The sequence below is a fragment of the Gigantopelta aegis genome, chromosome 4 (genome assembly GCF_016097555.1).
Source record: "Gigantopelta aegis isolate Gae_Host chromosome 4, Gae_host_genome, whole genome shotgun sequence".
Classification (NCBI taxonomy): Eukaryota; Metazoa; Mollusca; class Gastropoda; order Neomphalida; family Peltospiridae; genus Gigantopelta; species Gigantopelta aegis.
Genome location: NC_054702.1, coordinates 51,964,304 through 52,036,392, shown reverse-complemented (window position 1 = coordinate 52,036,392; position 72,089 = coordinate 51,964,304). Strand labels below are relative to the sequence as shown.

The following is a 72,089-nucleotide window of genomic DNA, read 5'->3' as shown; positions in this document are numbered from 1 at the left end:
GGGCTACGTCCTGCCTCCGTCAGAGACCGAACTACACCGGTATAAATTCTCTGAAATCGCTGCCTACCAAATGGTAGTCCAAGATTCCTGCTCTTATACAACCACAATCCTATGTTTGACATTAAATGTCCAAATGTCCGTCTGTTACTTTCTAACCGTCATAGTGCTTGGGCTAGCTCCTGAACAGCAGAATACTCGGGCTAGTCTGTGTGTGTGTTTCTTAAAATTGGTTTGAAATGTAAAGCCAGTGATTGCATATTCAGACAATTAAATTTTTTCTTTTATTATAATTTCAATGTCCGACTTAGTATCAAGTATTATGTCTTCAACATACCATCAAAGCGGGGAGTATTTAAATGTAAAGACTCACTGTCTCCATACATTATGCAGTTTGTTATATTAATTATTTATATACCTTTTGTGTACTTGTATATCACATACGATATGAATCCAAATTTGATTTGTGGTCGGATGTGGATCCAGGATTTTTTAATAGTCCTTGACAGATGCGCAGGATAAGTTTGCATTTTTGGTGTATACTGTAATATATATTGCCTGAATCTGCACCTGGTGGTTATTATTTTATTATATTTTTTGCTCTAAAGATATACGCCTATGAAGCGGGGGTTCTGGGAAATCAACTGCCCCACCCCAAATGCTGGAGCATTCGTTAAAAATGATGGAAAAATTAGCTGGCCAATCCCATCAAAGCTGGCTCACAAATTCATTCATCTTTCTCATCTATCACCCTCTGCCTGTCATACTTATTATCTTAATATAAAAAAACTTTCCAATTTCTTCCACGATTTCAATCTGTTTCGACCCTTTCTGTCAGTTTTCTCGGACTCTCATCTTCTAAGCTGTCCATACCATCGCCAACCTGTCTAAACTTCCTCCACAGTTGCAGTTTCTGTCTACTTCTCTGCACCCACCTGGCATCCTCTTCCTCTGCCGCTAATAAAGCTGGTCTGATCCACGACACTAACGACTGTCTGTAGTAGGGGTGTATAGTAGGTGTTTACAAATGCCTCTTAACAATGCCAGAAGTAACTACTGAACACTTCCCGATGTGGTTAGACTAAGCCCACAGCTAAAAGCTGATGAGGAATGGCAGGTGTGTGGCACAGATAGCCACAAGAGACAAGCACCTGTCGCAGTTGGAGAAACAAGAACTGGGATGTGGAGGTGGACAGCGAAAGAAGTTGAAAGATAGGAGAAATTGCCAGATGGGGAAGAAATGAGATGGAATTCAAAGGAAAGAAAGGAAATGGGGCAGTGGGATTAACAAAAAGAAAAGAGCTGGCCAGAAAACTTTTCACCATTTATATCAATCATTCTAATCATTATGTAAAAATGCGTAGGGATTAGTTTGGAACCCTATATAGTTGTTTGGTAGTAATGCGAATTAGCAAATTATGTGACTAAACATTATCGGTTAAAAAAATCAGCCCCTCTCCCTCCCAATTACCCACCCACACCAATGGTAACCCATACTTCTGTGCCCGCAAAATAGTCTGAAGAATACTAGCTATTGTAAAGTAATCGTTTAATGCATATAAGATAATACATGGATATTAGATGTCCAAGTCATGATCACTATATCTTAGAAGTATTTCTTTATCCATCCTCTCGATCTTCTACTCTCTGTAGGGGAGGGACGTAGCCCAGTAGTAAAGTGTTTATCTGATGTGCAGTCTTTCTAGGTCTCATTTGGCTATTTCTTGCTCCAGCCAGTGCACAACTGGTATAGCAAAGGCTATGGTATGTGCTATCCAGTCTCTGGGATGATGCATATAAAAGATCCCTTGCTATTAATGGAAAAATGTAGCGGGTTTCGACTTCTATGCTAAAATTACCAGTTGTTTGACATTCAGTAGCCGATGATTAATAAATCAATGTGCTCTAGTGGTGTTGTTAAAGATAACAAACTTCTACTCTCAGTTTAATAATTATTTAACAGAAAAACAAGTGTGCATTATTTTCAGATTTCCCCCCATCCCTCCCCTCTCCGTCTTAGTCTCTCTCGGATACAATTAAACGTGTTCTCTTTGGAGGAGGGGGGCATGATTTAGCTCAGTTGGTAGAGCACTCGCCTGAGCTGCTTGCGCAATAGGATCGAACCACCTCAGTGGACCCATTCCACGACGTGTCTCCCCCCCCCCCCCCATCTAACCAGTGCACCATAACTGCTATATCAAAAGCCATGGTGTGTGCTATCCTGTCTTTGTGAAAACACATATAAAAGATCCCTTGTTGCTAATGGAATTTTTTTTGCAGGATTCCTCCAAGACTAAGTAAAACAATTACTGTTTGACATCCAATAGCCAATGACGAATTAATCAATGTGCTCTAGTGGGCCCATTGGGCTATTTTTCATTCCAGCCAGTGCACCACGACTGGTACACCAAAGGCCGTCGTATGTGCTATGGCCTTTGTTGAACCAGTTATGGATCACTGGTTGGTGCAAGTGGTTTACACCTACCCATTGAGCCTTGCAGAGCACTCACTCAGGGTTTGGAGTCGGTATCTGGATTAAAAATCCCATGCCTCGACTGGGATCCGAACCCAGTACCTACCAGCCTGTAGACCGATGGCCTGCCACGACGCCACTGAGGCCGGTGTGATATGATAGAATTTGATGGTGCCAGTCAAATAATTTGCAAGCGTTCAGCCTCCTGAAGACCCCACTGTTCATCCCGTTCTGCAAAATGTGCCTGCTTCTACATGGATTTCAACATAATGTATGCAGTGGTCATGAACCTTCAGCTTACAGTATTATTCATCTGAACAAGAAAACCCATATCCATGATCAAAACCGTATCTTTGCATACTGCAGAGTAGAATGGGTATTTGATAAAATAGTGGTTGATTCTATACATCGCTACCAATTGCCTTATAGGGGCGGGATGTAGTCCAGTGGTAAAGCGTTCGCTTGATGCATGGTAGGTCTAGGATCGATCCCGGTCGGTTGACCCATTGGGCTATTTCTCGTTCCAGCCAGTGCTCCACAACTGGTGTAACAAAGGCTGTGGTATGTACTATCATGTTTGTGGGATGGTGTATATAAAAGATCCCTTTCTGCTAATCGAAGAGTGGCCCATGAAGTGGCGACAGCAGCTTTCCTCTCTCAATATCTGTGTGATCCTTAACCATATGTCCGATGCCATATAACCGTAAATAAAATGTGTTGAGTGCATCGTTAAATAAAACATTTCCTTCATTCATTCAGACTTTTCTTAACTATATAGTCATGAACCTTCAGCTTACAGTATTATATACTACTCAAAAGAATTTAAGAGTCAGACGATATTTTCGACATTATTTTCTGAATGTCAATTATATTAGCTAGACCATAATGTCACGCATGGTATTGTTCCATTTTGACGAAAGTGGGTCTAAGCAACCCATAAATGAATTAAAATCCACTGTCATTGACACTGTCGACTAGTTCTAATGGCGTTGGCCGACTGTGGCAACGGTACCAAGCAACGAATTCTGTTCGAAATCGTCCACGTTCGGGAAGACCCCGAAGCACTACAAATAGAGAGGACCGCTACATCACCAATATGGCTCTACGTCAACGCACAACCACTGCACGCCGATTACGTGACAATCTGCGGACTGCGACTGGAACTCGAGTGTCTGATCAAACCATTCGCAATCGTCTGAGAGCCAATAATCTACGCTGCCGTTGCCAGGCTGTTCGACCACCACTCCTACCACGTCACAGAACGGCCAGACGTCACTGGTGCACGCTTCATCTGCGGTGGCAACGTGTTCAGTGGGGTCGAGTGATGTTCACTGATGAGTCCAGGTTTAGTCTCCAGTTCAATGACGGCCGGGTTCGTGTCTACAGACGTCCTGGGGAGCGCTTTGCTGACATTAACGTTAGACAACGTCACCGGTTCAGTGGTGGCAGCGTCATGGTGTGGGGTGGCATCTCTATCCACCACAGGACCCCCCTCTATGTGGTGGATGGCAATCTGAATGGAATCCGCTATCTGAATGAGATTATCCGGCCGTTGGTTCTCCCAGGCCTTCAGCAGATTGGCGGCGGGGCAGTTCTGCAGGATGACAATGCCAGACCCCACCGCGCCAGGGTGGTAACAGACTTTCTCAGACAACAAGGTATCACCAGGATGGATTGGCCAGCATATTCGCCTGACTTGGCCCCAAAAGAGCACGCCTGGGACGAATTAGGCAGGAGAGTTTGGGATAACCATGCCCCTCCGGCCAACCTTCATGATCTGGGTCAACTTCTTATGGCAGAGTGGCAGGCCATTCCCCAAGAGTGTTCTTCAGACGTCTGATCAACAGCATGAGGCAACGATGTGTCGAGTGTATTCGCGCCAGGGGTGGATTCACACACTATTAAACGAATGTTCTAATGTGTAAAATTCATGTTTGACAACCTTCAACTTTGACAGCATGTCATGTGACTTTCTTGTATACAGTGACGTTTATTTGTGTTTTTTTGTAAATGTGGAACAATAAATAAAAAATTTGGTATAGTTTACATCATCAATCTAATACACTCTGAAACTTATTTGGTTATAAATTTTTGACCCTTAAATTCTTTTCAGTAGTATACATCTGAACAAGAAAACCGTTATCCATGATCAAAACCGTATCTCTGCATACTTCAGAGTAGAATGGGTATTTGACAAAATAGTGGTTGATTCTATACATCACTACCAATTGCCTTATAGGGTCGGGATGTAGCCCAGTGGTAAAGCGTTCGCTTGATGTGTAGTCAGTCTAGGATCGATCCCTGTCGGTGGACCCATCAAACTATTTCTTGTTCCAGCCAATGCTCCACAACTGGTGTAACAAAGGTCGTGGTATGTACTATGCTGTCTGTGGGATGGTAGCATATAAAAGATCCCTTGCTGCTAATCGAAAAGAGTAGCCCATGAAGTGGCGACAGCAGGTTTCCTCTCTCAGTATCTGTGTGGTCCTTAACCATATGTCTGACGACATATAACCATAAATAAAATGTGTTGAGTGTGTTGTTAAATAAAACATTTCCTTCCTTCCAAATGCTTTATCTATAGGACAGCCACTCTCGAGATCTTTTACTGGACCACACCTCTTTCCTGTGCAGCTCAGAGGACTGCCACTCCCAGACTAAATTACTAAATCAAATATAGCACAGGACAGAGCTCATTGGAATAAATATAGGTGTGATGACATGCACTAACAAATCACTGATGTTGGGTGTTCATGAAAAGATGTGCATATGCTGCCCCACCAGTGGCACCCATCATGAGTACTGACACCACAGCTGGATTTGATGCTGTATAGCCTTTGCAGAGTGGTCATTATCTTTGAAAATAGGAAGCTGCTTGAGAAAAGTAGACAGCTATATTTACTGAATGTAAGTGAGGATAATAACTGTAAGCATAAAGAATAGGTGGCATTAACAGTAACAAAAAGCACACAAACACTAAATAAGAATTAATATTACAGAGTGGTAAAGTGCTCGTTTGATGCACTGTCAGTTTAGGATCGATCCCCATTGGAGGACCCATTGGGCTATTTCTAGTTCCAGCCAGTGCACCACGATTGGTATACCAAAGGTCATAGTATGTGCTGTCCTGTCTGTAGGACATTGCATATAAAAGATCCCTTTCTGCATTAGAAAAAATGTAGCGGGTTTCCTCTCATAACTGTCAGAATTACCAAATGTTTGATATACAATAGCCGATGATTAATTTATCAATGTGCTCTAGTGGTGTCTTTAAACAAAACAAACTTTTAATATTAGAGAATTTATGGGAAGCAGTCTGTTTAGTACTTAAATTGTATTCTATTCGTAAACCATTGAGTCCATCGAGGCTGATCAATTCTGTAATCCACTGCACCTCAAACAGGCACTCAAACGACTGAACTACATGTCTTACCAACCAGTTTGTATAGGAGTACAAACTCATTCATTTGTAAATGCACTGATAAGACTTGTCAGCAACAAAAAAGTAAAGTACGAAACAACACAAGTATGAAACATTCATTCATTTATATGTATTGTTGTGCTGATATCCAATTTAAGGTTCACGTGTGCGGTCTTTGGCACGCACCTCAGTTATCTGGATTGTCTGTCCAGTTGATAGTGATTAGTTGATAGTTGTTAATGAGAGAGAAGTCTGTACACACACCCACCAAAGCCTTAAATTCTCCTTGGTGGGAGCCGGTACTGGGATACGAAACCAGTACCTACCAGCCTTAAGTCCAATGGCTAGACCACTACACCACTGTGATAGTATGAAACAACTGGCGTTATGTTTACATGTATGTACAGAACACTTAGTTAACCTATCTATCTGCTTTTCTATGAAGATAGATAGGTTAAACAAAAAAACATTTCTGTGTAGTTGTGAATAAACAGGCTATACTAATCTGCCTACATGACAATAATAAAATCAAAAAAACACACCAATGGAATGACTTACAGTCAGTAATTTCAAAGAAGCAAAACCAATGAACAATTAAATTGTAACAAGTATATTAACATTTTCAATAGTAAATGAGATTCACGTGGCTGGTCCAGAAAGGGAACCATCTGCATGATCCCCACCCCACCTCATATCTTTTTTATCTAATGCTGATAACATAAAGTCTCTTTTCAGTTACCAAATTCTGTGATTCTAGCCATTTTGCTGTGACTGTGAAAAAGCATGTTTTCCTCTATTGGTGATTACAGCTCATCAAGGTGGTTTATTAGCCAAGTATTGTTGTCGCTGGTTATAATGACTGGACAAAAGAAAGAAACCCTTAATTTCACCTCTAATACTCATCTACCAAACATCATGGCACATAACATATATTCTCCATTACAGGGCTTTAGATCTCACTAATATTTGGCACAATTTTTTTAATGCAGTAATGTTACCAGCTGCTGGAGAGTTGTGGATATTCAGAAATCCACTTCAAGTTAGTTTAATCTAATCAGAGCGTAACATTTAATGGTTTTGAGGTGAAACGTTTTGAGGTCAATTTGTTTGTACTTTCATGTAATTTGAGTGTGATTATTTTGGGCTTAACCTTGCTACAATCTAAAGCCCTGCATTATTTTGAAGCATTCACAAAAATGTATCATACAATGTAGATTATACTGCAATTTCACAATAAATAATAGCATAGTAAGGGGAGATAACCTGTACAATTTTGAGAGGTTTTTTGTTTTGTTAATTAACATCACAGTTTCAAATTCTTTTGTTACATGTAAAAGCCTATAGGAGATTCAATCAAGCAATGTACAATACTTTCATGCAAAATACAAGATTATGCATTCATATAAAATATCTATAATATCTTGAAATTCATTTATCACAAAACAGAACATTCAATACACTGACATTTCTATCTTCATATTTGTGGGGGAAAAAACAACCTTAATTTTGGCATCAAATTCTGGTTTAATTGTTTACATTACAATATTAAATGCACATGTTTGCATATAATACATATAAATGTCTTGTCAATACAAATGTTCTCATGATACCTCACCTTAAGAACATGTACATCATATTTTACTTTTATTCTCCTATTTTATTACTACTTTTATTGGCATTTCTACTTCAAACAAGATGACAGAAAATAGCAGTGGATATAAGCAACGTGGCTGAAATCATTCCACACATACCAGTGATAGAAATAAGCAAAACTGTTCACTAGTTCACCAGACGAGTACATATAGAAATCTACTTGTCTGCAAATATCTTTACTTGTTTTGTCTCAGTCAAGTGAAAGGACGATGTTTTTTACTGCTCCAAATGAAACTGCACTGAACATTTTTACTTGTCCATAGGACAACCATTGGGGTAAACTTTGTTTGTCCAAGCACATTTTAACTTGTCAGGACAAACAAGTGCTTATTTCAAACACTGCATCATATTAGGATTTGATTTCAGTCCATCAATAATTATGGAAATGATAAAATCAAACTTTCATATACACAATGCTGTATTTCCTCTTGCAGACAAACAGTTTGAAAGTTTAATGATCTTTAAATATTTATTTTTAATAATTTCCTTCTAACATTAAACAACCACCTTTCTCAGAGGTATGTGGGGTTTTTTAAAAACATGAAAAATGCATTTCGCAGTATTGCTAGTCCTAGAAACACCAGGATGACCTGGCCTGGTGCGTAATTTTTGTTTAGAGTCTGAGACTCGAGACTCTAAGAGAGAGTGAGACATGAACGTCATGGTAATGCCATACTAACTGTATGCATGTGACGTCTTTAGAGACCGAGTCTGGACTCTTAAAAAGTTTTACAAGCACGGGCCCAGAAACACTTCAGATGTATGGAAATGGATAAAGTAAATAAAATTTAATGTCTGATTCCAATCATCAAAAATGGCTCCGATAGTGAAAAATATGTCGTAGTGTTTTAAACACTAGAGCCTGTTACTTTATATTCCGTAATTTGCATATCAACAGACAACTGAATAAAGAGACTACTAACAGTGTAATTGCTGAAGACATTCAGACATGCACATAACTTACTTAATTAAAAAAGGTATGATCATCAGGATATGTTTGTGAATGTAAAAACACAAACTCTAAAGACAAATATTATAGGAATATCAACATCCAATGATCTCGTTTCCAGTACCATAAGATTTTATCTCTGACTTTTGACCTATAACCCACAGAACTGACGTTGGGTAAATTTAGTGTCATGCATACCATGAGGAATTGTTTTTGGAACTTCAAAAATTTAACTATTTTAATGTGTATTTTGTTCCTACCAGTAAGTTGATAATGATCTCAATCTAATTAAAATTAGCTCCACTATTACATGTGGATCTAACACCAGCCAGTTGGAGCTCATGTCCACCAATCAAAACCTTACTTGCAGAATAATGCCAGTGATTTAAAAATAATTTGAAAACATTCCGAATTATCCCGAGGGCCTTAAAACATGTTTTATAAAATAAATAATTTGTAATGTAAAACTGAAGACTGATTTAGGTTTTTATTTTATTTTTATAAATAAATAAATAGTTTTTAATGTGAAATTGAAGACTGATAACCTATCCTGTACGTATTGGTATGGTTCACTGTACTGTGGCCACTAAAATAGACTCACCCGATATTTTTAGAATTTGTATGCTCCCAAATAACGTTATAAAAGGCGAAGTGTGATTGGTCAATATTTAAATTATTATTTACTGACGAAATGTTACCTGGACATTGGAGACTACGCAGTGTTGTTAGCAATCCGATTAAAATTAGTTCTACTGGTCTAAATAAGGCATTCGTAATTCACATGAAACATATCGTATACCCTCAGGATAATTCGGAATATTTTCAAATTATTTTTAAATCACTGGCATGATTCTGCAAGTAAGGTTTTGATTGGTGGACATGAGCTCCAACTGGCTGGTGTTAGATCCACATGTAATAGTGGAGCTAATTTTAATTAGATTGATAATGATCTTATATAGGGATTTTGACATTAAATGACAGCGAAAAACACCGCAACACTGCTGGCTTGGGGAATGGTGCCGACTGGTCACAAGAAGGGTGATAAAACCCTGTACCAACAGAAAGAAACCCATAACTTATAAAACACAACATTATAATATAACACACTGATCAGAAACAAATGGCCAACATATAATGTACTGTATATATAATATACACATGGGTAAAAATACTGTCCCAAACCTGGGCAAAAGAAAAATGGTGAGTTGTATTGATAAAGCAATATAGCATGAATAACAATATAATAATAATAATGATAATAATAAACACAACCCCCCTCTCAAACACACACCCCCACACACACCTCAAATAAGATTATACTGCCACTTCAAACTAGAAATCTTAATTAGTAGGTAAAAAAAAAGCCAATAAAGTAGCCATTGGTAGTCATCAATATAGTGGTTAAGCCATCTGCCGTAAAGGGACAGTCCGGAGTTTGAAAGGAAGGAAATGTTTAATTTAACGACGCACTCAACACATTTAATTTTACGGTTATATGGCGTCAGACATATGGTTACGGTCCTGAGTTTATTGCGATTGTCAAGATGTTGCAGACTACCAGAGACGTTTCAAGGACAAATTTTAAAAATTACATACATTTTCCTGCATAAAATATCCATGTCTGTATAATCGTCCCAGCATTGTACTAGCTGAAACTTCATTTCGTTTCCCAATGTATATTTTTTTCATACATACGAAATTGTTGGGTGACCAAATCCAGCATTGGACTACATACAAATAATAGGACAACAAGAAACACTGAATATACAGACATCTATATTCTAAAGAAACAATATTGAGTATGTAATTTTTGTCATTAAAATATTTTATTTGTCACAACATCTTACAATGGCAGCAAATTCAGAACTGTCCCTTTAACAGGAATCATACACACTTTTGTTAAATCAAATTCCATGACTTTCCACAACTTTTTAAAGGCATTTTCGAAATCATTATTTTCCAGGATTTTCAAGTATTTTTCTGTGAGCATCAACATAATCGAATAACATTTACAAAATGCTGAACTCTGCTTCATTTATTTTAAATTGGATGAAATTAGTTGTCAACAAATTTTCATTTTCTGTAACTTTTCATGACCAAGCTAAAAATTCCACAACAATCCAGACCATTATTCTCCAGAACTTCCATGAGATACATCCTGCCATATTAAGTATAATAACCCAAACAGAACAGATTTACATGATAAATTATATACACTAGTCAACATCAACAGACATTTGCATAATAAATAAATAATTAATTAATAAAATTTCTCATATCAGTTAATCTAGATGTACCCAACAAAACATGAGCATTTTCTCTTCCTCATATATTAGCGACCTTAACCTTTGCAAATTACATGACTTTTCAGGATTTCCATGATCTGTACGAACCCTGCTTATAATGCTGGTAAGCACTGGGTTCATATCCCTGGACTGGCTTCCATCCAGATTGAGATTTACTGGATCAACGAGGAAGTGTAAGGCCACTACACTAACTAACATGATTAAACATTAATTATGAAAATAAATTTAAAAAAACTAATATCTTGATTTCCTTTCACTCAACCAATCAACATATCAGAAATGCCAAATGTTTGACATCCAATAGCCAATGATTAATTAATCAATGTGCTCAAGTGGTGTCCTTAAACAAAACAAACTTTAACTTTCAACCAATTAAAACACAGCTTGCACAATCACACAGGTACATAGCTAACAACCCAGAAAACATTTTTAACAACAGTTTGTGACCAAATCCACCTCAACAAGAAATAGCATTGGCTGATGTCAGATCTACTAATTGCAACATCCAACTGATTAGAAGTAAGATCTCATTGCCACATGATTACAAGAACCCAACACGACCTCTATAAGACAAACCAGACTTCTTGGAATCCATATATCATGACAGTTTTTCCACAAAACTTTATTACAGAAATAATAGGTAAGTAGGTAAGTAAGTAAATAATGAAATAAATAATTAAATAAATAAAGCTATACAGTCTTACTGCCTTTAATTAATAAATAAATAAATAGATCAATAAAAAATAATAAATAATGAAATAAATAATAATGAAATAAAGATATATCTTACTGAAATAAAAAATAAATAATTAAGTAAGTAAATAAATAAATAAGTAAATAAATAATAAAATAATGAAATAAAATAAATAATGACATAACAATGAAATAAATAAAGATATGTGGTCTTACTGCCCATAACAATTTCAAACTGTGGCCCAGATCTGGTGTGCAATCTCAAGGTCACGACCAACAACTCAAGTCACACCACAAGTCCTGCTATTAAACATGTAGATGAAGTCAAGAGAATTAGAACTGACCAGTTTTAATGCGCAATGCATCACCTGAGTCAGTTCTCAGGATGTTGACCATTCCAATGCAAAATGACGCCATGGAAGACATCTCTTGATAACATCTCATGATGACACTGCTATCTTGCATATCTTGGATCTCTTCTTTCAGACAATTTTTGGACAACTTGTCCATGATCTGTCCTTCCACTCTGTCCATTAATTAATTAAAAATGAAGGGTTCCCCCGACAGATGCAATGGTTTGGTGTTGCTTCTCAAGTTTGTGGTCGTTTGGTCTGAACAATTCTAAGACGGTCGGGATCCTTAAATCCCTCCGGATCTTCACATATGTGTACAACTATACCTGGTTGAGATTCTGATTGGGGATGCAACTCGTGAGCTTCACCTGATGAAAAGAATAAGACAAACATTAAGTTAAAACTGTTTCACTTTTAAGTCTTTTAAATGTGAATCTACTGGAACTACATAGTTAACAGAATGATTAAGACACACTTTAAGTTGTCCTTTGTTGAATAGATTTTATAATAAATAATGTCTAAACCGGACATTCACGGGACAACGTTTTTTGTCTGATGCTCAGAAGTGTCCAGTTTTCAGGGATTTGTATAGATACAAAAGCTTTTATTGTACTCTGTTGTTTGATTCCGCTGGTGTCCTATTCATATTCGGCCTTATATATGTATTAGAGAATAACTAACGAGCTACCAGGAATTACGGATTATCTGTCCCGAGTTAATTAATGTTGTAAACCCAAGCCTCTGGCAAGGGTTTTACAGCATTAATTCACGAGGGACAGATAATCCGTAATTCCTCGTAGTGAGTTGGTTATTCTCTTTATTACCCATTGTCAATCTTTAACGATTTTAAAAGTATATTTAGCTCTACTAGCCATAACAATATATTCATACGCGCCGTTACCGGTGCACACCCAACAGTATCCACCAAAGAATAGTTCCAGAAAAACCCAGTCAAAATAATAAAATAAAAACATTTTTAAACATTTGTACATATATTTTGATTTTTAATTCTGTAAATGTTCGTATCGTAAAAAAATATTTGAAGTTTGTAGTAATAGTTTGACCGATGAATGAAATCATGAATGAACAAAAAGTAGTCTCGGCAGTATGTAATTGCCAATCAAATCTTGTCTTTTTAAAGCCAGCCAATCAGTGACTATAGAAGCAATCTGCACACTGTGCAGAGATAGAAAAAATATTACCCCGTATATTTGAGCCCATATGGGTAATAACTGAAGATAATGTTCCAATAAAGAAACTTCGATTTAAGATATGTTAACATTTGCTTTTATACTTTTAATAACTAAGTTTATCATCAAGTGATAGTTCAATATGGCAACATTTAGCTGGATGTTCCATGTTAAAAATCAATACGGTAATGGTAATGAATTGCTACTGATATCCTTTTGATGCCGCAAACTACTTTTGCCTACTCTTTATTTTACTAAATAAATGGTTTTGGAACAAAATCAAAGGAAGAGAGTGGATTAAATTCATTTTGTTTTGTTGATCCTTGAAGCAAACTATAAACATGTTTGTGAAGAATATCAACACTGCTACTTGATCATTAATTGCTTACTTGTTATTTGTTAAATGTACCCAGTCATATGTAATGGTGATCACACCTCTAATGGCCAACCTGAGCATGTGCATATTGCACTAGCTATATTCACTGTCAGGTAATCCAGCTGAAGACGGATAAGTGACAATAAACGTAACAATTAGTAGTGCCATAATGACTGATAACAGTCTGGTCATCCAGTTTTCAGAGGTATAATTTGCACTAAACAAACAAGTTTGGGACTGAATTGTTTGTCCAGTGTTCAGTTTAGAGAGGTTTTCAGTTTAGAGAGGTAAACTTTAGTGTTAAAAGATGCGTAAATCACAGGACCATGAGAATTCCGGTTTGGAGAGAATTCCAGTTTAGAGGGGGTCCGGTCTTGAGGGGTTTCACTATACATTTAATAATTGGTCTCTAGCCAACTCTGCATCTGTGCAATCTGGATTTCTGTGAAAACCGGTATGATAACTTGGGTGAAATCTATCTAATCTGGCATGGATTTCATCAGTCCCACTGAATCCAGATTAGATGGAGACTACTGTACATCTAAAAAAACAAACAAAAACCCCCCAACTTAATTGGAAAATTAATTTTATTGTTTTTGGTGTTTTTGTTTAGATAAATGATTTTTTTTTTTTTTTTTTTAACAGAAAGAATGTGCCAGACTGCTGACAATCTTTCTGCCTCAGTTTTTGTTCAATTACTGTCATCTAAAATAATGGTTATATATTGTCATGTATTATAGGATATTTAAATTGATACATGTTATTGGTATAAAAAAATATATTCTAGTTGTTATTATCTTGCTGGTTAAATCATGGTTGTGCAGTCAAGTCTTGTTAATTTAATGAATTGATGCAATAATGGCATGGATGGATTTATGGATGAATAATTCAAATTCTGTTACATTCATTAAAATTTAATGTCATCCCATTGGTCAAGCCACATAACATAAAAATAACGTTGTCAGGGTACATCATATCTGATGACGTCACTTTATATATATACGTATTTGTCTTATTGAGCATTATTGTTTAGAACCAAACAAATTATTCAAAATAACTCATGAACTTTTTGTGCTATTATTTGTAGGTATGTTTTAAAATTAATTATAAGTATTGTCTGTTATTTCTTTTAGGTTCGTCCGGGTATGAACAACAAAAAGAAAAATTCATTTGGAAACTCACGTGTGAATGGCTTCACCTATTCATTCAGTCAGGGCTCACACTGGAACAAATTCTGGTTTAGCCAATTAGCAATTGGCTAATTTGGTAATGCAGTGTTCGAGATTAACGGTATCCCGATATCCCGGGGATACCAAAATTTAATTTTGGATACCAGACTTCAAGAACCCAGTATCCCACTGGGATGCCATATAATACAAAATTCTTAGGTGGGATACCAGATTTTGGAATGTTAGTATCCAAATGGGATACTGGCCAAGAAATTTAATCTCGAACACTGGTAATGTACAGGCTGTGAGCCTCGACAGTTTGTTGATGACATTTTTTTTATTCAATCCCAGATTAATTTAAAAGAAATAACAGACAATCCTTAAATGGATGGAAAGATGGATAGATGGATGAAATATAATAACTGATTAACATGGTTATTTTAACATTTGGTTAATAGAGAAAGACATATAGCCACCATATAGGCTACACCTGCTGATGAAACAGCAAGGGATCATGCCTTGCATTTTCCTATAGACAAGACAGTACGTACCACAACATGTAATGTACCTGTTGTGGAACACAGTACAGCAGTTGATATAGGAAAACAGAATAGACTGCTGCTTAGTTGGAATTTATGTGGCTGGATGGTTGGATGAATGGTTGGATAGCTGGATGGTTGGATGGATGGATGGATGGATGGATGGATGGATGGATGGATGGATGGATGGTTGGATGAATATATGGAATGGATGGATGGATGGATGAATATATGGAATGGATGGATGGATGAATGGATACATGGATGGATGGATAGATGGATGAATGGATATATGGATGGATGAATGGATGAATGGATAGATGAATTAATGGATACACGGATGAATGAATGGATGGATGGATGGATTGATGGATGGCTAAATAGATACATGGATGGATGGATGGATACATAGGTGGATGGATGGATGGATGAATGAATATATGAAATGGATGGATGGATGAATGGATACATGGATGGATAGATGGATGAATGGATGGATGAATGGATGGATGAATGAATGGATACATGGATGAATGAATGGATGGATGGATGGATGGATGGATGGATGGATGGATGGATGGATGGATGGATGGATGGATGGATGGATGGATGGATGGATGGATGGATGGATGGATGGATGGATGGATGGATGGATGGATGGATGAAAATATATGTGGTCAAGTTTCCACTATATTGATAAATTGATGGATGGATGGATCGACTGATGAAGGATGCATGTAAATATATGTGGGCAAGTTAAATTGATGGATGGTTGATTAGAAGGATGGATGGATGGATGGAAGGATGGATGGATGTATGGATGGATGGATGGATGGATGGATGGATGGATGGAAGGAAATACAAGTTCTTGTGAAAACATTGATGGATGGACACATGGATGGTTGAACAGGTGGATGATGTATGGATAAACAAAAATATATATGGGCAAGTCTTCATAGATAAATCAATGACTGATTGATGCAAGAATGAATGTAGATATATGTACACCAACCATATGTGCACTGTAGTGTGTCTTATTTTCAGCCTAATGAGTGCCAGGAAACTGAATATGTATAAAATGTGAACACTGGCCAAGTAATCAATAATGCCATTTCTGGTGTTTCCATTGATTGATGCACTCGACATCAGAGATGCAAAACCCTTTTTTTAAAAGATGGCAATACTCAATTAATGCCTTGGAAGTATGACCTCTGACTGAGCCATTAGCCGACTTGCTAACAATGTACTGACTAACAACTGATTAGCGGATCATACTATGCTGTCTGAAAATGACAACGTCAGCAAAGTGACGGTGGTTGATGAAACATGCCGGTGTACACAGGGTGTTGGATCGAACACACTTCTACAAAGATATTGTTACTCAATGGCACTTTATGATCATGCCAGTTTACACAGAAATCTGGATTACACACATGCCAGTTAAGACAGGGTTGTTGTTTTTTTGTTTTTTTAACAACACCACTAAAGCACATTGATTTATTAATCATCGGCTATTGGATGGTAACTTTTACATGTAGTCTTAGAGAGGAAACCCGCTACATTTTTCCATTAGTAGCAAGGGATCTTTTAGATGCATCATTCCACACAGGATAGCACATACCACAGCCTTTGATATACCAGTCGTGGTGCACTGGCTAGAACGGGAAATAGGCCAATGAGCCCACTAATGGGAATTGATCCTAGACTGTACATTTGGGAAACATTTTACCACTGGGCTACATTCTGCCCAAAATTAAGACAGAGTCCATGCATTGTTATTTTGATGCATCATGAACATTATCCGACAAAGCCAGACAGGTCTCCCTATCTCAGATTTCCTATTATAATATGCATTTTTCAAACAATCTGCAATAATTATGAATAACCACAACTGTAAACTGAAAATAATGAAAACGGGAACCTATATGTTTGCCTTCTAAAACAACAATTTCACATGTTGCAAGAATTAGAAGATAAGCTGCAAAGGATCTTTTTGTTTTCTTTTGGTATATGCATTTCCCCCACAAACTAGACAGTACATACCAAAGACTTTGACGTACCAGAATGGTGTACTGTTGTTCAATGCCTTTGCCTGTGATGTAAAAGGATGGAAGGAAATAGTTTATTTAACAACGCAGTCAACACATTTATGGTTATATGGCATCAGACATATGGTTAAGAACCACACAGATATTGAGGGAGGAAACCTGCTGTTGCCACTTTATGGACTACTCTTTTCAATTAGCAGCAAGGAATCTTTTATATGCACCATCCCATAGACAGGATAGCACATACCATGGCCTTTGATGTACCAATCGTGTATGATGTAAAAAGAGTGTTAACTTGTTGATGGATTCTTTACCAAGCAATGCTCTTACCTGGAGCTAGTTCAGCGATGGCAGTGATGAGATCAAAGTTAATACCCGGCTCCTTCTCTCGCATCTGTTCCCATCCAACGGGGGGCGATGCGGGGGGAGAGATGAGGAACTGCTTTTCAAGAGGAGGTGGGTGCAGGTGTGTTGAGCTATTGGCGGACTCCTTGGGTGTTGACTGAAGAAACAAAAATTTGGTATGAAAATAGTTTTTTTTAAAAGAAGAAAACCCCCAAGACAATAATCTCCCATGTTTATGTAGCATCCCGCTATCTTCATCAGGGAATTGTAATTCTCTGCTATTTACATTATGTCCATTTTTTACTAAGTATAATATAATAAATATGCATTTAACCTTTACCCTGATGAACGTGGTGGGATGCCACCAAAAGGTAGGGAAATAATTGTAACAAAGGTGATTTATGTCCAAACCTTTCCCGATTTGGGATGTCTGTACAATGTAAGAAAAACATAACTTTTAAAAATGAAGCAGGATTTTCTACTGTCCTGTTGAAAACAGTAGTAATAAAAAAAAACATGTTTAGTAATGAAAATACTTAATATAAAACTACAGAAACATAGAGATTATTATATGAGCTTGTGTGTCGTACTGATTTTACGAAATGAGTGTCAGGATTATTGTATTACCCGAGCGAGAGCCGTGGTAATACGATTCACACGCGAGTGTAATAATTTCTTTATTATCCACATTATCCGAAATATTATTTTTATGAATAACAAGCTAGGACCATGTCAAAATATTTGAAATGTCACTAAAAAGAGACGATAAAAAGACGTCATTTTACACTGTGTTTACACTGAGAAAGCCACATTAAGTTATGACGTCACTTCACAAAATTACGTCATTCGTGGTGCACATGAAATCATTGACACACATGGGTAATACTGATTATATTTCCCTTAATATCTTGAACTATGTGGATAATAATTTACAATATCACTGAATTATTAACTTTCACCAACTTTGTCCTTATTGTTTAATCACTAAGGGATGATTAAAACACGTAAACATAATAGGTTTAATACAACTTTAATTTTTACTTGAACAAAGAAAAGGAAGGAATGTTTTATTTAACGACACACTCAACACATTTTAATTACAGTTATATGGCTTCAGACATATGGTTAAGGACCACACAGATAATAAGAGAAGAAACCTGCTGTCCCACCATGCAATAGGTAACTCTTTCCAAATAGCAGCATGGGATTCTTTTATATGCAGCATCCCACAGACAGGATAGTACATACCATGTTGTAACAAAACACTAGTTATGTTTACTTGACAAAGTCAAAGTTTGTTTATTTTGTTTAACGACACCACTAGAGCACATTGATTTATTAATCATTGGTATTTGGATGACAAACAAAGTAATTCTGATATATAGTCTTAGAGAGGAAACATGCTGTATTTTTCCATCAGTAGCAGGGGATCTTTTGTATGCATCATCCCACAGACAGGATAGTACATACCAAGGCCGTTGATATATCAGTCATGATGCAATGGCTGAAACAAGAAATAGCCCAATGAGCCCACCGACGGGATCAATCCCACCCAGACAGCGTACATCACGCAAGTGCTTTACCACTGGCCTACATCCTCGCCCTTACTTTTCTCTGAAACATTCAATAAGAAAAACCTATATCTAACTACCCATGACAGCGCATAATTACCCTCTAAGCACTCATTAAAGACCATATTCAAGAACAAAACATTGATCGCTTGGTCAGTGCCGATGACTGTCACTGAATATTGCCATGGCAACAAAAGATTTCGAAAAACAAATGTGTCAGTGTACATATCAATACAATACAGATACATTAATAAAAATAAAAATAAATAAAAATTCACATGAGTGTACACAGGTCTATATATTATGGGAAAAAACGACATCTGGTACAATCTAGAATTTAACATTATAAACACACTGTTAGTAGAGTAAAACCTGTGTAAACCGGACAACGCCGGGAATTCATATTTATCTGATTTACAGAGGATCCGCTGATTAAGAGGGGTCACATTTTAGAATTTAAAACATTTGGGACCATCAAACTGTGCCGGTTTTGACAGGATTTCATTTTGTTCATGGTCTGGTTGAGACAGGTTTTACTGTATTTATGTGTGATCAATAGAGATAAATGCCACTGTACCACTAACTATATACCAGTGAGCTGAAAGCCTACTTTTCTTCGATTATTACAAGTTTTTGTTTAAATTTTTTAAAAAGACAACATTTAATATTAAAAGAAAATGACTTCCTGATTGACGTTGATTACGCACATCATTCTGCACGTAATTTTATTACCTGCTCAATAATAATCAATCAACAATAAACCTGTTTACCAAGATACCATGCATCTGACAATATTACATGGCAAATTACTTCCCGCAGATGTATGACATGAATCACCTTTAGATTTCTCAAAACATAATATAAAAAAGTTTGTTTTGTTTAATGACACCACTGGAGCACATTGATTTATTAATCATTGGCTACTGGATATAAAAACAATTTGTAATTTTGACACATAGTCGTAGAAGAAACCCGCTACATTTTTCCATTAGTAGCAAGGGATTTTTTATGAACACAATCCCACAGACAGGATAGTGCATACCACAACCTCTGATATACCAGTCGTGGTGCACTGGCTGGAAATAGAAATAGCCCAATGGGCCTACTGATGGGGATCGATCCTAGACTGACTGCACATCAAGCGAGCGCTCTACCACTGGGCTACGTCCTGCCCCAAAACATAATAAATGCATTTACATAAGACTATTAGTTAGCGTATTATTAGTATTAAATGCCAAATCAAAGTTAAAGGTATATAGTTTTGAGTAGGGATGCTTCCTGCATTTCTCCCACTTGTCAACGCAAATACAAAACGTGTATTAACATACACACTGAGGCCTGACCAATAATTAGTAAATTAACAATGAATGGCCAAGCTACCGTTACAACAAATAAATAGTTACATTCTTTATGATAAGGCCTAAAAAAATATATGTGTACTTCCGAGAACACGGGTAGAGTTGGTTGGCTTTTAATTTTTTTTTTACTCTCAGTGACATTTGTCAGTTTAGTTTTACAATCATGTATTTATAGCCAACCTACAATTCAACTTCTTTTCAATAAAATTCGAAAAAAGCCGACTACATTGTACTTGTATTTTTCAAATATTAACACACAAAATATTGACATGTTTTTGGACAAAGAATCCAACAGTGGTAACATTTTGTAGGGTAATTTGCTTGTTTTCACTCCCAGTATTATTTGCACACAATTTATTCAGTCATGACATGCAATGTAAATTACTGATGTAACAGCTTGGTAAGATTATTTGCTAACAAAAAATTAAACTTGGGTGACGTTTTCTTTACTATCTATTGTAATAAGTTAAAAATGTAAACACCCAAACTTCATTTGGACAGAGGTGTTCCTGACTGTAAAGTTACAATTGGTACATGTATAACTGTGCATGGTGTTAAAACTGCATGTATAACCATATGCCAGAGGTGGTACCCAGGATAGATATGCCTGAACCTTGAATATTAACTTTATAATTTATAAAGTAAAGTTAAAATCAATTTTTTTTTTTTTTAATACTAATACCAGGAGATGACAAATATGTATGTTTTCATTTTCAATAAAGGCTATTTCAATTTCAATTATTTTATAAATTGAAAATCCTGCATTAAAATATTTTTTTTTAGCTGAAAGAACAAACAGTTAAATCTTGTGAATAGTGACACAGTTTGTATGAATTTATTTAACTTTGACTGGTGTACATGGTGTACATGGTGTACATACTGCAAACATTAAAATGACGCCACATACATATATATAAGGTGTCCTTGTTTTCAGATAAAATTTGGAACGTTTAGCATTATAACTATTTTGTAAGATGCTTTGCAGCGCTTACATGAAACCAAAGTAGGAATGACACTTTTTACATGTTATTGAAAATACAAAGTAAACAGTAAAACACATTTAAACCATACAGCTCATAGTTCATAATTTTATTATTTAAAGTCAGGTCTCACATATGCATCCTGTGCCTTACCTGATTAGTCAACTGCTAATTTTTAAACAAAGTGTTTACAACATTTAGTCTTTGGTTAATAAAACATTCCTTCAATTAACCATATTTTAATAATTTTCGATGTAATACTCTATATATCTGAAAACTGGGTAAACTAAAAAAAATTCAAATGTGAGCCCTGAAAACCTAACCTTTAATCAGATACAGATTCACGGTGCCATTACCCTGAACCTGACCAAGGTGATCAGGTTTTCTTTTATGTACATGCACAATACCTCACCTGAGCAAAATAACACTTCATTGTTCTTCCCAACATATCTATCTCGTGTAGACGTATTCTAGCGTTAACTGCAAGTCCCGACGAGGAAAAATTTATTCGGGCTCTTCGAAAACTTTTCAGGTACTGGAACGTAGCGGTTTCATCGTATTCCAAAAAACGTGCTTCAAACTGTGCCTGCAATAAAAGACATGATCCATTTCTATTATTAGTATGATACTGTGTTTATAAGGCCAATTTAACAGGTCTCATATTTCCATACCTGTACGTACATGTTCATATAACTACAAAAGGTACATGATTTAGATTGAATTTTTTTTTTTTTTTAATACTGAATAAATCTACAGGATACATGAATGACCGTTTCATATGTAAACAAATGTCAGGGAATATTTTGTATTCAAAATTGTGATCAGCTATAATTGTTAATCAGTTTAAAAATTGATCAGCAGCTATACTCCTCACAAAAAGTTAAACAACCGATGAAACATGAAATATGAAACATGAAAATGAAGTACCAGCTGACAATGTTCATAAAATAATTTGATGTCTTATTAAACCTTCACCATCCAGTAACAAACCCTGCAATTGTCCACGGCAATCAGCAATGCTGTGGAGTTTTTTAATTCTCCACGGAACGTTTTTGCCTTGAATTATATTCAGGTATTTTTTTCAATGGAATATTTTTTGCCATGGAAATTTTCTTAACTGCAGGGGTTGAGTAAATCGATCTAAATATAACATTGGCCATGCTACGAGTTTTTATATTTATCTATTCTTGAATGCAAAACCCACAGGAATACATGTACAAAACACAGTGCTCCTGAATGCTATGCATAGTATTGTACACGGCAGTTGAATTTGCTTTGTAAAATGGAAGCCGACTTGGTTTAGATGTCTTCAGCAATGGTTAGGCATCTTTTAAGACCCACTGCTCAGGTAGATATATCACAAGCCATTGAAATGTTCCAATGATGAATGTCACAGACTGCAAACCTTGGTAACCAGTAGTGTAATTTCCAGGGCCGTTAAAAGGTTTCAACAGACTCACCTACATGTATGTATTTGGATCATCCAAGGGTAACAACCCTTCATGAACACTGATATCTGGTATAACTAGCAGATTTTCAACTGCATATAAACTCTCCAAAATGGTTTAGCAAGAGTACTGAATAATCAAATATACACGTAAATGGTTAGTACAAGAAACACTTTGTTCAGGATAGCATCACAATTTGCTATGCAACTTTCAGTTAAAGTTTCTTTTGTTTAACACCACTTGAGCACATTGATTAATTAATCATCGGCTATTGGATGTCAAACATTTGGTAATTCTGGCAAGTAGTCATCAGATGAAACCTGCTACATTTCTCCTGATGCAGCAAGGGATCTTTTATATATGTACACTCTCCCACAGACAGGAAAGTACATACCACGGCCTTTGTCCAGTTGTGGTGCACTGGTTGAAACGAGAAAACCAATCAGTTGAATGAATCCACCAAGGTAATTTGATCCTGTGACACAAGCACCTCAACCGAGCACTCAGTCGACTGAGTTAACTCCCGCCACTACAAGTTTCGGGGATTGCTATATAGATACCAATTCTGTAATGTTAACTACTAGTTGTTAATCACTTTTCAAACTGACAGCAAATGCTGCCAATCAAAATTCTGAAAATCAAAATGTTCCCTGTAGTAACCGACTTCATTCTGGTAGAAGGGCTTTAAATCTCATTAATTTGGACACAACAATTTTTTTGGGGTGTGTGTGTGTGTGTGTGTGTGTGTGTGTCTCCGTTCTGAACACAGCAGGTTCAAAAATGCATGTCAAGTGATTCTAATATATGCATAATTAACTAAAGGCATACTGTCACAAATTTAAGAAACTTATTTCTCGAAAAATTAATAATATACTAGTGGAAAAAAGTTACTGTGCATGGTAAAAAGTTGAATAAAATCATAATGGCAAGTTGTAAAATAATAACATTTTCAGGAGACATGCGCCCAACCATTATATTCAAAACTTTATCCTCGATATTGCAATCGCACGTGTTGTTCATGTGCCGCAGTGCACGACTCGTAACCTGATTTGCTGATCACTTGGTACAGGTGCACTTGTCCTTGTTCATTTTGCAATGGAAAATGGTAGAGGACAAAACAACTGGCCAGAAAAACAACTTTGATTAATTCTAAACGGCGTTGACGTCATGCCACGCCTACCTGAATTTGAATGTCACTGCGCGGTCAGTATGCTCGAAACTGGAATGGCACATAACGAGGTCGCAAGACGTTTTGGTGTGCATCGAAACACGATACAGAATTTGTGGCGACGTTACCAACAGCAGGGCAACACCAGAGACAGACCACGTTCAGGTCGCCCGTGTGTGACGTCACAAGCACAGGACAACCATATTCGGGTAACACATCTTTTGAATCGATTTCGGGCGGCAACTTTGACAGCCAGAACCATCCCTGGGTTGAGAGTAATCAGTGCCAGGACAGTTAGCAACCGTTTATTGGAGCACAATATCAGGCCGCGACGCCCAGCAATATGTCCTATTCTGCTACGACGTCACCAAAATGCGCGTCTAGCATGGAGTAGACAGCACTTACAATTCACCCGTCGCGACTGGTCAGGTGTGCTATTCACCGACGAGTCCAGATTCCATTTGGATGGTAGCGATGGTAAAAATTTAGTCTACAGACGTGTTAACGAATGCTACGCTGACGCTAGCGTTGTGCAGCGTGCAGGTTTCGGCGGTGGGAGAGTCATGGTGTGGGGAGGCATAACATCACACGGGAGGACCCAGCTGGTGATTGTGGCTGGAAATCTGACTGCCGTACGCTACAGGGATGAGATCATAAGACTGCATGTGCTCCCGTTCCTTCAAGGTCAACGTGGCGCCGTCATGTTGCAGCAAGACAACGCTCGCCCTCACGTCGCATGTGTAGTAACAGACTTCCTGGGACAGCAGAATGTTAACACACTGCCTTGGCCTGCTGTTTCGCCTGACCTGTCACCCATTGAGCACCTATGGGACGAAATGGAGAGACGCCTACGTCTCCTGACAAACCAGCCGTTGACCTTGAACCAACTGGGTCGTGACCTTGTTCAGGTCTGGAACAACATCCCACAAGGGTTTCTGAACCATCTAGTGTCATCAATGAGACGTTGTTGTCAGGCCTGTGTGCACGCACATGGCGGCCATACATGGTATTGACATTGTGAACTCACTTTCGACGCCACCCCTCTTCATGACCCCAGAGTTTGGTAACGACAATGCCAGACATTTTTTTTCTGGATTTGGTATTGATCGTAAATAGCAAATAAATAATGTGTCAAATAATTGTGTTGATTTACTTACAAATAAGAAAATCACACCACTTTTAGTAATGCCATGAACTTTTTTCCACTAGTATGCATAAAAATTACATTAATTTGTGGAAACCAAATCTACCTATCACGTCACCTTAACTGAACTAAGTTGGAGTGAAGTCCATGTCAACCCTCTTGGCAATATTAGTTTTTGAATTATGGACCACTGCTATAACTCAATTATTTTTTTATGAAATATCATTAATAGGTGAAGTATAGTGGTTACGTAGATGGTTGAATGAAGTACATTTAGGCAGAAATCAAATATATTTTTTTTCAGGTAATACTTTGTTAGGCCATTTAATAGGTTAGTGATCTGTGACAATATGCCTTTAAAGCTGAATATTTCAGTGGTTTTGAGATGAAATATTTTGAGATTAGGATTTTGTACTTAATATAGGCATAATATATATGTATTTATTATATAATATCTTACACTTCCAGAGCAATCAAAGTATTAGATGTCAATTAATCAAGGTCACAGCACTAGGTTTATTGACATTTAAGTAAATGTACTAGGGTGACACTCCATAACTGACGTATGCATTCATAGTCATCAAACAAAAACATTTCAATAGCAACTTTACACTGAAAGCTGTCCAACGTTCAGAAAGCATAAAATGTTAAGCACTAGTTTATTCATATGTAGGAACATCTAAAATGACATCATTTGAGTTTGATGTCATTCCCATTGAAAAAGACACCATGTATTTTGGGAACAACATATCTGTTTTTTCTACACTCTACAAAACCATTAGAATTGTAAATGTGCACATGTAAATGACTTTGATGAGCCATGCATGTGCATGTACTAAACTTTTCATATCTAGAGCCAAATGTTATGTAAAGAAAGAAAAAAACATGCACCACACATATTATAAATGTAATATATTTTATTACGCCCAGACACCAACTGTGCCTGTTGAATAATACATGTAGATGTGATTTGGTAAGGCTAAAGCCCTTGGTGGTGTTTCCCTCAGACATACAGGAGTGCACTCAACCATAACTAATGAAGCCTACTGCAGTCAAAGATTTTACCGTTACATTAATAACCCTACACAACCTGCAGTGATATTGATAGTTCTGTCAACGGTAAACAGCTAGTATGCCTGAGATTGCTAAATGCCAGTACTAATAGTAATACTTTTTAGTTTTTGTAATAAACAGCATATAATTGGTAGTACGTGGAAGATCAATATATTTCAGTACAATGTTGTTACAAGGAACAGGTTTACGTTGGTTATCTACACAGTATTAATCTGTTTCTAATGGTAACCAGGGTTTTTGCCAGAGGGTAAAATGGGTATGGCGTCATACCCAAATCTTTTGAAGATTTTGACAAAATTAATGACTCTTTTATCATTGCTGTATGATTTCTTTTCAAACCCTAACCCTAAACCTGACTCATTAGCTTTCTGGGGGAGCTCCCCATGCATACCCCCTGCTGACTGTGGTTGCATTCAGCACACATATTGTAAATTTATATTCAATTCCATAGTGCCATACCCAAAATTTTATTTCCAGCAGAAACCCTGGTAAATGATTTTGCTGTCATAATGAGTACTGTTATTTCAAACCACTTTAGCAGAGAAACACAAATCTGCCTTCATTTTGATTAGTTACATAATGTATGATAAAAATGGGATTGATACGTTTTTGTTAAAGCCCTTGGCCACAAATGACATACATTTTAAAAGTCATATCTTAACACAGTTACAAGGCATTCATCAACAGTACTATAAACACAAAATATCTACATCAAAGAAACTACTTTACTATGAACTTATTGACCGCCCTTACAGACGTGCGACATACCTTGACAACATAAAAAATGCAAAGGTCCGACAAGCCATGACAAAAACAAGAATATGTGCACACCGACTCGAAATTGAAATTAGTAGGTACAAAAATGTTAAACAACACAAAAGGAAATGCAATATCTGCAACGCTGGTGTTGAAGATGAATTACACTTTTTAATAAAATGTCATGGCATTACAAAATGCAGAAATATAGTAGATAATACTATATAAAAAAACTACACCAACTAAACCCAAACTTTATTCAATTAACAGACACTGAGAAACTATTCTTTCTTCTTCTCTGCCCAGCACATATTGGCCCAATCATAGGGCAGTATTGCTATGAGATGTTCAAACAGACGTCTTCTACTTTCAGTTGCTAGAAAGTACCTAATGACATTGTCTCTTGTTATATATTGTTACTAGTATATAAAGTATAATTGTGCTAGGATAATGCAACCATAAAAACATGTTTTATTGTCTTTTCTTGCTTTTGATATTATTGTTCATGTCTGTATAATTCATATACGGAAAAAAATGATTGATTGATTGAATGTTACAATTAAAATGTTTTACCGAAGCATTTCCTGGATTGTAAAATTCCATTGCTCAGACTGGTATAATCAGATTTTACTGCTGGGCCGCCAGTGCCATTGCTATATATATATATATATATATAAAAGGATGACTACCTGCAGTACTAATACTATGTCGGCTGCTAGACAAATCTGTAATGTTTTTACCACTCCTTTACCTGCAACCCCCCCCCCCCCCCCCCCCCCCCCAATGTCTCCTTTCATGTGAAGCCAACTTAAAATATGATATTAAACTGAGAAACTTTCTTATTTTTAAATGTTAATGCAAATTATTTATACATCTGTTCATATCTGACACGAATGTCCATATTAATAAACAGATACTAATTAATACATTGTAGAAGTTAATACAATATCATACATGTATGTATACGAAAATAAAACTGAATGCACTTCCAAGCATCTTCAGGTCCCAGGATTTCAAATTTTATGTGAAACACTCTTTCAGTTCAGCGTTTAGTGATAATTTGAAAACCATTAAAAATGGGGTTTTCAGTACATATAATCATATAGTATTTGTACATTATGCAACATGATAATAAATGGGTAATTTATGGACTTTTGCTTCCATGATTATGTCGATACATTACCGGAAACGATTGTTTTCATATAAATTCCGAGGCCTGCCCTTCCAAGGAATAAGCAGTTAGGTGTACATTACATGTAGGCATGGCCCAATGGGCAGATTCAGATGACAGCAGAGGTATCAACTACTGTACTGGTAGACTGACTACTAAATTGTTAAAAGAATTAAACCGGATTTAAAAATAATTAAAATAAAATAAAATAAATAACGATTTAGCATACTGAAATAAATTCTGTCTTAGCTGATATAAAGGATGAACGCAACTTGCACATTAAAGCATGCAGTTTAAACAATGAATATATTCAACATAGTTAGAGGGGAGGGGGGCTCTGGCGCTCAAGTCTGAAAATAGTGCACTGCACCCTACCCCCTTCCCAGTCGGCAATCAAATTAATATATAGCCTATCTAACCCCCACCCACCGCAATCATCTTCTGACGCCTGTGTCAATTATGCAATTCTCAAGTAACACTGCTGTTTTATTTACTAAACTACCGCCGGTAAAACAAGAATTTATAATTTATAAATTAATACTAATAGACATACCGACTCCTTTGTTTCGGAGGGTAATCATACAATACCTTTGCTTCGGGATCATCGAAAATTCGTTCTTCGAGATTGGCAGCTATTAAAGCATCTGGTAAATCACTCAAGTCTTCGCTAGTAATATCTTTTGTTTGGTCATTTACATGGTTTTCGTCCGCCATTTTGCCCAAAGGCACGACAGGCATTTCAAACTTTACAAAGAATAAAACCTTCTTCAGCGCTCTGGAAAGCAGTTCGTAGTTGTTGAGTGTTTCCGTGCGCATATAAATATACAGCGATCAAGAAAAGAACACATGTGTGAATGGTTTAGAGTGTTTCGCTAATATCCATGCCGTAAAATGTTCAGTCCACTATATTCCTCATTGACGTCACTGATCTATTGTTGGAAAGGGGTTTTCCCTAACGTCATTGCCCTGCTACACACCAACGGGAATTCCGGAGGCCCTCCGACCTATAGATCGCCATACCCATAGACAAATCGAAATAACAGTGATATGACCTTGGTAGATTGTTATTATTAGTTTGGGTTGTTTTGGGGTTGTTGTTTTTTTAAATAAAATATATTATTGCTAAGCATATCATGGAAAAATACAAAACTATTATAAACATGCGCGACACTTTTACCGCCATTATTTTTATAATCAGTGGAGGTTTGGATTAAAGTAGCACTTGCATTCGAGGCATGGGATTTTTAATCCAGATACTGACTCCAAACCCTGAGTGAGTGCTCCGCAAGGCTCAATGAGGAGGTGTAAACCACTTGCACCAAACAGTGATCCATAACTGGTTCAACAAAGGCCATGGTTTGTGCTATCCTGCCTGTGGGAAGTGCAAATAAAAGACCCCTTGCTGTTAATTGGAAAGAGTAGCCCATGTAGTGGCGACAGCGGGTTTCCTCACAAAATCTGTGTGGTCCTTATAACCGTAAATAAAATGTGTTGAGTGTGTCGTTAAATAAAACATTTCTTTCTTTCGAGGTTAATCTTGATGAACTAGTACTTGACATGACTGGACTCAGTAATGTCGTGGTTAAGCCATCGGGCATAAAGCTGGTATGTACAGAGTTCGACTCCCACCCATTAACAACTCAATGGGAAGATGTTAGGCCACTACGTGGACTAATCTCTCACTAATCTCTAACAACTAATCACTGATCTTCTGTCCTGTACACACAGTCCAAATAGCGGAGGTGTGTGCCAAGGACAGCGTGCTAGAACCTTAATTGGATATAAGCTCGAAAATAAGTCCAAATGAATGAATGAATGATGACAAGATCATTTAATTCTTCCCAGTGTACCCCCAAATCATGTACATCCAAATCCAACATTACATTGTTATCATAATATGGCCACAGAGAGAAAAAAGAAGAAGTCATATCATTAATAGTAATAATAAACATAATTACCGGTATATCAATGAAATTAAATGGAAATTGTAATGAATATTTACAATAATTAGTGAAAAGCATGTTTTATTTAGAAAAATTAGTATCACAGCCACCAATATGTCGCCTAATTATTATGACAAGTGTTTTTTGTTGAATTGCATTTTCCTCACGTCAAAAAAGACCTAAGTATTTAAACATTGGTAACAAAACTTTTCAAATCACTAAGTTGCTTTGTAAAGATGCACCAAAATGTAAAATGTAGTTATTATACCCAATAATAAAAATACAAACAGTTTGATCAGACTCAGATTCATAATAATTCTTCCTATGCATTTGAAGAATTGAATTATTATTCCTGATCATGGTATAGACAGTATTTTTCAAGAAGCATATGATGTAACTTACATGGTAAAATTGATTTGTTACTGATGATAACATATTTTTTATATTATTTCGTGTTTTAAAAATTGCAACAGCTTCACAAAAACCAAAGGAAAGGAATATTTGTTTAGCTACATCTCAGCACACTACAGCTATTTGGTATCTAACATATGATCATTTTGACATTTGATCCTCAGAGACAAAGAGAGGAAACCCGATGCCACCATATAGACTACTCCTACAAATAAAGCGGCAAGGGATCTGCTATAAGCACTTTCCATAGATAGGACAGTACATACCATGGCTTTTGATGTACCTGTTGTGGTGGACTGGTTGAGAGAAGAAAATGCCTAGTCCTGCAATATATCACAACCTCGGGTGACTGCTCAGGTAACCGTGAGGTACCTACTAGTACCATTCCCACACAGTGGCGTAGCGTGGGTTGCCAGCACCCGGGGCAAGACAAGTATTGCGCCCCCTAACCAGTGGACCGTTAGTACTCCCCAAGTCCCTTCCACCAGTCCAGAATTTTGTGCCCGGGGCAACTGTCCTGGTGGTCCCACCCACGCTAAGTCACTGCTGCTACAGTTAGACAAGAAGAGTACTTTTAAATTAAAATACAATTTAATTTTTTTCTGGGAGGGGCGAGATGTAGCCCAGTGGTAAAGTGCACACCTGATGCACGGTCAGTTTGGGATCAATCCCTGTCAGTGAGCCCACTGGGCTATTTCTCGTTCCAGCCAGTGCACCACGACTGGTATATCGAAGGTCGTAGTATGTGCTATCCTGTCTGTGGGATGGTGCATATAAAAGATCCCTTGCTACTAATGGAAAAATGTAGTGGGTTTCCTCTCAGTGACTGTCAAAATGTCCATATGTTTGACATCCAATAGCTGGTAATTAATAAATCAATGTGCTCTAGTTGTGTCGTTAAACAAATATATGATTAGAAAAAGGCTGTTTGCATCAAGGTAGTTTGGGTGACTTAAGACCATTTTATAAAATATACTAGTATTTTGTTGTTCCATTTGATTTGTTTTAGTAAGATAGCCATGAGCATTTCACCTGAAGATAATTTAACATTATTTAAACTTGGTGAAAACAGACTAAAACCATTATGATTAATTGGACTGATTTATATGACAACACAAAGACAAAACAATATGCAAACCAACAATCTTTATGTTTGGTTTCTATTTCTAGGGCTATTTTTCACCCCATCCAGTGCTCAATATCTTTAATGAGGCTTGGTTTTGTATCCAGTGCAGGGCGGTCCCTCCTCTCCCCACCCCATTTCAGTGGGCGTGCGCACAACAGCTGGTTCTGAATGTGCACGTAAAATCCTATGACATGACATGATTTGTGCCATCTGTCTGTGGGATGCTGCATATAACAGAACCCTTGTTGCTAATTGGACAAAGTGGCTCATGGCATGGCCGAAGCAGGTTTCCTCTCTCCTTATCAGGGTGATCCTTATTCATATTTCTGATGCCATATACAGTCAAACCTCTCAAAACCGGACCCTCTGTAAACCAGAATTACCCCCAAACCGGACATTTTTCACCGTCCTTTTTTTAAAATTGATACAGAACTTAACCTCTCTAAACAAGATACCTCTAAATACCGGACATTGTACTGTACAGTGAAACTCCTCTAAACCGGACACCCTTGGGACCAAATAAAAAGTCTGGTTTTAAGAGGTATCCAGTTTAGAGAGGTTCTCTTTTGTACATATATTTAAAAAGGGCCCTAGAAAAATGTCCGGTTTTGAGGGAATTCTGGTTTACAGAGGGTCTGGTTTGGAGAGGTTTCACTATATTACCCTAAATAAATGTGTTGAGTGTGTTATTAAATAAAACATTCCTTCCTTCTATTTCTATTTCTTGTGGGGGTTTTCATTCTTGATGCCAAAACAATATGCAAACCAAATCTTTGATAATTTTAATATATACTTTCTATTTTAATTTTTTTTTTTTAATTCTTGGTTTCTTGGCTTCTTAGCACATTAAATAAAAATGCAAGTCTGATTACCATTGGCTCAGTCTGGTTAGTACTATTTTATTGAAATGAATTACTCATTCTGGCCAGTATATTTCTATGGGATGGAGTTGTAATTCAATAAGATGAAAGTGGATTGTAGTTCAGAATGGCAGAATGCACATCTGATGTGCAGTGGTTTGCAGAGTTAATCCCCTTGGTGAATATAATATGTGTCTAATAATATATTTTTTTAATATTATAATACTATATAAATACATACTAATAATGAAATAAATTCAAATTAATAAATCTACCTAATACAGTTGTTGTATGATACTAAACCAGCCAATAGAGCAATTAATTTTAATATATTTTTTTGTAAATGTTACATTTATAAATTTATCAGAATGAGAAACACAAATTGTTGTGAATCCATCATTCCTAGAAAGCCTGATAATTGTTTAGTCTGGAAGAAAAACTTTATTACATGCTTGTACCCAAGGGTGCATTTCAAAAACAAATAAGCTAGCCTTTTTTTTCTTCTGATAATATACCGGGTACTTGATGGAAATCACAAAAAGTATCTATTGAAATATTAATCATAATATAAATGTTATTGTTTATTACATCAAAATATTCACTTAAAGGGACATTCCTGAATTTGCTGCAATTTGTAAGATGTGATCGACTAACAGAGACATTTTAACGACTGTAATGACATATAAATAAAAAATTTCTGCATAAAATATTAGTGGCTGTATATTAAACGTGTTCCTGATCGTTCTAATATTTGTACTAGGTTAAATTTCATTTCCTCAAATATATTTTTTTGTACGTACAAAATTATTTGAAGACAAAATCTAGTTTGGTCTTCTTACAAATATTAAGATGACCAGAAACACATTGAATATACAGACACTGATATACAAAACAAGAAAATCTATTTAATATGTAAGTTTAATCGTAGAAGTATTTTATTAGTCAGAAACATCTTACAATGCAGCAAACTCAGGAATGTCCCTTTAAGATTCAATTTGCTTTGTAAAATTCCTTAGGCAAAGGAAAATGAATATTGAATTGTGATAGGACATCTGAATCACCTTTGAAAAAGAAGAGTTTGTTTTAAAGGTGGTCTTTATTAAAAGTTAAGGACATGACATACACAATGTAGGTCATTAGTAATGCAGTTGCCTGATGTACAATCTGTGGACTTTTTTCTTTTATTTTATATTCCAAGTGGTCATTATTCCATGGCTGATGATTTAAAGACTGTGGTATGTGCTATCCTGTCAGTGAGTGGGAATGTTCATATAAAAGGACTTTTACTGCTGAATGGGTATCTGGCTTCATACCGGCCTCGGTGGCGCAGTGGTTAAGCCATCGGACTACAGGCTGGTAGGTACAGGGTTCGCAGCCCGGTACCGGCTCCAACCCAGAGTGAGTTCATAAGGACTCAATGGGTAGGTGTAAGGCCACTACACCCTCTTCTCTCTCACTAACCACTAACAAACTAACAACTAACCCACTGTCCTGGACAGGCAGCCTAGATAGCTGAGGTGTGTGTCCAGGACAACGTGCTTGAACCTTAATTGGATATAAGCACGGAAATAAGTTGAAATCAATCAAAATCAAATCTGGCTTCAGTGATTGAGTGGTTAAGCCATTGCAATTTAAGGCTGGTAGGTATGCTGGTAGGTACTGAGTTCACCTCTTGGTACCAGCTACCACAGAGCAAGTTTAACGACTCAGTGGAATGGGTAGGTGTAAGGCCACTACACCAACTTCTCTCTCACTAGCACCTAACCACTAACCCACAGCCCTGACAGACAGTCCAGATTGCTTAGATGTGTGCCCAGGACATGCATGCTTGAACCTTAATTGGATATAACCATGAAAATAAAGTTTAAATGAATGAAAATAATTGAGTAAAAATAGCCCATATGGGAGCAGCAGATAATTTTTACCATTCTAGACAGTGTCAGCCATATTTTAAAAAACCTAACATCCTTAGATGTGCTTGGATATAATTGAACAAACATTCAGGGTTTTTTCTTAAAAGTTTTAACTGGAGTAAATGAAGTAATTTTTGTGAATAGCTGCTTTTCAATACAGATTAAACCAGCTGCGATATGCAAAACTGAAAACTGTCTTTAACTGTCTAAAAGTGTATAGTCTTTATGTAAGCAGTGGATTTTATTGTGGTTTAAGCTTTAATATCTTATTCAGATACTGTGCTTTACGACACGACACGGGTCACACCAATCTTTTGCCCCATCCAAGTGCAGCACCTAATACAGCTGTCACGATCTGCTTTGTCACAGCGTGATGTGTATTTGAAAAGATTTTCCCAAAATAGCACCTTGCCAAACCAGTTCTCCACAGAAACTAAATTTCTTTTCATAACTGTATAGTTCAGCAGTCTTTTTAACCTTGTTTAATTTTTTTTAAGAGTGTGTCAGTTCAGTATAATTTTTGCATTGTTGTTGAATGGTTAAAATGAATACTATATATTGCTTGAAAATAGTTAATCTTTTTTTCTTTTTCTGTTATCTGTCTATTCTTTGATAAATAGCCAGTGAGTTTTTATGTGTATTATGTATTAAGAATTAATATAACTGCATTGTGTTGAAGGTTCACCAGGGTCATAGCTTAACTCTGAGGGGTCCGAGTTTCTAATATACCTGACCATTAATTGACATACACCAGCTGAATCCCGTGTGCATTGTCATCACCTGTAGAAGAAATAAACACCTTGGAGGTTATACCAGACAGCATGATCTCACACCTAAGGTACTTAAGTTGGAAGAAAGAAGGAAGGAAATGTTTTATTTAACGACGCACTCAACACATTTTATTTACGGTTATATGGTGTCAGAAATATGGTTAAGTACCACATATATATTGAGAGAGGAAACCCGCTGTAGCCACTTCATGGGCTACTCTTTTTCGATTAGCAGCAAGGGATCTTTTATATGCACCATCCCACAGATGGGGTAGCACATACCACAGCTTTTTATATACCAGTCATGGTGCACTGGCTGGAACGAGAAATAGCCCAATGGGCCCACTGATGGGGATCAATCCCAGACCGATCGTGCATGGAGCGGACGCTTTACCACTGGGCTACGTCCTGCCCCTAAGTTGGAGGAGTGAACCCATTTGGTGGATCCATTCTCTGATTGTGTTTTGGCTGATATAACAAAGTCTGTGGTGTGTGCTGTCCTGTCTGTGAAAGTACATATAAAAGATCCATTATTGCTAATAATAAAAAAAACCCCAAAAAAAACCCCGGCATCAGTGGTTTAGTGGTTAAGACTTAAAAGCTTGTAGATACTGGGTTTGCTTCCCGGTACTGGACCCATCCTCTGATTGTGTTTTTTCCAATCCCATCCAGTACCCCATGGCTGGTATATCAAAGTCTGTGGTATATGCTGCCCTGCCTACGAAAGTACATATAAAAGATCCCTTGCTGCTAATGGAAACAAAAATCCCTGGCATCAGTGGTGTAGTGATTAAGACTTAACACTTGTAGATACTGAGTTCATTCCCGGGACCAGCTCCCACCCAGAGGAAGTTTGATCAGTCAATGGGTAGGTGTAATTCAACTACACTGACTTCGCTCTCACTAACCACTATACTAACCCTCTGTCCTGGACAGATAATCCCATTTAGCTGAGGTGTGTACCCTGGACAGTATGCCTGAAATTGAATTGGAAATAAGCATGAAAATAACTGTAAATGAAATGAATGAAATGTTATGGGAAAATGTAGTGTATTTCTCTGAAGACTGTGTGACAAAAGTCTGACATCCAATAGCCGATGATTAATTTTTTAAATCTCTGTGTTCCAGTGGCATCGGTAAATAAAACACATTTTAAAAACTTTAATGACAGAAGTACTAGGTTCATATCCAGGTATGACCTTCAACCCAGAGGAGTTTTCATGACTTTAGTGGAGAAGTGTGAGACAAATACTCTTACTGACAACTTACTGTTAACTATTTGCTGGAAAGATATCTCAAATAGCTGAGGGTGTGTGACCAGGACAGCATGCTTGAACCTGAATTGGATATAAGCACAAATTTAAAATTTGGAATGAATGTTACTAAACAGACGTCAATAATAAGGCAGACTTAGTCTGTGTTAACAAGATTAACTAATTTTATATAAAATAAAAATGAAATAATGTCCTTAACATTTATGGGAAAAAAATAATTTGCTGTTGATATACTCCCCAAAAATGAGGTTGCATTATACTTAGTAGTGCAATAAATATGTAATACACACTTTTTTAATATTCACTAATATAAATAATGATCAAGAAACATTTTCCCATGTTTTAGGGATGTTTTTTTGTTTTTTGTTTTTGTTTTGGGGGTTTTAGTTAATATATAGAGAACTTTATATACTTCATACTACAACTACCCTATTAAAACATGCATCTCAGTGTTTCATCAGTAATATTCTTACATGCTCAAGCGAAGAAAACCGAACTGAATATATAATCAGTAGCATGTAGTGAATTAATATATAAACATGTTCATGGTTTTTATTATTTACTGGTACATATGGAATGAGCCTTAACTATGCATACCCCTGGCTGATTTCGTCTTGGATATTATGACTGGTGCTTTTGTTGGGTTTATGTTATGACAAGTGAATAGGCAGACACCATCTATGCCACACAAAGCCCATAACGCTGTGCTTTGTGACATGTGACACAGTTTGTTTACCTGTGTCCTGGCTGGGGAGTTAACCAGGGTACATTAAGAAGTCGTTTCATTCACTGCTTAGACAAGTGTTTGTGGACAGCATGCGAAAATAAAACAACATGGGGCTGATTATATACTATGTGCTTGTTCATTTAGCTGTTCTTGTGATGCTGTTTCCACCTTCTTATGGTAGGTATACTGTAAAAATTATATTTTGCAAATATTTCTACTGGTTCTAGATATATATCTGAAGTTTTAGTTTTGTACCAGGGCATCAGTGGATGTAAATTTTAAAAACTAGTTTTAAGTAATGCCAACTGGTCTTTGTTATCAAAGTGAACGCATCATTAGTTTCAGTGTCTAGAGGACTACAGGTTCATGTTCTGCTTGAGGCAATGCAGAGATTTATCTTTTAAATCTCAGTTTCTTATTAATGGGAAGATGTAAACCACATACATGTACTCTTCACTGGCCTTGGTGGTGCAGTGGTTAAGCCATCGGACTACAGGCTAGTAGGTACAGGGTTTGCAACCCGGTATCGGCTCCAACCCAGAGCGAGTTCTTAAGGGCTCAATGGGTAGGTGTAAGGCCACTACACCCTCTTCTCTCTCACTAACCACTAACCAACTAACAACTAACCCACTGTCCTGGACAGACAGCTCAGATAGCTGAGGTGTGTGCCCAGGACAGCGTGCTTGAACCTTAATTGGATATATGCACGAAAAAAAGTTGAAATGAAATAAATGTACTCTTCACGTTATGGCTGCAATTATGGCCGACTTCTGAAAAATTGCACAAATGATCATTTCGTTTGGGCATTGCTTGCACAAGTCTAGTTTCGTATCAGCTATTTTTTATTTGTGTATTAAATTTAGAAAGTTATTTACATGGTCATAATGGGTTACACAAATCTTTTTGTGTAACTCATAAATGGGTTACATAACTTTTCATTTCCCAGAGACCTGTATGGGTGTTGTCAATCAAGAGTAAAATCCTCATGGTGTTTCTGAATGTATCACACTGGTTCATATTACAGGGCTATAGCTCTACCACTTGCCACAAATTCATCAATTGTGAATTTTAAAAACAATTGGCAAATTTTATTTTAATTTGGCGAAATAATTCCATGAAATAATTGATAAGTAGGAATTAGGAAGTATATTATCCTGGGGAATGGCTGCCATCCTATGGATGTAAATCGTGGAAACAGTCACAACCTTGTTAAAACAGCCTTTGGATTCTACTTTATGCAAAGATATAAACTTGAATGCCATAGCATAGGCATCAGACGATGGCAGCAACTGGGGGCACTTATTAAATACGAGTTCATATTGTGCATATTATGGCACCCCAGTTTCACAGTTGGGGTGGGGGGGGTGGGGGGGGTGGCAATGCTCCCCTGGCACCCCGTTTCTGATGCCTATGCATAGTCATTTGTTTCTTTAGATTATGAAGAAAATTGTATTTGTTATAGGGTTTCTTTTTTTCCCCATGTTATTTTGTTGTAAGTTGATTAAATGTTTGGTATCTGGTACAATATAGTGTAGGTCCAGTCCTAAAGATATGTTTGTTAGAAGTTTCATGAGGTTTAGTGAAGGTCTCACATCTAGTGTGATCATCTTGAGGGCAATTTCTAGAGATAATATAAATAAATAATATAAATAATATAATAATAATGTAAATGTTAAGGTGACCTAACAAAGTTTGTTGAAGGTTTGGTTTGTTTGTATAGGATACTGTAGTTACTGAGCTTTACTGAAAGTATGATTCAGTTTGTTGAAAGTCTGTTGTATAATTATTGTGGAGAGATTTGTGGCGCCTGCTGGGTCAGTCGAAGATCTGGCGTAGTTTCTTAAATCCTTGAAGTCTTGATGTTTATGAGCTCTGTTTTATGCAGGTTGAGATTTGTCAAACAAGTCTTGGGAGTAGCAATCCGGATAAAGTAGAAAAGAGGAAGTATAATTATTATACTGCAGGGAGTGGCTGCCATCCCATGGATGTCGTATTTGTTAGTAAATCATGTGAAGTATATTATCCTGCATGGGAGTGGCTACCATCCTATGGATGTCGTATTTGTTAGTAAATCAGAGGATTTTTTAATTTGTTTTTTAATGACACCACATGAGTACATTAATTTATTAATCATCGGCTATTGGATGTCGAACATGTAGTAATTTTGACATTTAGTCTTGGAGGGGAAACCCTCTACATTTTTCCATTAGTAGCAAGGGGTCTTTTATATGCACCATCCCACAGACAGAATAGCACATACCACAGCCTTTGATATACCAGTTGTGGTACACTGGCTGGAGCGAGAAATAACCCAATAGGCCCACCGACAGAGATTGATCCAAAATCAACTGCACATCAAGCGAATGCTTTACCACTGGTCTACATCTCGCCCCTAAAGTAGAAAAGAGGAAGTATATTGTCCTGCATGGGAGTGGCTGCCATCCTATGGATGTCGTATTTGTTAGTAAATCAGAGGATTTTTTAATTTGTTTTTTAATGACACCACATGAGTACATTGATTTATTAATCATCGGCTATTGGATGTCGAACATGTAGTAATTTTGACATAATAGTCTTGGAGGGGAAACCCTCTACATTTTTCCATTAGTAGCAAGGGGTCTTTTATATGCACCATCCCACAGACAGGATAGCACATACCACAGCCTTTGATATACCAGTTGTGGTGCATGGGCTGGAATGAGAAATAGCCCAATGGGCCCACTGACATTGTTCTATCCGAGACCGACTGCACATCAAATGAGGCTTTACCACTGGGCTTCATAGCGAAGTTGGAATTAGGATGTATATTATCCTGGGGAATGGCTGCCATCCTATGGATGTAAATCATGGAAACAGTCACAACCTTGTTAAAACATCCTTTGGATTCTACTTTATACAAAGATATAAACTTGAATGCCATAGCATAGGGGTCAGACGATGGCAGCAACTGGGGGGGGGGGGGGAGGGGGAGCACTTATTAAATGCAAGTTCATATTGTGCATATTGTGGCCCCCCAGTTTCACAGTTGGAGGGGGTGGGCAGTGCTCTCCTGCCCCCCCCCCCCATTTCCGACGCCATGCATAGTCACTTGTTTCTTTAGATTATGAAGAAAATATTTTTGTTATAGTTGGGGTTTTGTTTTTTTTTTTTCAAGTTATTTTGTTGTAAGTTGATTAAATGTTTGGTGTCTGGTACAATATAGTGTAGGTCCAGTCCTAAAGATATGTTTGTTAGAAGTTTCATGAGGTTTAGTGAAGGTCTCACATCTAGTGTGATCATCTTGAGGCCAATTTCTAGAGATATTTAATAATATAAATGTTACAGTGACCTAACAAAGTTTGTTGAAGGTTTGGTTTGTTTGTATAGGATACTGTAGTTACTGAGCTTTACTGAAAGTATGATTCAGTTTGTTGAAAGTCTGTTGTTGTATAATTATTGTGGAGAGATTTGTGACACCTGCTGGGTCAGTTGAAGATCTGGCGTAGTTTCTTAAATCCTTGAAGTCTTGATGGTTTTGTTAAATGGTTTGGCAATAATTCATGGAAGCGTACCATAGTCTTTGGACTCTGCTTTGTGCAGAGATATATTTACTTTTCCACAGACAGGACAGCACATACCATGGAGTTTAATATACCAGTCATGGAGCACTGGTTGGGACAGAAAAAACCCCAGTGATTCAGTCAAGGGGATTTGATATTATTTTTTAAAACCATATTTGTTGACGTTTGTGTTAATGTTAGGGATTAAACAACAGGTGATGCCTATATTATGGTCTCTCCCTATATTTGACAATTACGAATTTTACATACAAAATACTACAATTGATTTAAAACAACAAGTAGACAGATAATCAAGAAGTGAAGATTCAAGTTGGGGTGGGGGGGTGGGGGTGGGGAGGAGACAGAGACAGAGACAGACAGACAGAGAGAGAGAGAGTTTTCAGAAATTGTCAAAGTGTTTGCTTGCAACTATAAACTGTTGATCCTATTTGATCCTATGGCCAAGAAGCGTGAGTGCACCACAGACTAAGCTAGATCCACCCTATGTTTATGACACAGACTTTATGTATGGAATTCTGCTGAATCTTTAAGTGTAAAGCACCAATAGCTGGTACCACCCATATATTGGGCACTATGGTGTCAGAAATTGGCAAGGTGGTCATTTTGGCAATTTCTGAAGTTAGGATGAGGGAGAAAGGAGGTGGAGTTTGAAGTTTTGACCATCATCATCCATAAAATAAATAAATTATTCAATTGTTTTATTAATTTTCTACAAAACACTTTTCCTTCCCTTTTTAAACACATCAGACTGGGATTATTGAAAAACAAAATATGCATTTATTTTGTTTTGCTTGTATGGAGTATAGAACATATATCTATATCTTTCATTATCAAATACATGTGTATAATTTATTTTTTCAGAGTCAAAACAAACGTATACAAGTTCTACAATATGTAGACGTGGAAATAACCAAACATCCTTCTACAAGGCAAGCTGCAAAGACAAAGTCACAAATGTATCACAAGACGTTGAAATTATTGCAGTTACAAAGGTATTGTATGGCGCCAAGCCCATCTCCTCTGAATGTGCCTTGAATGGTTCAGCCGCTGAGTGCTGCAGCCATGTCCCAGACCAAGACTGCCTGACTGAGCCAGCTAGTGGTGGTTACCTGTCGAGCATAGCAGAAGACTGCAGTGGAGCCAAATCATGTGAAGCTGTTGGCAGAACAATCGATGCCTCCACATACTGTCCATCAGCCGGCAATCAGTTTGAAGGAGACACAACTTACAGCATGTTCGAGTACCAGTGCATCAATCGTAAGTCATCTATAGTATATCACCTTGGGATGGATGGATGGATGGAATTTGGGTAAGTGAGTGGTTGGATAGGAAGATGGATGGAAAGATGATGAGTGGATGGACAGATGGGTAGATGAATGGATCAGTGATTGATTGGATGAGTAGGTGGATTGATGGATGTATGGGGTAGGTGGGTGGGTGGTTGGATGGATGAGTGGCTGGCTGGCTGGATGGATGGATGGATGGACAGACACATGGATGGACAGATGGGTGGATGAATGGATCAGTGATTGCATGGATGGGTAGATGGATGGATGGATGTATGGGGTAGGTGGGTGGGTGGGTATTTGGATGGATTAGTGGCTGGCTGGCTGGATGGATGGATGGACAGACACATGGATGGACAGATGGGTGGATGAATGGATCAGTGATTACATGGATGGGTAGATGGATGTATGGGGTAGGTGGTTGGATGGATGAGTGGATGGATGGATGAATATATGGTGTAGATGGGTGGATGGGTGAATGGATGGATGGATGGATGGGTGGTTATGGATGGATATATGGATTAATGGATATATGGATTAATGGATGGATCAATTAATGGATGCAGAAATGGAGTGATAGATGGATTGATCGGATAATTTAGTTTTCTTACTTAAAATTTGCTTTTTATTATTTTTTACTTTTAATATTTGGAGTAAAATTTAGAAAGTTATCATGTAGAATAACTATTATGTTTTCTACATTTAGTTGGACTGCTTGAAAACATGTGCCATGAAGGAGTCATTCAGCAGGGAGAGGAGATCTACTTGGCCAGCAACATATATTTCCAAAATAAGGATGAAGACGATGATTGTTTTTGTAAACTATCCACAACATGTGGAAGTCGGGTCGTCTTTGAGGCTGTTGACATCCGACTTTCTAGAATACATGGAGGCGGGTGTGGTGAAAGTATTTTGTTTTCTGACGTCAGGGATCCAGATCACAACCACACTGTCACCTGCTATGACAGATATCTACAGATGAAGCCAGTGTTCGAGACTCATAGCAACATCGGCAGTGTCGACATGCGGATTAAGGATGATGAAAAGAATTTGGGATATGTCTGGATTCGTGTTACTTGTAAGTGCTTGTCTGTCTTTGTGCTGGAAGAGGTGGAATGTAGTTCAGGAGAGCAGAGTCTGAACAGGAAAGGAAAAGAAATGTTTTATTTAACGACACACTCAGCACATTTTATTTACGGTTATATGGCATCAGACATATGATTAAGAACCACACAATTATTGAGAGAGGAAACCCGTTGTCGCCACTTCATGGGCCACTCTTGTCGATTAGCAGCAAGGGATCTTTTATATGCACCATCCCACAGACAGGGTAGTACATATCACAGCCTTTGATATACCAGTTGTGGTGCATTGGCTGGAACGAGAAATAGCCCAATGGGCCCACCGACGGGGATCGATACCACACTGGCCATGCATCGAGCAAGTGCATTACCACTGGGCTACATCCCGCCCCAATAAAACAGAGAGGCCTGTTGCTAAAGTCTTTTTAAGATATGGATTTTTTTTTTCAATTTGTTTTTTTCAGATGAAGTCCTGTTCAAATGAGATATTTTACCTTCCATTTATAGATTTTTACTTGTTTTGATTTAATATAAAGTTAATGTAATGTAATATAAATAATAATAGTTAGTTCCCCAAAGGCACTGACCCTAGTTATTATACATAGTGTGAAATATTTTCAAATATTACAGGATTTTTTACCATTCAATTACATGTTGTATTTATGTCTTGATGGATTATTAATTTTGTCAAATGCATTTCATTCACTTCAACTTATATTCATGCTTACAGCCAATTAAGGTTCATGCATGATGTCTTGGGCACACACCTCAGCTATCTGGGCTGTCTGTCCAGAAAAGTGGGTTAGTTGTTAGTTGGTTAATGATTAGTGAGAGAGAAGAGGGTGTAGTGGCCGTACAACTATCCATTGAGCCCTTAAGAGCTCGCTCTTTGTGGGAGCCGGTACCAGGCTTTGAACCCTGTACCTACCAGCGTGTAGTCTGATGGTTTAACCACTGCACCACTGGGGTAGTATATTTCTTGTCATACTGGTGTTTGTAGAAGCTTAAAATGTTTTGTTTTTTAAAATTAGGATTTTGTAAAGGATCATTGATTTTAATGTGAACATTTTCTCACCAGTGTACCACAATATAATTTTGCTACTTTTGCAGCTTCGTCCAAAAATGCCACTGTACGCCTTTACTGTGGACTAACTGCAAATTCACCCATTACCGAGGAACACTTATGTGAAGAGGACAAGTCAACATCACAAATATCCACAACATCCACCAAAGCTACCACAACCACCACACATGAACCCACCAGTAAGCTTACTTTTTCGTAACCAGCAGTATCAGTCTGCCAGTATATCAATATTTAACATTTTAAAAAATCAGTGTCATTAAAGTTTATCTTTATGAACTGTATCTAGGAGGGTATTCTGCAATTTTTCAGTTAGATGGTGCAATTCAAAGTATGATAATTGAACACAAGTTGATATGTTCAAAATAGCTGTTATAGTTTGTAGTTCCAACTTCTGACAATTCATTCTGTCTTTCTATATCTCTGTTTGTTTCTCTTTCTCTCTATCTCTCTGTATCGCTCTCTGTGTGTGGTCTCTCTCTCTCTCTCTCTCTCTCTCTCTCTCTCTCTCTCTCTCTCTCTCTCTCTCTCTCTCTCTCTCTCTCTCTCTCTCTCTCTCTCTCTCTCTCTCTCTCTCTGTGCAAACAGTTATTACTCTGCTATGTTTTGTAAAAAAGATGCTTTTAAATGTAGGAAAAGATCTTAAAAGGCATTGCATGTTTATCACTTCTCAACATATAAATGTTAATAAAATTTTTTTTTTAAAAGGTGGTATAGTTGCAGATAGTACCATTGTAATCACATCATGGTTTTTTTCCTTCTTTAGACTCTTGACATATACAATATTCAGTGCAAAAATTATTTAGTAATTTTAATCTCAATTTATTTACAATTACATTAGACAATTCAAACATGTATTAAGCATGTGCAGTGGCCTAGCACATGCATGATTCCTAATGACTACTGCTTAGTAAACAGTGTGCTGGAAGGTCAGTTATTATTGGGCATTCATTGTGAAAGACTCAAGTTGTTCCACCATTGGTTAAAATAAACAAATTGATTTATTATTGTTGTGTTGTAGCATCACTGCCTGACTGCAGGGTATTTCCTGAGCTCTGTGAAGAACACCCCGCTCAGCAGACAGGTAAGACTGAAAACTGTTTTAAAATGTACAAAATTAATTTAGAATTCAATGTCCATCTGACAAAATTCCTGGGTCTATCACTCCATAATTTCTTTCTCATTTTAATTGTCAAACAGAATGAATAAATGTTAAAGGGACATTCCTGAGTTTCTGCACTTTTTAAGATGTTATTGACTAAAAGAAACTTTTAACGATTGTAATTACATATCAAATATATTTTTCTGCATAAAATATTAGTGGCTGTACATTAAACGTGTTTCTGATCATTCTAATATTTGTACTAGGTTAAATTTCATTTTATTTCCTAAATTGTTTTTGGTACATACAAAATTATTTGAAGACAAAATCCAGTTTAGGCTTCTTACAAATATCAAGATGACCAGAAACACATTGACTATATAGACACTGATATTCTAAACAAAAAAATATATTCAATATGTAAGTTTAATCGTAGAAGTATTTTATTAGTGGGAAACATCTTACAATGCAACAAACTCGGGAATGTCCCTTTAATTTACTACACCTGGCTATATTTGACAAAATTAAAAATTATCTTTGATTACAAGTGTTCTTCATTTATTGTTTTTATGTGGGGTTTTCTTTTTTTATAGTTGTTTTTTCAATTTTTTTTGTTACCATGAAATTTTACTTGTTGTTAAGTTTACCACATTTGCCTATTTTTACAAAATCTTCCATTCTATATCATGTTTTTAGCTTCCTGCTTGTTAGCTTAATTGTAAACAGCAATATAATAATAATAATGATTTATTGGTAATTACTGTTTCCAGGTACCATTGGAATTGGAGCCATTGTTGGAATTGTGATTGCAGGAGTTGTCCTTCTTTTCATACTCTTCATACTACTGGTTCTTTTAATGAGGAGGTAAGAATGAACATTTTATGTTATCATACAAATATGTGGTACAACCTAGTGAAAATAATATTGTTTGCTATTTGTAGGCCCTATGTGTAACCAAACTTCATTGGTTTTATTAAAACGAAATAAAGGATGATTAAATATGCTAATTCAGTACTGAATTCTTTTGGAATGCCAGTATATATAGGGTGTATGCTACCAAATTAAATCCTATAGATGACAATAGTAACATATGTGGCTAAAACTCCTACCTGCAGCGTATCAATCGACATAAATGCCATGGATATAAATACTACCACCCCTCACACTTAAAGTGAATCAGAAAAAATGGGGGTCAAGCTGCTCATTTCTGAAATAATGGGTAGTGTCTATGACTATGCTAGTTCCACACAATTTTTTTTTACAGGTACCCCATACATGTTTCAAGCACAAGACTACTTGACTCAGTGGTACTAGATGAAATAAAATTGCATTTTTTTTTTTACCCAGATGAAGCTTTTTTTTTTTTTACAACCAACACACTCACATTTATCACCAATCACAGGACTTGTGGTGTTCACTTCTCTATCAAAAGTTTGGTGCACCTCGAACTTTGACCCAGCCGGAAGTTATTTGGTTTAGTACTACCTTTAGTTCATCAAGATAAACATCGGGCGCAAGGGAATACGCTTGCACCCAACATTTATCTTGATGAACTACCCGTATATTTTGATTTATACTTGACATTAGTTATCTCCTTAAGCGTACAAGACAGGGGGGCAGTCCTTGAGCAAAAACTCAAATTCGGGCAAAATTTGCTAACCTGAGACCTTTTTACCAAGTATTTGAATAATTGTACCCTCAAAATTAGTTGTAATCTATGTAAAAATGTGTAGTGATTAGTTTGCACCCCTATATAAGCTGTTTGGTGGTAATGCTAATATGAATAAATGTTGTTATCCAGATTCGGGCATTTTCGTTTAATTCAGGCAAAAGCCAGCCTGTCCCCCTACAGAAATGGGAGCCCGTACACCTATAGTTATTTCATTAGTCTAGAATATTTTGACATCAAGAATTGGTCTCATGGCATATTTTTATTTATTTATTGAAAACTGCTGTTTATCTCAGCCCACTGCTGTCTTGGGCCACAACCCGTGCTTATAAAAGTTTAAAAGTCTAGAATCCTGTCTCTAATAACATTGTGGCAACACATTCAAATTGTATGTGTTTGATGTTAAAGATTTGAGTCTAAACTTTGAAGCTGTATAAGCATTGGCCCAAATCCAATCCTGACTCAGTGGATCTGAAGAAGAAGAAGAAGAAGAAGGAAATGTTATATTTAACAACACATTCAATACATTTTATTTACGGTTATATGGCGTCAGACATACGGTTACGAACCACAAATATTGAGAGAGGAAACCTGCTGTTGCCACTTCATGGGCTACTCTTTTCGATTAGCAGCAAGGGATCTTTTATATGCACCATCCCACAGACAGGGCAGCAGATACTACAGCCTTTGATATTCCAGTTGTGGTGCAGTGGATCAGTGTAAGGCCACAAAACTAACTTTCTGCACAACAGCTACTAACCATTAATCTCTTTCTTAGACAGACAGCTAGGGTGTCCACGAGTACTTGAGTATTAAGGCACCAGCCGATTCTAGCAAGACTCGAGTCTGTTCACAGGACTCAAGTACCCATACAAGGAAGAGCATTCTCAATTTGTTTTTTTTTTTTTTTTTTTTTTTTGTTGTTTTTTTACCTCATTTTGCCATATGCTTGTCACCATTTATGTTATAGGGCTATGAGACATGAAGGGATAAAATGTCAAATGTGTGTAATGCAATAAAGTGTTCAGCACTGGAAGTAAGATTTTATTTTCACTGCCACAATTACCGGTATCTATATTAAAAAAAAAAAAAAAATTATGCAAACATGCAATGCACTTCATTTTCTCTATTGCAGAACATTGGAAATGTATATTTTTATATAGAAAGTTTTGTATCTATTTGATTTCTATTCATGACACATCCTTACAATATGTATTACCATTGTAAGGCAATGATTCAAAGCTCCCCAACATTGTCTGTTTGATCTGGAGAAATAATAATTAAAAAAAATTCCTTAGTTCATTATCATTTAGTTTGACCCTCGAGTACTCGAGTCCAATATTGTATTGGCCCTACAGACTGCTAAGATGCATGATATGTTATCCCAGAACAACGTATTTGAACCGTAACTTGTCCAGCCATATGCTTGTAAAACATAGACATTTGATGTTGAGTATATCATATGTAATAATGGCTGATAGCTTTGTCCCACTTTTGCATTTGAGGTTGTTTTTTTTCACTCAAATTATTAAGACTCCCAGAGGCAGATCTAGGGGAGGCCCGGGCGCCCTAGATTTTGCGACCATTTTAATTTTATTATATATTAATAGGGGGGGGGGGGGGGCAGTCCCCCTCCAAATCTTTTCCAAAGTTCTCTTGGCATTCCACCTCATGTCATTGGGGCCTCGTAAATGGAATTTCTGGATCAGCCATTGCCTCCACCCCATGAATGGTTACCAGCTTCATTCTTAAATGAAAATACATTAAATGAGAAATATATATACAGTATATATATATATTTTTTTCTTTTCAGATATTACTGTGGAAATCCTGACAATCACCCCTATGACAATACAGTGGTGTATGACAATGATTATGAAACACTGCATCCACCAGATTCGAAAGAGCTGCCTGCTTTTGAAAACAATTCCTATATATCGAATGGACATGCCACAGGTGATACAGTGGAAGAGGACCCTCCCGCTGGATATGCACACTACATAACACCCGTAAATGAGTATGATGATATCGATGAAAAACCTCACTACGACAACCTTGGAAATGAAGAACCTCACTACAACAGCCTTCGAAATGAAAAACCTCACTACGACAACCTTCGAAATGAAGCTATTGCCTCTGATTTGGACCAGCCAAATTCACAAAAGACCAGTTTGTAATGTACTATACAGTCAAACCTTTGTTTAGCTTACAAGTACTAAACAAAATAAGTTCCCCAACTCCTGCAATTAAGAAAATGTCCACCACAAAAAACATGCCAAGGAAAACATTTCTAATATAGTCCACAGCAAAAAAAGGTGCCATGGAGAATGAAAAACTCCACGGTAATCTCCATAGCATTGCCGATTGCCGTGGGTAATTGCAGGGGTTGGGATTCCCACAGACCACAATGTTAACCTATGTGGTTAAAATACTATATGAAGTATATCAAGTAAACTATGACTTATACATATGAATTATAAAATACTACAACCCCTCCATCAAAGTGGAACCTTTTATGGCTCATTTTCAATGTAACAGGCTGTTTTCGCCAGACAAGTTTCTGATAAAATTGTAGTACCCTATCCATGTTTCAAGCACAGACTTGGATACTCGACATAGTGGTACTTGATGAAATAAAATTGCATAAATTTATTGCCCAGATAAAACAAATTTTTGGGGTACACACGGTCACATTTATCACCAATGGTAGGACCGGTGGTATTAATTGTGTTATCAAGCGTTTGTGTCACTTTGAACTTTGACCCAACTAGACCCTTGTTATTTGGTTTAGTGCTACCTTTAAGCAGTTACCAAACCTAAGAGAGTATGAACATTGGGCTTCTTTGGGACAGATTATAATTGTTTAAGAAAGTCCTGTTTCTTTATGCAGGCCAGTTCGTACTGCATTAGATGATTTCAGTGACAAGGAAGGTGGTTTGTAAAGACAAGTGGCTGTTAACTACAGGTCAGCTTGTACAGTCGAACCTCTCAAAACTGGACCCTCAATAAACCAGAATTCCCTCAAAACTGAACGTTTTTCACTGTCCCTTTTTAAATATCTGTACGGCAGAGAACCTCTCTAAACCGGATACCTCTTAAAACCGGACTTTTTACTTGGTCCTGAGAGTGTCTGGTTTAGAGGAGTTTCACTGTACTATTACATGAGATTAGGAAGAAGGAAGGAAATGTTTTATTTAACGACGCACTCAACATATTTTATTTTACCGTTATATGGCGTCAGACATATGGTTAAGGATCACACAGATATTGAGAGAGAAAACCCGCTGTCGCCACTTCATGGGATATTCTTTTCAATCAGCAACAAGGGATCTTTATATGCACCATCCCATAGCCTTTGATATACCATTCGTGGTGTACTGGCTGGAACGAGAAATAGCCCAATGGGCCCACCAACGGGGATCGATCCCAGACCAACCGCGCATCAAGCAGGCACTGTACCACTGAGATACTTCCTGCCCCTATGAGATTTGGAAGAACACAGCTGGTTGCTTGAGTACTTGTAGGTTTGACTGTATAATATGTAAATACCCAGTAGTAAGTTCGTTACATGACACATGTAACATTCTCTTCTTGAAAAGTTTTGTCTACTGCTAGGCACAGACTACCAACTTCCAGTAGAAAGTTGGCCAATTTTCTGCTGTCACGACTTCTGTGACTGTCCAGTTGCTAGTCTGAGCACTGTTACAACTTGATTCTCATCGTATAATCTATTAGCTGTTAATCTGAGAGCACCTGTCGTAAGATGGAAGTTGGGTGAAATTACAACACAACTGTCCACTTTGTCTGAACCTAACATTAGCTTTAGTAATCAGTTGTAAAATGAATATAGCTTAACAGAAATCAAGGTACCAAAAATGTATAAAATATTTCAATTTATATATGAGAAAGAAAAACTTTCTGTTTAATACTACAGATAAACAGGTCATTGTTTTAAGAATGAACTATTTGGCTTGCAGTAAAGAATAAAATAAAGAACAGTATTTTACAAGGAAAATATTCAGTTTCCATCATGATGTATTCCTTTAGTAATGCATAATTGTGCATGTTAGTGTGGTTCCATTGCCTTGCTGATTAGATATGAAACAAACACCTGGTGATGTGTTAGATATTTCAAACACGTTGAAAAATTGATAAAGTTAAAGCTTGGTTTTGTTTAATGACACCACTAAAGCACATTGATTAATTAATCATTGGCTGTTGGATGTCATTTGGCAATTTTAACATGTAGTCATCAGAGAAAACCCTGCTACATTTTTCCTAATACAGCAAGGGATCTTTTGTATGCACTTTCCAACAGACAGGAAAGCACATATCACGACCTTTGACCAGTTGTGGTGCGCTAGTTGGAACGAAAAAAAACCCCAATCAATTGAATGAATCAACCGAGGTGGTTCAATCCTGTGACACAAGCATCTCAAATGAGCACTTAACTGACTAAGCTAAATCCCGCCCTATATATAGTACCTTTGTCTTTATTTTTAAAGAAATGTTTCATCTTGGTGACCTGGAGCCTAATTCACTAAACTGTCGCAACTTTGCGATCTCGCAGTGCAAAGCTAAAAGACTTGCGAAGAGGATGCTTTGTTGTCTAGCAGAGCCTAAGAAACCTTTGTGAATTAGGCCCCTGAGTATCATGTGATCAGTCCTTCTAAAATTTAGATATGCTTATTTTTTCTTCTTCTAAGCTGAAATCATGTAGACCTACAAATTAGATATTTACATTTCTGCAATGGTTTTTTATGTTTCATTTATTATATGGTGCTTTTGTATTTGACCAGTGTATATTAATGTACATTTGTAAATATGTAGACTGGAGATGGCAGACCATTCTTCATTATACTGAGTCCAAATTTGTTCCAAAGTCCATTTGTAAATACTACTGTACATAAATTACATGTGGTCTCCCGTCATGGTTAAGCCATCGGACAAAAGGCTATAGGGTTCACAGCCTGGTACCGTTTTACTGACTCATGGGTAGGTGTAAGGCCACTTTACACCCTCTTCTCTCTCATTAACCACTAACCAACTAACAACTAACCCACTGTCCTGGACAGACAGCCCATATAATTACTTCAGTCACTTTACAAACTAACTGGAAAGTCAGTCCATTTATTTGACATATTGACTTAAAATTAATGATTAAAAACAGTAAAAAATAATATTAGTTTTTTTTCTATTTAAATTTGACATTGTATGATGTCGGTCACCAAGAGTTAAAGAAGAACATTCCAGGACTTTCAAGGACATTCACTTTAATAACCAGACAGTATGCAGTGTGATCTGTTTTGCTGCTGTGCAATACTAATATAATAACTGCTCCCTTTAGCAAGACACGCAAGTTCTCAGTCGCATGCCGAATTGGTAATCAGAGAATTGCATGTCTGACTTGGGCATACAGGGGCGTAGGCTTGTGGGGTTCGGGGGGGTTCAGACGAACCCCCTGTTGAAGCAAATGGTCCACTTTCAGAACTAAAACATACAGGTTTATACATATGGAGTTTCTGGTGGTGCAAAAACAAAAATAGAAAAAGGGTCCACTTGGTTCATATTCGACCCCTCTCCCCCCCCCCAGGTCCAGATCACGCTACGCCCCTGGCATGCTCTGTTTGGAAATTAGAGGGCATATGTCATGAATTAGCTATTCGGTTTTCATTGTTAATATGAAATACACTGTACTTTTGATTCTTCTTGTTTTTCACATTTCTGTTCATTGTGTTTGTAGTTGCAGCTTGGTTTTTAGTAGGGGTTTATTTGCAATAAACAATTCTTCACAGCAGAATGTTTTCTTGTGCATTCATGTTATTTAGATTTGTATCAAACGATTCACCAACTCACCCCTCACATATACTAGAAAGAAAGAAAGTTTGTTTTGTTTAATGACACCACTAGAGCACATTGACTTTAATAATCATTGGCTATTGGATGTCAAAAAGTTGGTAATTGTGACATATAGTCTTAAAGTGGAAACTCACTACATTTTGACTGTCCATCTGTCTGTCCATCTGTCCCACATATAGTTTCTTAGATGTTTTTTTGTCCACAATGCCTTGTTACAGGTCCAGCATAACTTTCATGGTGATTTACCCATCTTTCACAGTTATGACCTTTGAATTTAAAAATATACATTGTAATATACTATATGTATGTGTGTGTGTGTGTCTGTATATAGTTGGTCATTGGTCACACCAATGTCTAGAATTTTATTGTTTTGAAAAGCATGGATTGAACAGAAAAGGTGGGAATCTTTTATTTGTTTAGGTCCTCCACATCTGCCTTGGTCTCTCCTCATTGTCCATGGTGACCCCATGTTTGCCTAGCATGGTACTAGATGCTTAGGTAAATGTGGGAAAGTCATAATTTTGGTACTAAATTATGACTTCGACTTTGCCCTCAAATTACCTCTTTTGGAGCCAGAATGTTATAGTGCACCACAATATTATTATTTGAGGTTGAGCGGCAGTATTGCTGCTATAGACGGCACTGTTGTTGCAGCTTTGAAATTTGAAAAAACTAGCATCCTGAGAGTACTGCTAAAGCAATTCATGTCCACTACAAGACCGAACAAATTTTAATATCTTCTAAGTTCAAGGCACAGGCACTTGACACAGATTGATAGGGGAGCGGGACGTAGCCCAGTGGTAAAGCGCTCGCTTGATGCACAGTTGGTTTAGGATCAATCCCCATCCGTGACCCTATTGGGCTATTTATCCCTTGCTGCTAATCGAAAAGAGTATCCCATGAAGTGACGACAGCGGGTTTCCTCTCTCTATATCTATGTGGTCCTTAACCATATGTCTGATGCAGTATAACCGTAAATAAAATGTGTTGAGTGCGTCGTTAAATAAACAGTTCCTTCTTTTTTCAGATTGATAGACCCTATCATGTTGTAGGCCTATACATGAATAAAATTCTAAATTGTTGTATATTGGTAAATTTGAGATGTTTTCACAATATTGTGCTTATACTGTCTTTATACATGACAATTTTATTGTCATTTAACAAGTATTTACATTATATGGAAAATTTCGATCCCTACTATATATAGTATCAGGGCTCACCCTGTGTATGGCCAAATTAGCCAATTGTTAATTTTTAATCAAAGTGGCTACAACATTTAGTTTTTGGCTAATAAAATATTTCTTAATTTAACCACATTTTAATAAATTTTCAAGGAAATACTCGACATACATGTACATATCTCAAAATTGGCTAAACCAAAATTTACTGCAGTGTGAGCCCTGAGTATCTTTTATATAGTAGGGATGGAAATTTTTGGTATATGTAAATACTTATTAAATGACAATACAATTGTCATGTATTAAAACAGTAAACTCAAATATCGTGGAAATATATGTAATTTAACATTATACACAAATTTTAATTTGGTATATTCATTTACAAATATATCACATTGATTTATTAATATACTATAATTTTGTGTCAAGTGCATGTGGTTCAAGGTCCATAAGTCAAAAAGTAAATTGCCATAAACAGTATATAATAAAGCTATACACAAAATTTCAGTTCAATATCTCAAGGCTTTATAAAAAAAAACTATGTGGGAGAGACAGATGGACAGACAGACAGACAGGACAGGACAGGACAGGACAGGACAGGACAGGACAGGACAGACAGAGAAGGACAGAGATAAAACCTATAGTACCATCCGGTTGGACCTGTAGGGGACTAATAAAAAATGTTGATGCACGAGGGTTAAAATCAACACAAACACTGACCAGAGACCATCAATATATATTGTTTGGCCTCAATATAAAACATTATACGACAACTCAATAACACAAAACAACAGTGCTTTTGGTATTAATTTAATAAACAGCAAATTCCCATTACAGCATTATATTACAAGAAGGCAGTGATGTTACAAAAGCTCTTAATGTACCACTAAATATAGGTGGCCAAAAAGAAATAATATTAATAAAAACCCCCATCTTTTTGCATGTTTATAAAATATTAGTCTGAATTTTAAGCTCAAATGTATTGACTAATTACGTAAAAATTATCATATCAGTTTGAACCTTGAATTCAGATTGAGATTTGTTTTACAAACACGGGTCATGATGTGTTGTAACCATCACAACAACTAATCTCTGTGAATGCTACTTCATTAATACATGGGTGACATGTTGAAATTTGAATTTTTGCGCAGAACCTAGTGTCAACCCGTGAAAATTGACACCAAGCTTAGTTAAATCTTCAAAACTGTAACACATCTGAACAAGGCTACATCAGAGTGAAACAAGAGTCTGTGATGTTGACACAGTGAAATACCCTTAAAAACAGACTGGAACACGACTCCATAACCGTTTCTTTTTTCTCAGACTCATGTGCATTTAAAAAAATATGAAACATACATTTTGTGATATTAAAACCCCCAGGATGACCAGAAACACTTTGGATGTAGGGGAAGGGATAACCTAAAGAATAACACCTTAGTAATGGCTGATTTCAACATACCTGACACCTTCCTGTTTTAGTTGTAGCCCTGTGGCCTAATTCACTAAACTCTCTTGGGTGCCTAATTCACAAAGGTCTCTTAGACTCTGCCAGACAACAAAGCATCCTCTTTGCAAGTCTTTTAGCATTGCACTGCAAGATCGCAAAGTTGCAAGAGTTTAGTGAATTAGGCCCCAGATCTTTAACAAACGAGAAAAATACATACTTACAAGACAAATATTTATAAAGATGCCCTGAAAATTTCATATGGCAGTATATACCGATACCGAGTATTTACATAGAAACCACAGAAAAGACCGACGTAGCAGTAGATATAGCTACACTGGACAAAATATGTTCTATTTACATTATTATTTCACAGACACATGAGCTAGTTCACAGCTGACAGCGAGAACATTCACATTTAGAACACACACGAACCTGTGATACAGAGGCTGTACCGGGTAAATGCTGGCAAAAGACTCAGTCTATATCCAGCTTTGTGTATACAGTTTCTGACGCATACTGAGATTTCAACTACTCAGTCTGTTCAAGTTTTGTGCTTAAACTGACTACCTCAGTTTGTAGTTAGTCTATTATCTCCACAACAACACAGTCATGTAAAAAAAAAAAAAATATAGTTTAAAATTGTAGATAACCAAAATGTGACATAGAGAAAGTCGGAAGTCATCTACTCACTGTATCTTTGTTATATTTTGTAAATATATTCATATGATTCACTGTACACCAAATATATTTTGCATATGTACATTTATACATAGATCACTGGCAATGTCTACCAACATAACAGAAACAAAGATTTATGATGATGATGATGATGATATCACCAGTGCATGATAATTCATTCCTTTGTTCTGGATTCCAGTTTAAAACATTTTCAACTCATCGTGGCTAACTGTTAAAAACAAACCACACATAAAACGCAGCCCTTTATATTGTGACTGATTTGGCGACTAAAACATTTCATACTATCTATATAAAAAATAGAAGTAGGCGCCATCGGGCTCCTAGATGGAAAAGTTAACGTAGATCGAGGGCTGAAACACTAAACATAACTGTTTTATTATTTCTGTCTTTTTTTTTTAGAAATAACACATTAAACCATTATATGAAAATAATAACCAATTAATGCATCCATTTCACATATCGACTGATCTGTTCTCCTGAGGTCCAGGAATTGGTACATTCACTCGGCTGATGTTGTCATCAGAGGTCACTGAATTTGTATCGAAATTTCCAGAATCCACTGTGATATTGGGCAGCCATGTTGTTTTCCTGGCAGTGGGAGACTGCACATCTCCCTCCGAGCTCACGGACGAACAGTTGCTGTTGCTGCCAAAGTTGTCGTAACCGCGTCGGAATGTGCGAGACGCGACGGTGTGTGAAAGCAAGAAGTCCCACACGGTACTGGAGTTTGGTTTCATTGTTACGACCTTTCTCCTCCTCCTGAAGAAAAAAATAATAACAACATGACAATAATAATAACAAGTATTATGAGAGTATTACTAAAGAAATACAGGTCCCTCTGCAACATCTGCAGGTCCAAAAATAATATAACTATATAATTTTTAAACTATTGTTGTTGATAGTGATTTATTTTTTACAAATTGCCATACAGGACCAACATTTGTTGAAAAACATTGTTGACAACAATGTTGGCCGACAAATGTTGGCTGTATGCACTAGGTTTAACAGAACATGATAAAGCTACACACACAATTCCAGCTTAGTATCTTGAGGCATTACAAAAAAGTCTGGAAAACAAATTTTCATATCTCCTAAGTTCAAGGGTCATAACTCTGTGAAAAATGGGTAAATTTCCATGAAAGTCAAACTTGGTCTGTAACAATAAATGATAAAGCTATACACACAATTTCAGCTCAGTGTCTCTAGGCATTTAAAACATTTAAAATTTGGAAAATTATATGTGGGACAGACAGAAGGATGGAGATAAAATGTAGTCCACTCCAGTTAGACTGGTAGGGGACTAATAACAATGGAATAGTTTTCAGTCTAAACTTGATGACATTGCAAATGACATATATATTTGTGGTTACATATCTTTTTATGAGTATAGTAAGACAAACATAGATTTTTGTTTCTTTCTCTCTCTTTTTCTTTTTACATATTTCAGAGTAAATATTAAAAACAAAAAGTAAGACTTTCATAACAATTTCAGAGTAAATATTTTCAATATAAATACCCGGTACTTTATAAACCATAATCAGTTTGTTTGGTGTCATTTAAAAATCACTGCACTTAGTTTTAAATATACTACCATGGTACAGATTACCATGATGTTTTAGTGCTCCAAATATCAAACACTCACCTTCCCCAATAAAATATGAATCCAAATATTGTTAGCATCAGTCCAATTATTGCCGCTATCATACCTCCAATCATCCCTGTTGTGACTGAAAAGGTAAGAATTGTACAAATGTATTATTTATATTAATAAACAGTAGTTAACTGAGATGATATTATGATGTGCAGACATAATTAAGATGACTTCCACATTGTGTGTGTGTTTACCGGCCTCGGTGGTGTCGTGGTTAGGCCATCGGTCTACAGGCTGGTAGGTACTGGGTTCGGATTCCAGTCGAGGCATGGAATTTTTAATCCAAATACTGACTCCAAACCCTGAGTGAGTGCTCCGCAAGGCTCAATGGGTAGGTGTAAATCACTTGCACCGACCAGTGATCCATAACTGGTTCAACAAAGGCCATGGTTTGTGCTATCCTGCCTGTAGGAAGCGCAAATAAAAGATCCCTTGCTGCTTGTTGTAAAAGAGTAGCCTATGTGGCAACAGCGGGTTTCCTCTAACAAACAGTGTCAGAATGACCATATGTTTGATGTCCAATAGCCGATGATAAGATAAAAAAATCAATGTGCTCTAGTAGTGTCGTTAAATAAAATAAACTTTACTTTTTTTCCACATTGGTTCAACCTCCAAGACTTCTAGATTACACCAGCCTTCAAGAATTCATGAATCGGGCCAACAATATAGACTTCTGGAGTGAGCCAGAATAAAACCATCATGACTTCCACATTGGTTCAACCTCCAAGACTTCTAAATTACACCAGCCTTCAAGAATTCATGAATCGGGCCAACAATATAGACTTCTGGAGTGAGCCAGAATAAAACCATCATGACTTCCACATTGGTTCAACCTCCAAGACTTCTAAATTACACCAGCCTTCAAGAATTCATGAATCGGGCCAACAATATAGACTTCTGGAGTGAGCCAGAATAAAACCATCATGACTTCCACATTGGTTCAACCTCCAAGACTTCTAAATTACACCAGCCTTCAAGAATTCATGAATCGGGCCAACAATATAGACTTCTGGAGTGAGCCAGAATAAAACCATCATGACTTCCACATTGGTTCAACCTCCAAGACTTCTAAATTACACCAGCCTTCAAGAATTCATGAATCGGGCCAACAATATAGACTTCTGGAGTGAGCCAGAATAAAACCATCATGACTTCTACATTGGTTCAACCTCCAAGACTTCTAAATTACACCAGCCTTCAAGAATTCATGAATCGGGCCAACAATATAGACTTCTGGAGTGAGCCAGAATAAAACTGTCATGACTTCCACATTGGTTCAACCTCCAAGACTTCTAGATTACACCAGCCTTCAAGAATTCATGAATCGGGCCAACAATATAGACTTCTGGAGTGAGCCAGAATAAAACCATCATGACTTCCACATTGCAATTGTTGAATGGCCCATCTAGGCAGACCTCATTATGAAAACAAATTTGAGGACGTGATTAATTGTTCCCCTAACTAAGATTATGGAGAGCTATTTAACATATTACCATATTAATACCATATATATTCACATGCTATGGGGAAACTAAAAATACTTCCCTGAACTAGTCACAGTGGAGAAAAGGGAAGTAAGAATGATTGTTCCCTATAAATGACAAAGTCTGTCTAAGGTTAATAGTCCCATTTATTAAAACAATGGTCAGGTCAGGTCAGAGAGTTTAACGTGCACATTCAGAGCACGCTGTTGTAGTGCACACCTGTCCTGGGTGCAGGTGTTGGCCTCAGCTGGTTCCTCCGTCCAGGACAGGAAAGAGATGGGGAGGGTGAAGGGGGGAGGGGGGACCGCCTACACTGTCAGGTGCAAGGGAGCACCTGCAGTCTGACTGTGATCGGTAACAGGCTGAGGGTTAAAACAATGAACATCTCATTAGTTTAAATACTAAATGCTGTGACAGGTTACAATGAGTTAGAAAGTTTTAAAATAAATAATCATAACTTTTAATATATGAGAAAAAAAAAATGGCTGCTTACAGGCAAAATCTGAGCTAGGTGCTAGATCTTTCTTGAGAGTGTGTGTTTTCGGTTTGTAGCTGACAGTCACGTTCACTTTGGATGTCGGTTCCGGTCTCGAGGCGGCTGCATTCACCGTCTCGTTCCACAACGATGGCTTAATGGGGACGGGTTCCTTTGGAGTTCTGACAGTAGGTTTTCTAGAACTTGTAGAAGCATGTGCAGTGGAGGTCTGTACGGTGGTTGAGGGTGGTGGTGGTGGTGGTGTGGTGGAAGGTAACAGCTTTGTGGTTGGTTTTACGGTTGTAGTTTTCCTACTGGTTCTACTGGATGGCTTGAATGTTTGTTGTTTCCAGTTGGTTGACCAGGTCAGCATTCTAGGACGTGTCTGTGCCTTGGTAATGTTTGGAGCTGTGAAAAATACATGAGAAGATATTTGTTAAATGTTGATGTAGTTGTATAATAATAAATACATGTATCATATATTAGCTAGCATATCCAGTGTAATCAAAGTATGTGATATTTTTCAGATCACATACTTTCAGAATTTGATAACTTTGCAAATGTTGACATTTAAGCAAGTGTTCTATGCTAACACTCCATAATTGATGTATGCTTTTATAGTCATCCATTCAAAAACATTTCAATGGCAACCTTACAATGAAAGCTGTTCAGCATTTAGAAAACAAAAAAACGTTAAGCACTAGTTTATACAATGTCATTTTCATTCAAAAAGACACCACGTCACATATTCTTACATCATTGAAATATCTAGTAATGGCGGACTGGAATTAAAGTTAAGCGTACAGTTTACAAAAAAAATGTTGTATTAAGTTTGAGATTATTTGATATAGAGAATAATACATGAGTGGCCGTTGATACCATTTATCTCACAACGAGTTGTTTTAAAATGTATCTAACGAGTGAAAGCAAGTTTGATACGTTTTTGAACAATGAGTTGTGACATAAATGGTATCTAATGGACACGAATGTATTATTGTATTTCTTACATATCCTCAAAAACCAAGTTTATGCAAATTTTAACATCTAATATCGACTAAAAGATATTTAAAACCCTTTGCACTTGTAGCTGACTTAAGCGTCATAGACACATGATTGCCAGGTTAATTATATGTCTCAGTGTAATCGATTTCCACCGTGCTGTTTTTTTATTGCATGTATGTCATTGGTGACCTGGTCATCACCTAGGAGCAGCCAGTCATATGTCTTGAAATTGTTAACACATGTATGTGTGTAAACAACTATGTGTTATCAAAAATAACGCAAGGTGTTTTCACCAACGGATGTGTAAGAAAAAGAGATTATTACCCTCATGTTTTTCGGTGTCATCAACATCATATATTTGGAATAAAAGTAATGTATTATCATGCATCAGGCAAGAGCACTATACCACTGAGCTACGTCCTGCCCCAGAAAAAAAGAAAGTCCATCAAACAACTCTATGGAGTGTATTCTAATCAATGAACCGGCCTCGGTGGCGTCGTGGTTAGGCCATCGGTCTACAGGCTGGTAGGTACTGGGTTCGGATCCCAGTCGAGGCATGGAATTTTTAATCCAGATACCGACTCCAAACCCTGAGTGAGTGCTCCGCAAGGCTCAATGGGTAGGTGTAAACCACTTGCACCGACCAGTGATGCATAACTGGTTCAACAAAGGCCATGGTTTGTGCTATCCTGCCTGTGGGAAGCGCAAATAAAAGATCCCTTGCTGCCTGTCATAAAAGAGTAGCCTATGTGGCGACAGCGGGTTTCCTCTAAAAAATTCTGTGTGGTCCGTAACCATATGTCTGACGCCATATAACTGTAAATAAAATGTGTTGAGTGCGTCGTTAAATAAAACACTTCTTTCTTTCTTTCTTTCTTTCTAATCAATGATTCTATTTAGGTAACCTGTATGTACGGTATATAGTGCTATGAATGGTCCCTGGTGAGCAAACCGACCACTAATGGAGTCTTTACGGCAGTGATGGTTTCCTGTATTTACTTCATTGAGCGGATCTTGCAAACTTCCATTCTTAAACACCGCATTGATTACTACTGTTTGCTCTACCTACGATAAATATGGCTCCTATTATTGTACTGCAGTCAATATTGAATTTGTAACTTTGTTAGACTGAAGCAAACAAAATTATTGGTGTCACCTAATATGGCTACGAATTTTCAAAGCTATCTTGGTGATACAATATCATAAAACCATCATAGGCTATGACATCACTACCACACACCATAGCCAACAATGGTTTTATGATATTGTAGCGCTAAGATATAGCTTTAAAAATAATATAAGGGCCACCTGTTTCTGAAATGAATTTAGGAGACAATATTTTCTATTTTCACATAGAATAAAATAATTTGACTTTATCTTCATTAAGAAAAGCAAACAAACATCCAACAGACATACATGAACGGATATTGAGAACAACCTTAGTTCAGTCATTGTTACCACCCCTACCCATTACAGCACTGCGCAGTAATACTTCAGGAACATCCTTTGGAAATGATTAAATGGTGAACTTTTCACTGGGATGTGTGTAGTATGGCTCCAGGTACATTTATAATTCTATAGCCCAAGCAATCATGTCAAATATTTGTTTAAATGCTTCTATTGATTGATTGATTGATTGATTTATTCATTCATAGATTCATCAATCAAGTGACTGATCAGTCAATTGATCCACTGATTCAAGCGATCCATCCATCCATCCATCCATCCACCAAAATCCCATGCATCCATCCATGCATCCATCCATGCATCCATTTATCCATCCATGCATCCATCCATGTATCCATGCATCCATCCATCCATGCATCCATCCATGCATGCATCCATGCATGCATCCATGCATCCATCCATTTATCCATGCATCCATCCATGCATCCATCCACTAAAATCCCATCCATGCATCCATCCATCCATCCATGTATTCATCCATGCATGCATCCATCCATGCATCCACCAAAATCCCATCCATCTGTCCATCCATGCATCCATGCATGCATCCATCCATGCATCCATCCATCCATGTACCCATGCATCCATGCATCCATCCATCCATGCATCCATCCATGCACCCATGCTTCCATGCATCCATCCATCCATCCATTCATCCACCCAAATCCCATCCAAGCATCCATACATCCATCCATGCATCCATCCATTCATGCATCAATCCATCCATGAATCAATGCATCCATCCATCCATGCATCCATCCATCCATGCATGCATGCATCCATCCATGCCACCATGTGACTGGTATATCAAAGGCTGTGGTATGTGCTATCCTGTCTGTGGGATGGTGCATATAAATGATCCCTTGCTACTAATGGCAAAATGTAGTGGGTTTCCTCTTCTAAAACCATATGTCAAAATTACCAAATGTTTGACATCCAATAGCTGATAAATAAATGTTCTCTAGTGGTGTGGTTAAACAGAAACAAACATTACAAGACGACTCACCCCTAATGCAGGTGTATATCATTGCCATGTAGTTTGTGCGTGGTAGGTACAGCTTCTGGTCACACTTGCTGGACGTGTCCAGCCACCGAGAGTTCATGGTGCACTCTGGCTTGTTGTTGCACGTTTTCAAATACGGATCGGGCTTGTTCTCGAGAATGAGAGAGATCATACAGTCGTCATCGTCCATGGTACAACACTCGGGCCGGTAGTTCTGGTGGGTCAGGTTAGGGCACTCCGTTGACTTGAGCTTAGCTCCGTAGAATACTTGGTTCACTTTGATTATCTCCCCTTGTGGGCATGATGCCTTCAGGAAGTTCATGTGGGTACCGTAACAGGCATGTGCTTGTATTTCATCTGAAATTTAAAAAAAAAAAAAATGTTACTGGTATCATTCCACTGATGAACTTAGGGTGAGGTGGGGGAATTTGCAGTTGGTACATGCCAACCCCCCTCTTATTTTTGTGGAATATCCTGTATGAAAAAACCCACAAAACAATATTGCATCAGTCACTATTTTAACTGCAATAAAACATTTTATATCATGACTGGTACTAACTATAAGTTGGTAATAATGGGATAATGGGATAATGTAGCAGGTTTTCTCTCTAAGACTATAAGTAAAAAACTACCAAATGTTTGACATCCAATAGCCGATGATTAATAAATCAAACAAAACAAACTTTTTAACTTTGTTTAAGATGGGGGTGGGACGTAGCCCAGTGGTAAAGCACTCGCTTGATGCATGGTTCCTCTGGGATCAATGTTTATTGGTAGGCCAATTAGGCTATTTCTCATTCCATCCAATGCACTACGACTGGTATATCATAGATTGTGGTATGTGCTATCCTGTCTGTGGGATGGCGCATATAAAAGATCCTTTGCTACTAATGGAAAAATGTAGCAGGTTTCCTCTCTAAGACTATATGTAAAAAATAATCAAATGTTTGACATCCAATAGCCAATGATTAATAAATCAATGTGCTCTAGTGGTGTTGTTAAACAAAAAACAAACATGTTTTGTTTAAGATGAGTTGAGGTGTCTTTTTGTTTGCCATTACTAACCAACCTCTTTGCAAAAATTCCTAAATCCATCCCTGACTATATTCAACAAATGCGATGTTTATAGCCAAATATGTCTCTACAAAGGCCACAATAGAGCAGGTGACCTGTGTAAAAAGGTAAAATAAAGATGCCAGTGTGTATAATAAAAAATATATGTTTAACAACACAACAGTATATTTCAAACTGGCTGTTTTGTCTACCATAGTTACATCGATACGTGTTAAGAGTATAAGAAAGAAAACACATTGTTATAACATAGTCTCCTTGTAACAAAAAACACTAAGGCATCTTTTAAACACACTATCCAACATACAGAAAAGTACATACCATGCCTTTTACTTAGTATTCCAATAACGATTAACAGCTGTATGCATTGTCATGAGAATAACACAAAACACAGTAAGTTTTAATTTGGCTTATATTCCCTATAGCCTAACACTGAATATCACTAGCCATGGGAGTGGGGCTACCATAATCTAGAAGCCCTGATAAATTTACAGTGCATAAAGACCTGTGTTTAAGAAAGTCACGTTTTTGTTTGTTAATTTAGCTCAATGTTTTTACAAGTATCTTCCAATCTACTGGTAGTACTAAACAGCCACTTGTTTTAAGAGGCCTCGGTGGTGCAGTGGTTAAGCCATCAGACTGCAGGCTGGTAGATACAGGGTTCGCAGCCTGGTACCAGCTTCAACCTAGAGCAAGTTCTTAAGGGCTCAGTGGGTAGATGTAAGGCCACTACACCCTCTTTTCTCTCACTAACCAACTAACAACTAACCCACTGTCCTCGACAGACAGCCTATATATCCAAGGACAGCGTGCTAGAACCTTAATTGGATATAAGCACGAAAATAAGTTGAAATGAAATAAGAGGCCGACTTGCTTTTCTCCAGTGTGAAGTGATTATAGTACTGGGTGACCTGTATTAAACAGATTATTGAATGACAAACATTACTTTTGTCCAGCAGTATCACAACAAGTATTAAATAACATGTATTAAACAACCACCTATCTAAGGAGGCCATATTTTGATATGTTCCCTGGTGGCTGCTAAACATATTTTCCATTATACAATAAATATATGTTACCTGTAAGTTAGAAATACACACACACACATACCAGCTAGCAATATACACACACATACAAACAAACAAAAAACAAAACCAACCTTCTACCCCCCTCAAAAAAAAGAAAAAGAAGAAAAGAAAGAAAGAAGAAAAAAATCAAGTAAAAAACCCCTAAAAAATACCCCAAACCCAAACCCCAAAACAAACATCCACCCCCCCCCCCCCCAAACAAAACAAAATATAATAAAAAAACCCCAAAAAACACAAACAACCAAGAACAAAACAAAACAACAACAAAAATACCTCAATTTCTGCACCACTGTAATCTTATTTTAAAAACTATTTTCTGAACTACAACTATTTTAAAATACAATTTCCTTTACACGTAACCAATAAAAAGAGAAAGGGAAATTTGTTTGATGACACATCAGATCATTTTAAACCATAGCCAAGGTTTCAGACTACTTAATTAACCTGAAAAGGTAACTCTTTCTAAATGTCACTGAAAGCTCGTCGATATTTGTCTAACAGTGGCTTTTCCTGCATCGTGGAATGTTTAGCCATGCAGTGGCGCAGTTAGCCATGAATCCGCCACCATCTGTTAATCCACTGGTTTCAGGGATGAGTGGAACACACACGAGTTGTATTTGATTGGGATCCTGCACTATTTATCAAGGCCTGGTTGGATTAAGTCGGATATATGTGTACCTTCAACTGCGTATGTCTGATGTGAATTTTCGAGGTTGAAGTTTGGATTTGTTTTCAGGGTTGAAACAATGGTCTCCTTATTTTCAGTAAATTATTTGAAAGAAAGGAAAAGTATTAAAAAATTTAGTTGAATGATGAATTTAGATGATATTACTTTTGAAAAAATATTTCAGGGCTGAATAAGAGAAATGGTCTCTTTATTTATGTGTATTAAATTATTGAAAAAAAATGAAAAAAAGAAGATTTTTAAAATGTTGTTGGATGGACTGATGGTATTACTAAATTAGATTTGGTTTTAATACCTGAAGATTTATTTACTGTAAATTATTTAATAATGAAAGAAAGAAAGAAAGAAATGTTTTATTTAATGATGCACTCAACACATTTTATTTACGGTTATATGGCATCAGACATATGGTTAAGAATATTTAATAATGATGTTACTAAACGTGATTTGTTTGGACAATTTGAACAATGGTCTCTTATTTCCAGTAAATTATTTAAGGTAAAGAAAAAGAGAAAAAGAAAATGTATTAGTTAGCTGCTGATGAAAGCAAACCGATTATCATGTATTTAAAACAGTTTATAAAAGAGACAGAATTTAGCACAGTGGTTGACCCATAGCTTTTCACCGGCCTCAGTGGCGTCGTGGTTAGGCCATCGGTCTACAGGCTGGTAGGTACTGGGTTCGGATCCCAGTCGAGGCATGGGATTTTTAATCCAGATACCGACTCCAACCAATGTAAATATGTGACGGGTGTATCAACAATCATGGCATGTGTTGTTTTGAAAGAGCATATTTACCGTACCTTTTTAACTTTTTAACAAAATAATGAATGGTATTGTGACAGAACTAAAAGGTTAAGGGGCTAAATATCCCATGCTGCATATATATATATGTACATATGTATATCTTCCATAACAACAAGGGAGTGGGGTGTAGCTCAGTGAAACCTGCCTTAGTGACAAAGCTTCACCTCAAATGTTCTTAAAGTACAGTTGTGCTCAGTTTAGTGCTTTAAAACTGCTTTTCTAGACATTGTCTAAATTTGACCTTTAACCGTGACCTGACCTTTTTATGTATATTTTGTATTATTATTTTTTTTAATCTGACCTTTTTTTTCACCTGACCATGATCTCTAAAGTCAGGTAGCTCCTCTCAAGACCATTGTATGATTCTAAAGTACAACTGTGCCGAATTTTGTGCTTTGGGCCAACATGTCACAATATTGCCCAAATGTTGATCTAAGGCACTCCACTATAAGCCATCAGCTTACAACTAAATCTGGTAATTTATACAGCTTAATCACAAGTGTATAAAGCCATTACATATACTTTTCTCTCACTAGCCGCTAACAACTAGTTATTAATCCTTGTCCTAGACAGATAGTCCATACCGGTTTAGCTGTTGTCATCATTGCCATCATCATAATCAAAATCATTAACATCATCATCATCAACATAAACATCATCATCATCAAACAATGTTCTATATGTTAAAAATAATATGAAGGTTTAAGTAATAATTATTTAGTATTTCATACTGAGTGCTGCTGATGATGTAGAAATACATTTCCACACCTCAGCTGCATGACTTATGGGCTAATGGTTTGTTGTTGGTGGGTAAAGAGATAATAGTTGCTATAAAGGCTTTACACCTCCACACCGAGTCTTAAAAACTCACTCTGGGTGGAAGCCTTTCTGAGGAACAAACCCACTACCTACTAGTTTTAATGCCAATGGTTTAACCAGTATGCATCAAGGCTGGTAATGATAAACACTGTACAAACAAAACCTACATGTAACATGCCAAATAACAAAGGCCTGGATGTGGAAAAATATACCGTACTGAATGCCCCCCAAAATGCAAATATAATGTTTAGCTGTAGCATTAAATTTAATATTTTAAGAAGGGATTAACATAATATTATTGGGATTCATTAGACTTACAGGTTGATGTACCATTTAACATTTCACAGAATTGAGAGTGTTTGTAATCAAGTATAGTGAAACTTCTGAAAACCAGACACTCTGTAAACCGAAATTCCCCCAAAACCGGATGTTTTCTGCAGCCCCTTTTTAAATATCTGTACAGAAGAGAACCTTTCTAAACTGGATATGTCTTAAAACCAGACTTTTTACTTGCTCCTGAGGGTGTCCAGTTTAGAGGAGTTTCACTGTATATCTATTTTAATTACAAGCTAACAATGACACTGATTAACATTTATTTTGGGGCTCAGTATAAAACAAAGGATTTTTCACATTAAAGAGAACTAAATCTAAGTGTCCAGTCAAGGTTGGACAGCGACATTTTTAGACAGGCAAGAGAACCAGTCAAGGTTTTGTCTTGTGCGAAGAGACATGAGGAAGCATTGAGACTTAACAAAATCATTACCCATGTTAAATATAGACACATTCTGAGGGTTAAAATCAAACACTTTCCGTGTGTTAAACATGGCCACATTCTGAGTGATTTAAGGTATTACTTTCACAGCTTAGAAAGTTAGGAAAGAGCTCAAGAATTCACACAACCATTTATTCTTAAATCCAAAAGATGTTACTTGTTCTGAAACATTTTGTTTTTCCTTTACAAAGAATATTTTGGGTTTAATCTCCAAATAAATATTGGTAAGTCAAGGTTTGCCGTTTATTTATAGAAGTTTGCAATAGTGTATTCTTAACCAGACGAAACATGTTTTAAATAGTCCGAAGATGTCTAAATACTGAATGAAGATTTCTCCAAGGACTTTGTCATATAAAACAGGCAATCCTTCAGTTTTGTTTGTTTTCACCTAAAATTATTTTAAAAGCAGAATGGAAGCATACATGCATCTAATCTGTTTGAATTTAACTCTTGTAAATTAATAATATTTTTAATAAAAAAAAGAAAATTAAAAAAAAATGGCCAAATTAAAGAAATTGCATTTTAGGTGTAAACTAATTTTGCACAAAGATATAAATACTATGTCATTACATTTGGAAAATTCTTGATGACATCATGTATAAGTGTACCAACAGTATTCAAAAGCATCTTCTTTAAAGCAAACCTTAATTATTATTTAATTTTTTTATAGCCTGACTCATAAAACACCATTTCAAAAATGTATTATCATACTTGCTGCCATTTGTGGATGAGAACCTGAAAAGAGGTATTCATTGGCGGATCCAAGTATGATGTGTGTGTGTGTGGGGGGGGGGGGGGGGGGGGGGGTGTTAGGGGGTTCAAATCCCCCTTTAGCTGCCAAGTAAAAAAATTAACCTTTAAAAAAAAATTCAGTGAGCTCCCCCACACAGCCACAGCCACAGCCACAGCCACATCTCAAAATCCTAGATCCACACATGCTGATTTTAAAATCAAACAGTAACTCAAGGTATGCACAAGTTTAATGATGAAAAAGAACACTTTTCCAACAAGACTATATTAAACTGTTACACTATAATTAAATAAAATGTTTTCTTTGTCCCTAGTGTTTGTTAATAAACTGAGGTGGAAAAATAAATTTCTGTTTTATTTACAAATCTATATACATCCTGCCTTGCGGATTATCCTTAGACCAGTTTTGACACATTCAGGAACAAATTACTTCTGCCATACACAAAATTCTGAACAAATACAACTGACAATAACTTGCTAAAAGTAAATATTGAACAACGGCTGCCAACCATTTAAAAAAGCAGGATGTGTCTTTACTTTTGGGAGGGCGATATCATCTGTGTGTGTTTATTCACTCTTGTAATTCTTTGAGAGGCTGTTAGAAAGGAAACACAATTGAGGCTTTCTCACACTGAACCTGCCAATGTATCCTCCCACTGGGATAAACACGGCTTGGAGCTCTGAAGATCCACCGGAGGACGACCTGTTCCGCTGCACCAGAGTGGATAATCCAGTTTTCATCCATACACAAACCGTACTTTTTAAGATGCTCCCACCCCTCACTTCAAAAAAAAAACAAAGAAAAAAACCTCACAAAAAAACGTATTAAAAATTAATACAGTGAAACCGGTCTAAACCGGATCACATTGGGGACCTAATATCTATCAGATTTGGACAGGATATGGTTTTTAGAGGGTGGTTTTTAAGAATTTAGAAAATTCGGGACCATGAAACTTGGTCGGTTTTGACAGGATTCCAGTTATTTTAGTGTCCGGTTTAGACTGGTTTCACTGTGATAGTAAAGAAAGCCACCTTAGGACCAGTGTAAAGTAGAATTATAACTGCCTTGGTGACTTAGTGGTTATGGTTTAAATCTGTTTTAAAAAAGGTTTGTTTTGTTTAACGACGTCACTAGAGCACATTGATTTATTAATCATCAGCTATTGGATGTCAAACATGTGGTCTTGGAAAGGAAACATACTACATTTTTCCATTAGTAGCAAGGGAACTTTTTTATATGCACCATCCCACAGACAGGATAGCACATACTATGGCCTTTGATATACCAGTTGAGTGCACTGGCTGGAACGAGAAATAAAATCTGTTTTAATGAGTGCTAGAGCACAATGTGATTAATTAGTCATCAGCTATTAAATGTGAAACATTAGATAATTCTTACATATATTATAGTCTTCCGAGGACATCTGCAACATCACAGGCATTATTAGATTTCAATAACTGGGGTGGTGATGGCGGGGGGTGGGGTGAGCACAGTTCACTGGCATAGGAAGCAGGGGGGGGGAGCAAAAGGGCATGTGCCCTCCACTTTTTAGATATTTTGCTTTATATTAGTTTAAAAGTGTAAATATAAAAGTGTGCCCCCCCCCCCCCCTTTGGCACCTTCCTACGCCACTGCAGTTATATATTAATTTGCCTTTCAACAGAAATGGGCAATGTCTAATTATCAATTGGGGTGGGGATGGGGGGGGGGAGATTGAAGGACCCCTTGTCCCCCAAATTCCCTGTCTATGTACATGTTTTCCAGTTTAATGATTGTCATTAGCCTTAAGACTAATGGCTTCAAATCCCAGTATATAGTGTATATTTATCATTTGGGGGAGTTGAAGAGCCCCTTGTCTGCCTGAATTCCCTGTGTCTATGTACAGTGAAACCGCTCTAAACCGGACACCCTAGGGACCAAGACAAATGTCCAGTTTTAAGAGGGATCTGGTTTAGAGAGGTTAAGTTATGTCCTGGTTTTTGAAAAGGGACTGTAAAATGTCCACTTTTTAGGGAATTCCGGTTTACAGAGGGTCCGGTTTTGAGAGGGTTCACTATACATTGTCTCCAATTTAAGGCTGGTAGGTAATGGCTTCAAATCCCAGTATATACACCCACCCAGAGCGAGTTTTAATTACTCTGAAGTCAAGAAGTGTTAGACCACTACCCTGAATTTTTATACCAACAACTAACCATTAGCTTGTAAGAAATGGCGAAATTATTGATATTTTGCAATATTGTTTTATATATTAACATTGGGTTTTTTAATATGTTTATTTTACATTAAAAAAATTATAATATGTAATATGGTTTTAATGGGAGTCATTTATATAGGCCTACCACCTCCAATTATTTTCATTTATTAATGGCATATACATAAACATATACATGCACATGTATATTGTTTTAAACATCTTTGATATGAGTTACTAGACCTTTAAACCTCCTATCCTGGACAGAGGAGTTGGCGTAAGTCAACACATGTGCCCATGACAGGTGTGTGCTAAAACAACTATTCAAGTATATGAATGAAAGCCAGTTTTAAATATTACATATTTTCAGTAGTTTGTCACAGAGCTGAAATACATTTATTTTGTTCACAAGCTGAAACTCGAGCCCGAATACTCTGACAGTAAGAGTTTACCATAGTTTGACACCCAATAGCTGATGTATTTTTCGTGCTGGGGTGTCGTTAAACATTCATTCATTCTGACGGCAAGAGAGCTGGACGGACATTTGATAACTGTCCAAATGTCTGCCTAACTCTCTTACCACACTGGTGTAGGAAGTGGGGAGGGGGTATTGGGAGGGGGGTAAAGGGGGCATGTTCCCCCCACGTTTCTTGAT

The 72,089-nt window shown here is 37.0% G+C and overlaps 2 protein-coding genes across 2 annotated transcripts; one reads left to right on the top strand and one right to left on the bottom strand.

Annotated features, from left to right (window-relative positions):
• Positions 1 to 11,575: 11,575 nt before the first annotated feature.
• On the bottom strand, positions 11,576 to 29,088 carry LOC121370709 (calcipressin-1-like). The gene is made up of 4 exons (XM_041496121.1): positions 28,771 to 29,088; positions 21,834 to 22,007; positions 17,498 to 17,669; positions 11,576 to 12,213 (listed from the first exon to the last, which is right to left on the bottom strand). The coding sequence occupies exons 1-4, from the start codon at positions 28,996 to 28,998 to the stop codon at positions 12,083 to 12,085; spliced, it is 705 nt and encodes a 234-aa protein (XP_041352055.1). The 5' UTR covers positions 28,999 to 29,088; the 3' UTR covers positions 11,576 to 12,082.
• Positions 29,089 to 37,199: 8,111 nt separating this feature from the next.
• On the top strand, positions 37,200 to 49,241 carry LOC121372102. Its single transcript, XM_041498365.1, has 7 exons — positions 37,200 to 37,383; positions 41,628 to 42,023; positions 42,759 to 43,130; positions 44,245 to 44,397; positions 45,237 to 45,299; positions 46,088 to 46,181; positions 48,800 to 49,241. The coding sequence occupies exons 1-7, from the start codon at positions 37,314 to 37,316 to the stop codon at positions 49,161 to 49,163; spliced, it is 1,512 nt and encodes a 503-aa protein (XP_041354299.1). The 5' UTR covers positions 37,200 to 37,313; the 3' UTR covers positions 49,164 to 49,241.
• The last annotated feature ends 22,848 nt before the right edge of the window (positions 49,242 to 72,089 follow it).

Bases quoted from the DNA above. Each gene is read 5' to 3' on its own strand.
- LOC121370709 (XM_041496121.1), bottom strand. From the start codon at position 28,998: ATGCGCACGGAAACACTCAACAACTACGAACTGCTTTCCAGAGCGCTG. The intron at 17,670-21,833 runs GTGAGGTATTGT...TTGTTTCTTCAG, and splicing joins TGAAGTGTTATTTTGCTCAG to TCAACACCCAAGGAGTCCGC. The intron at 12,214-17,497 runs GTAAGAGCATTG...TCTTTTCATCAG, and splicing joins CATCGCTGAACTAGCTCCAG to GTGAAGCTCACGAGTTGCAT.
- LOC121372102 (XM_041498365.1), top strand. From the start codon at position 37,314: ATGGGGCTGATTATATACTATGTGCTTGTTCATTTAGCTGTTCTTGTG. The intron at 42,024-42,758 runs GTAAGTCATCTA...TTCTACATTTAG, and splicing joins CGAGTACCAGTGCATCAATC to TTGGACTGCTTGAAAACATG. The intron at 44,398-45,236 runs GTAAGCTTACTT...GTTGTGTTGTAG, and splicing joins CACCACACATGAACCCACCA to CATCACTGCCTGACTGCAGG.